Source organism: Juglans regia, chromosome 16, assembly GCF_001411555.2.
Source record: "Juglans regia cultivar Chandler chromosome 16, Walnut 2.0, whole genome shotgun sequence".
Taxonomy (NCBI): domain Eukaryota; kingdom Viridiplantae; phylum Streptophyta; class Magnoliopsida; order Fagales; family Juglandaceae; genus Juglans; species Juglans regia.
In genome coordinates this window covers 4,284,190-4,355,824 of record NC_049916.1, presented here as the reverse complement: position 1 = coordinate 4,355,824, position 71,635 = coordinate 4,284,190, and the positions used below count along the sequence as shown (strand labels likewise).

Below are 71,635 nucleotides of genomic sequence, written 5' to 3'. Positions count from 1 at the left end.
TTGTCTGGCTAGAGAACTGTTTTGTTCATAAATAAAGCAAAATGATTTCATAAAAATAAACTTACGAACTGATATTGTTTGACATTGTACGTCAGATTATAAATTCTTTTCTACCATAAAGTATATTGACAAATCGTATTAAATTACATCAATTTATAAATTTTAAAAAATTACTTCACAGATATAGCTAGCAATTCTCTTATTTATATTTAACCTGATAATTGAGTGATGCTTCCACACAGGCATAGAACATGTCGGAGGAGATATGTTCAAAGAAGTCCCCAAGGGAGATGCCATATTGTTGAAGGTAAGCTTTTATAAAATAAATCTAAACCATGCAGCTTTGGATGAATTTGAGAGGAATTGACGTACAAAAATAAACAAGTGCTTTTCATAATTAATTTATAACTTGTCTGTACATGCATTAATGATGACAGCTTATTCTTCACAACTGGAACGATGAGCAATGCTTGAAAATACTGAAAAATTGCTACAAAGCCCTGCCGGAAACCGGAAAGGTAATTATCATCGATCCAGTGTTGCCTGTAGCCCCAGAGGCAACCAACTTCTGCAAGTTTGCAACACAAAGTGACAATATAGTGTTCAATAAGCTTGGAGCTGGAAAGGAGAGAACAGAGACTGAGTTCAGGTCCTTGGCAACTGCAGCTGGATTTAAAGACTTCCGAGTTGCATGCTGTGTTTGTGCCTATTTGGTCATGGAGCTCCACAAATAATAATTATAAAAAGAGTCACACTCCGAATACAAAGACATCTCATAAAAGTATCTAACAAACTGACGTGGCACTCTACCACCTTATAATTTGTTGATACTTGAGTTGGTCCACCTTATTTTTTATTGTTTTTAGTCATCAATGTGTGTGAAATACTACATCTTGGAGAGGGAATTGGCAAAGTTGGTTAATTTGATTGGTGTTGTTGTGTTAACATGTGTGTCTGAAATGAAAATAATTCAATTAAGGCAGACATGGAGAGGTTATTTGTTGAAAGTGAAAATAAAGATATTCGAGGTCAGGTCATACCTTTAAAATCTCAATTACAATGATTGATATATTATGAATCTGCACACAAATTTATTTAACGCTTTTTCTTTATTACATAGAGACTTTATGATTATAAACTCGAAAATATTTAAATTGTAATTAATAATGGTATGCTTTTTTATTTTATTTTATCTATACAGCATGATTTTCGGGCAGTAAAATAATATATTAGCTGAAAATCATTTAAGCTAATTAATACTAATCTGTGGAGTAAAATAAAAGTGTTTATCTAATTTTAGTTAGTTGAAAAATGATATATACAACCGCGCGGGGAACCACAGTGTAACTGTGTCCCACGTGGGAAAGAACTGAAAATGCTCATTTTCCCAAAAACCAACTCACAGAGCAAATTCCTTCGTATCCCCCCAAATCATAGAGACCCCTCGTCTTTCCCAACTCACAGAGCAGTCTTCCCCAAGTCCGTAGAATAAAGATCAAATCCGAAGCAGAGTCCGAGCAACTCTGAGGCGGAATTAACAACACAAACGAAGGAGGAATGAAGCCTCTTCCTCCACAAAAAAGGCGTAACTGCCAAGCTGCGAACCACCTCTCACCACCGTAAGCCACCTCAAAGCATACCTCTTCCTCCTACGGTTCATGTGAACCAGTCACTCGTCCACACACGTCCAACGATTTCAACCACCACATCACAGTCTCCTCCACCATGCAACATCAAGATCCTCCACAACCTCTGCCCTACACCACCGTTGCCCAAGTCAACATTGGACTTCCAAGAGGCCCCTATTTTTGCACCAAAAAATAGAGCACTGCGCTCTCCAATTTTGAGCCACCATGAGCCATTGCAAACCACCACCATGAGAGGGACAACAACTTCGATAGTCGTGGGTGATTGTGGGAAGAGAGAATCTGATTTAATTATGAGGATTCCACAAAAGCCTGCATGCGACTCTCTATATTCTCCATTATCTGACAAACATAAATGAAAATTGAAAACAAGTGGGTTATTCTTTCTAGTCTATAATTATATCGCATGATTTGCATGCATAATTAAGAAGTTCAACAAACCTTGGCACTAGCTTGATCCAGTCCTGTAAGGGCATCTTCTCTAATTTTGTCAAACTCCGCATTGGCTTCGCCAAACTGTAAGAGATAAGCTAACCTTTCATCCAAGTAGTTTATGAGACAGACTTTTTGAGCCTAAAGCATCGCTATTCTGGCAACCGGCTCTTGCTTGCGGGTATCTCCTTTGGACGAAGAAGCCTCTGAACTCGAATCATCATTGGGCTTGCTGAGGCACAAGAAAGAAATCTATGTTGAGGGGTCTTTATGTGTGGAAAATTCCATGTTTGGTTGCCGTGAAAGAGGTTTGAATGGTTTTGATGGCTACCATATTTTAATGTCTTTCTTCTTCGAGAGACGTAGAGAGATATGGCATTAGTCAATTCGGTTTCCCTTAGTTGCTTGTAGTAAAACTGAAGAAAAGAGAGAGTTGTTTGAGAAGATGAGAAAATGAAAGGGGAGAGAAAGAGGGAGGAAGAAAGGGAGAAAGTGGGACCCAATTATTTCCGATGGTTACGTAAAGGTTGCACATAGGACTGTTCATCCGACCTGACCTGACCCGATCCGAAATTTATTGTTCCGACCCGACCCGAACCCAAGACTATTCCATTACCCGATTAGCCGATTTACCCGATACCCGATTGGCCGACCCGTACACTGTTTTCGGAATACCCGATTACCCGATTTATTTATTTATTATTATTATTTTTTCTTCTTCTGAAAAATAGATATATGTTAGTCTCTTAATCTTCTAACTCCAAGAATTTACAAAAAATATGTTTGTAAATATCCACATAAAAAAAAAAAAAACTAAAAAATATGGGTATTGATCCATAAAGTTCCATAACAGCATTTCTTACTTTAATCCTATCAAACACTTAGCGAGCACTTCCAACACAAACACACTTGGCATACATATCAATTAAACCGGACCCACAAAAAAGTACTTCAAGTAATCTGCATGCCCACAAAAAATTGATGTCCACATGAATCCTATCCATGCGTGTTCATGAATCTTCCTCCTGTCTTCAAAACTAGCTAATCTGCATGCCCACAAAAAATTGGATAATGATACTAAAATTGGACATCCTCTATTGCTAAGAAAGAAAGTGAAGATTGAAGAACATGCCCACAAAAAAAAAATTCAAAAAAAAAAACAAAAGAAAAAGAAAAAATGGTCTTACTCTTGGATTAGCTAGTTTTGGTCCAAAAGTACTTCAAGTAATCTTCAATCGATCTCATTTAAAATATTCTTCAAAGTTATCTCTACATGAAAAAAAATTATGTTAAACATATAATTAATTGAAAAGACTATATGAAAATAAAGTTCAAATGTGAATCTTACCGGTTTCTAACTTGTAGCTTTCAGCATCTTCCATTACATCTTGGGAGTCATAATTAATGGAGGGAGCCATTAACCAGTTTTGTGTGCAAATAAGAGATTCAACTGTTGTTGGGGCCAATGAGCTACGAAATGAATCTAAGACACGACCTCCAACGCTAAATGCCGACTCAGAAGCAACAGTAGATATGAGAATAGCTAACACATCTCGAGCCATATTGGCAAGGATCGGATATCTGATTGAGTTCACCTTCCACCATAGTAGAATATCAAAGTCGGGTGTCGATCCTCCAACACTTTCCATGAAATACTTATCCAATTCTGATTTAGACTCTACCACACCCTTTGATGCTTGATATTGTTCAAACATACTTAATATATCATCCACATTATCATAAGAAGTATTACTTTGGGTCTCACCAACACTTGATTGGCTCCTACTTGAACCTACACTAGATTTTGAATATTGCTTATACATCTGCTCAATGATCCTCCTTAACCAATCAACAAGTTCAGACGCTCGCTCATTCCCAAGAAAATTTCTAAAACAAAATTCCAAAACTTCTAATTTGAAGCACGGATCAAGCATAGATGTAATAAACAACATTTTGTTCAATTTCTCAAAATCCCCCCAATACTTGTCATATTTCAACAACATCTTCTCCGACATGGTTTTCAGCATATTACTCTCACTCATAGAAAATTTGTTCAAATAATTATAGACTGTAAATACTTCTCTAATGAACAAATTTGAAGTTGCATAAATTGAGCCTGAAACCCGCAAAGTCGTATCATAAAAAAGCTTCAAAAATTTTACAAAAACCTTAATGGTTTCCCAATCATGTAAAGTTGGTATTCCTTGTCCAACCTCATGTAAATATGGGCCAAACTCATTGTCTTCATCTTGCATCACCTCAAACGCCGCATAATATTTGAGAGCCGCACTCAACATTAGATATGTTGAGTTCCACCTAGTTGGAACATCAAGACAAAGAAGCCCACCACCCAAAATATTTTGCTTCTCTACGCATGACTTGAACTTATTAAGTCTTGCAGGGGAAGATTTAACATATTTTATTGCATTTCGAATCTTGACAATTGATTTATCAACTTCTTTCAATCCATCTTGAACAATGAGATTCAAAATATGTGCACAACATCTTATATGTATAAGTTCATTCTCTAATACCATACAATCCCTAAGTTTGGCAATTTTCCTCAAATAATCAATGGCCATAGTATTAGAGGATGCATTGTCGACTGTGATTGTAAATATCTTCTTTATGCCCCATCCAAGTACAGATGACTCAATCTCTTTTCCTATTGTTATTCCTTTGTGATCAGGAACTTTCTTAAAATCTATAATTCTCTTATGCAAGATCCAATCATCATCAATAAAATGGGCTGTTATGCACATATAGTTAAGATTTTGAATTGATGTCCACATGTCAGTAGTGATGCAAATCTTATAATCAAATGCCATGAACATGTTCTTCAACTTATCTTTTTCTAACATGTACATCTTCATACAATCTCGCATAATAGTAATGCAAGAGGGGATTGGAAATCTAGGCTCAACTATGGCCATAAAGTCTTTAAAACCTTGTTTTTCTACAAATCTAAACGGTAGATCATCCATGATTATCATTTTAGCTACCGTCGATCGTATTTTCTGTTCATTGTACTTAGCAAGTCCAACACTAGGACTGCTAGTTGTACCATCCACCCCCGTCTTCCTAGTCCCGGTCATTTTTTATTAGGGGTTATCCCTTCCAACTCCACTAGCATTAAAGACTTTACATGTCTGATGATGGTACTTCAAAGATGAAGTACCTTGTTTTTTAGGATGACATAACAAAACCTTACCACAATAATCGCACGTGGCTTTGGGCTCATTGGGATCCTCGACATTCTCAATCCTCGTAAAGTGTTGCCATACATCTGATCTTCCCTGTTTTCTTGTGATAGGAGGGCGAACTTGAGGACTAGTTGTTGGGAGAGAGCTATCCAAAGTTGGAAGCTGAGTACTATCCAAATGAATCACATTGGGCATTGATTCAGACCCAGATGAAGGCATATTCCCTGCAAATTAAAAAAAAAAAATAGAGTAAGATACCTGCAAATTAAATAAAACATATTCCCTTAAAAGGATGCAAAGAGAGACTTAAGCTGTATGTGTTTTGAATAAAAAGAAAATTGTTAAATTTAAACTAAACTATTAATAGATTCATCCATTAGTCAACATCATCTGTGATGCAGGTGCCAGCTTTTTTTGTACTGAATTCAACTAGGGCTTCAAAAGAGGCCGAGTCACTGCTCATGGGCCAGGCCTTCCCTTCTTTCGGCCTGGGCTTATGAACTTGTATTTGATGTATTGGAAGTCATCAATGAATGTAAAGAAGTTCCTAATTTTGTTTTATTTGTTTATATCAGGTGGTACATCAAATTCAGGAAGTAAGATTCAACATGTAGACTCTTTTGGTGACTCTGAGGTGATTTGATCCTACAATCCTGTAACTCCTCCACTGTGTAATCCATGAAATCATTATTTTTGATTAAAATGGTTCATATTTTTATTAACCCAGTATAGAGTTATTGTGATGTAAGTTAATTTTTATGGTACATCAAATTTTGTTTTTGCTGCAGGTCGTGGAGGAACCTGGATGTGCTATGGTGAAGAAGTCTAAAAAATACCTATTTGGCAGATATCAGAATCATTGGCAGATATATGCATGGTATACATCACTAGCTTGCTAGCTCATGCCATGCTTACAAGTTGTAAGTTACAACTCACATTGTATTCTAATTTAATCTTAAAATACAATCTGTCTAAGCCTGTAAATTCTTTACTAAAGGATGTTAACAGGCAAACCAAAAGGAGGATGATAGGAGAATTTGACTAAACTGGTGGAGAAACTCGGGAGTAAAGGTTGCTCAATATTAACCCCATTCCAGCATTGCAGTGACCCAGGGATTATACATCAAGCTGTCATTAAGAATGTACTCAAAACTATCTCAAAGTCAATCACAATACATGAACAATTTGTTTGAAACGGTAACTTGAAAGGCACATAAAATCAAATGGTAACATATCATTGCATAACTCCTTTAATATGTATGATAGATAGGGTTAATTCCATAGAAATGCTTTCATAGTATTGCTGGGAAGACATGCAAGTGCACCACAGCAGCAACACCCATCTATTTGGCAAGCTTAAAATTAGAAGCCATGCAAGTGTAGACTCTTGATCATCCACGAAATTAATACCATGATACTCTTTGTCACTTGTTTGCAATGGTGTTTCATACAAACAATTAACTTTGGTTGAGGAAATGATGCAAGGGAATAATGGGAATGAAGTGAACTGTTTTAAGCCTCAAAACAGAGTGCATAGCAGAATTTTCTGCACCTCCATAGACAGCTAGTAGCTTTAGTGCATTCATGCCTTTAAGCATCCCTCCATTCAATCACAATCCCAACTACATAGACTAAGGACACTAGTATTGAAGAAAACTAGCAAGAAACATCATTTTTTTTTGTTTAAACATAGCAAAAAACAGCAAGGGTGAATCCCTTATAAACTAGAAAATTACAACATAAAAATCACTAGTTTTAATAAAATACTTGGTTGCTTAGTAAGACTATTAACTTAGGGAAAATATTAAAAATACCCATTCTTATCTCTATTAATTAAACACATAAAACAAAGGCTTAAACATAACTAAGAACATAATTTAAACTCAAGAAAACACAAGGAAGGGATACATCAAAAATGCCTTACAAAGCACACGGCTGGGAGTAAAACAGAGCACAACATAAAAATATTATCCTTCCTCTATTCGGTTACCACCAACTAGAACAATCATGAGAGGAAAAAATTGAGAAATCAGTCTAGAAACTATCGCACAACAATCGGCCAGCACAGAAATTCAAAAATCCCTAATACATGGCACGATTTCAACTCACACGATTTCAACCCTAAACCAGATACCAAATTTTACCAACGAGCATAATAGAACAAAGATGAGAATGGGTTTAACCCACTAACCTTTCCGCTCGAGTTGCGATGGAGAGAGTGAGATCTGCGAGTCAGCTGCGATGGAGAGAGCTGCTGATGGAGGAAAGCAGCTGCGAGGGAGAGTTGCGATGCAGAGAGCTGAGACTCGAGCAGTATTCCGTAAGATTTTAGATGAAATCGGGTAAACGGGTAATACCCGTTTAAAAACGAATCGGATAACGGGTATTTCGTTTCCGCTTTAAACCACAACCGGGTCGGGTCGGTAATTCGGTCGGGTCGGGTATTCGGTCTTTTTGTTCGCCCCTAGTTGCACATGCCGGTTGTACATAGTATTTTTGATTTTAGTTATCTTAACAATGATATACTTAAAACTGCTCTTTATAATCTCTTTATAATCAATTAATATAATTATCTCATCTTATTGAAAATAATTTTAAGAGATATGTACTTTAGTCACAAAACATCTCACAAAAATAAAACTATAAATTAACGTAATTTGATATGATATATTATATTGTAAAAATATTTTTATTATAAAATAGATCTAACATATTATATAGAATTATATCGATTTGTGAGTTTATTTTTACAAAATCGTTCTAACTATAACACTTATATAATTTTAATTTTATATAACTACCTTTCATTTTATTAAAATAGTAATAAATAACTTTTACGATCCATCATAGACCAAAGATACATACCCTAATTTAAGTTGCAGGAATATACGTAACTCCTCAATTACCATCTACAAAACCAGACATCTTTTTGGGCATGCACGAAGAAAAGCATATAATAGAACCCGAAAATAGTTTAATGCTGGATCTTTTAGGTGTAAACTGTAAAATACCTGAAGAGGACAACATAGTAATGGAAAAAAACAGGGAAATGTTCTGCTCAGAATAAAAAGAAAAATAAATGAAAGTTCATAGCTCCGACAATCTGACCTCTATGCAAAAGACTGTTTGTCGTCCACTCCGTCAGTAACTCCTTTCCTGTCAAAACTTTCCCTTCTGCCTTCCCCCGACTCTATTCCTCTCTCGGTGCGGAGGAAGAACTGAAGAAGCATAACCCAAACCCTAAAAGAAATCCGGAACCTCATCAAAATTCTATTTACCAGTACCTAAGCCACGAGCAAGCACATCTTTTTTTGGTGCCAAAATTCGTACCAATTTCAGACCCGTCTCTCTATATTCCTTGCTGTTTTGTTGGAAAAAAGAACCTCCACAACTACAAGAAAGAACTCATCTTTAGTTCCACTCCTCTCTCTCTCTCTCAAATGCACTTGTTCTTGTAACATAGCCGAAAGAACCCATTTTTCTGTTAGAAGGAAGGATGCCAGATCAAAAACCCATCTCCCACAACACTCTCTGCTTGCTGCTTTTGCTCTCAATCTTCGCCAATGTAGGTCTTGTTAGCTCCAAGTCCACCATTGAGCCCTGCTCCAACTCCGACTCGTGCAACGCCCTGCTGGGCTACACCCTCTACACCGACCTCAAGGTCTCCGAGGTGGCTTCCCTTTTCCAAGTCGACCCCATTGCCATCCTCACCGCCAATGCCATTGATATCTCCTACCCGGACGTGGAGAACCACATTCTCCCCTCCCAGCTCTTCGTCAAAATCCCCATCGCCTGTTCCTGCGTCGACGGCATTCGCAAATCGGTCTCCACCAAGTACAAGACCCGCCCCTCTGACACGCTATCGTCCATTGCCGATTCCATATATTCGGGATTGGTCTCTGCCGACCAGATTGGGGAGGCCAACTCGGTGACGGACCCGTCTGTTCTCGACGTGGGGCAGACCCTTGTGGTGCCGCTCCCGTGTACTTGCTTCAACGGGACCGACAATGCCCTGCCTGCTATCTATTTGTCGTACGTGGTGAGGCCGGTGGACACATTAACCGGGATTGCGGCGAGGTATTTGACTACTATTACTGATTTGATGAATGTGAATGCCATGGGGGGTACAGCTATCAAGGCAGGAGATATACTTGCTGTTCCGTTGCCAGGTATAGTTGTCATTTTACTTTTATTTGTAGCAAGTGTTTGTTTTTGGTACTTAGCATTGCTATAACTTTCTATATTTGTGGTAACTGAATTTGATGTGAACTTTTGTATGGGGCTCAGGGGTTTTAGTTTAAATGCCAACATTTGCTCATAATTTTCAGATTTTCAGCTTTAAAAGTAAGGTGATAGTGTTGCCTATCTCAGATAGTTTCATTTAATGTTGATGCTCTATTGTGTGGAACTTGTGTTAAGCTCTCGGCATTGTTGTACCTTATGTCTTTCCATATTAGTTTGGATATAATGAATTGGCAGGTTTTGGTAGCAAAGAATAGGTGTCGACTTAACTTGAGCTCCATTGGTCTTAAACACGTTGGCTTTTTTGTTTGGTACAAAAATTTGTGCTTTCACATGTGGTACCTTTTATGTCTTCTGAAATTAGTTTGGATGTAATGAATTTGCCTGTTTTGGTAGCAAAGAAAAGTGATAGCTTCACTTGTGCTTCCCCTTAAACATGTTGGAGCTTTGGTTTTGTACAAAATTTGTGCTTTCTCATGTGGTGGTTATGAAAGAAATGGCCGTGGTAGTAAGGTGTTCTGCTCGGTTCTTGTGTTACAGCCTGCGCATCTAATTTTCCAAGATATTCCTCGGATTATGGCTTGATTGTACCAAATGGAAGCTATGCCATTACAGCGAGTCATTGTGTGCAATGCAGTTGTGGGCCTGGGAACCTCAAGTAATTTAGCAACCTGGATTGCATTTTTATTAATTTGTTGTTAAGTTTGATCTTCTTAACAATCTAAGGTTCTTAGATTCTAGTGTTAATTGACTTTCTTGTGTGTTTACACAGATTGTACTGCATGCCTGCTTCGTTAGCTGTTTCTTGTTCAAGCATGCAATGTCGAAACAGTAACCTCATGCTTGGAAATGTCACGGTGCAGCAGACTGGTGGTGGGTGCAATGTTACTTCTTGTAGTTATGGTGGCTATGTCAATGGGTCCATTATCACTAGGTATGCCATCCTTTATAATTGTATGATTCATTTTATTTTTTATCTTCATATGTTCATTTTGAAATGTTAACTCATATTGAAGCCGTGTCTGAAAGTTTAGCTGATTCAGTCTTTTTCATTCTGCAGTTTGTCTACATATCTTCAACCTCGATGCCCCGGTAATTGATTGTTACCTGCTGTTTACCTACCCGTGGAATATGAATGTCTTTCTTTTTTTCCCTTAATTAGATAGCCCCCCTCCCGGGCTTTTCGGTTAAGTTCTTCTTGTTACTCATTTTGGCAAGAATGGTATTCTGGAAAAGCCTTTTACACAGTGGAAATTTGCAGTTCAAAATTGAGATTCCTATCAATTGGGTTTCCAAGCATTTATGCAAACATTAACCTATTTATTCTAAACAGGGTCATTGGAAATCAATAAATTGCAAAATCAAGTTTAAATACTGATTTAAAATTGATAAATCTCATTCCTATGTGAAAATTCAATTAAGGCATCCATGTAAAGCGTCAGGTTGAGGCAATCTGACTGATTAAAGCATCTACAAGTGTAGGAAAGCATCCATGTGATTGTTGTGACTCTTAACTTGTGTTTGCGTTACTTTCTTGAATAATTCAGGGGGCCAGCAATTTCCTACACTTATAGACCCACCTACTTCAGTGGTACGGGAGTCAATGTTTGCGCCTTCTCCTTCGCCTTCATCTCAGTCTGATGGTGCTGGAACAACACCCAAGTCTTCAGTGGTTCCGACCACGACTGGGTCACTTCCTGGATTTCCCCCTGCCAGCAGTCCTATTGGGAGTACTTCTCATGCTTGCTCCCTGAGGAAGTCGTTAGCCACTTCTCCATTTGCACTTGTCTTACTTTTATTTGTCAAGTTCTTACTGTCCATGTCATTGTAATTTTGCTGGTATATGGTATGCCTTCATGGTCGCACCGTGGGTGTTCCACCTGGTTATGTTTTTGACTGGTCCTAGTTGTCTGTTGTATGCAACTCTTGTTTATTTGTTTGTACTATTAAACCGATTTGTGGTTGCGGTGAATTTTGTTTTCTGGATGCGCCTAGTGTGTTGTTTTACTTAACTGCCGTACAATTTGCTCTGAGTTATGACCTATTGCCTTTCTGTAATCTATTCTAGTTATCATTATCAGAGCATTAAGAAGTTGTCTTGGTGACTGCATTGCCTTGGAAGACTTCTATGATCGCGGATGTGCTAAAAACGACTTTCTAGTGGTTTCTATCTCAAGTACTTAAATTCCTGCAGCATGAAATGCTCGAAGGTGTGACTATGGAAGCCTCTGCAGGATGTTATTAAACTTCATTTGTTTTATCTTTAGTCTTTTTATGATCCAGGAAACACTTCTTTTCGCATCTATTCTGCAGATAAGGATTACTTATATGATTTGAATACATGGTTTTTTAATCCCCTCCCTCCTCTTTGTTTGCTGGAACTGATCTTTGTGGATTTATAAGAGTGTTCATCCGAGTTGTGGGATGGGTAATTGGATATACCCAGCCGGAACTCGGGTTTCAAACCTGGACCGGGTTTCGGCCCAGGTATATCCAGGTTATGACCCGGGCTGGAACTTGGATGAATCTGAATTTTTTACAACTCGAAAATTCGGGTTGGGAGTCTTCAAACCAGATTTTTTTTTTAATTTTTAATAAAAGCCTATTGTATTAAATTTTTTTCAGGAAAAAAAATAATGCTGAAAAGCTTTTTTTTTTTAATCTAAAAGCATATATTCTATTACAATTGTTTTAAGAAAAAATGTTGAAAAGCATATTTTTATATTTAGAACAATTATTGACTTTTTAACTAAATGCATTTTAAAAAAAAATCAATATTTATAATGTAAAATGCATGCAATAATGCAATTTACTACATATTAAATTAAATTAGATTACATTACAAAATACAAAATTATAATATATAAAAATTACAAAATGTTTCAATTGAAAATTTGAAATTACCATCAATTCGGCTACCTTTGTGCCCTTGAAATGTTTACTAATTGAATCTACATGTCATGTGAAAGGAACATGAAAAAATAAAATGATTTCTCATTAGTTTCTACATTCAATCTCTTCAAATCTCTTGCTTTCCACTAACTTCTTCCCTTCATGAATAATGGTGACCTCACAAAATTGTGGTGCATTCTTCTTTACGAATTCTCCTTTTGCCATTTTTTTCTCCAATCTCCTAAAAAGAATGATAATTTAATTAACTAGTCAAATAAAAGAATTATCAACAAGTAGCAATGCAAAGTAGAAATACTAACAAGTATTTTTTACAGTTCACATTTTTATAATGCAACGTTTTTTTTTTTTTTTTGCAAGTCTGTCAAAACAGATTAGTTATCCAAAATGGACCACTTACCCAAAATAAATATACCCAATTCCATATTTCATATTGCTCATGGCTTCTTAAACAAGGATGAGCGAGGTATATACAATATTTGTATGACTTGAACAAAGAAGCAAACTTTAAAATAGACAGCAGCCCGCATATATCTTTTAATGCACACACATATATGTTGATCATACAAATAAAAGAGCTTGCTGATTATGCAAGAATAAAGCACTTACTCTAGATTTTTTCAGCATGAATAGGAAGAGAGACTCACAACAGTTTCTGTTGAAGATGAAACTAGATGATCATATAAAAAAATATTAAAAATTGAGTTAGATATATAATAGACAGAGATGATAGATATTAAAAAAATATTTCAAGTTTCAAACTTACCTTTAAGTTCCATTGACTGTACGTATTCTTCCAACTCCCGGATATCGACATGTTTGGTTCTTAACCAATTTTGGCTGCAAATGAGGGTTTCGATAGTCTCTGAAGATAATGAACTCCTAAAAGGATCTAAGATGTGTTCTCTAGTACTGAATGCGGACTCTGAGGTAACAGTGAAAATAGGGGTGGCTAATACATCACATGCTACCTCAGCAATGATAGGATAATTGGTGTCATTAACTCTCCACCAATCCAAAATATCAAAACTGAGTGATTTTTGTGCACACCCCTCTGACAAATGCCTATCTAGTTCTGATTTAAACTCCATAAACTCTTGCTCCTGAAGGTATTTTTATAACTTGATATCAAATTTAGTCGAGGTAGTAGTAGAAGTAGAAATAGCCTCCTTTGAGCCACATTAGAACTCTCCCACTACCCACACAAAATTTGTTATATTGCTCAATCAAGCAGCTTAACAAGAGTTTAACCTTGGCCTCTATCCTATCCGTCAACTCATCCCCTTTGCACTCTTTCAACCAAAACTTCATTGCCATCATTTTATATCATGGATCAAGCACAAAAGCAACATATATCATTAAGTTGAACCTATATGTGCTATCCCAATACGTTTTATACTTACTTTTCATATTTAAGTCCACGGTCCTAGTGATAATATCATGACTATTGTAAATATCATTTAATGTATATTCAATTGTGCAGAGTTCTTGAAAGTATACATTAGTCATCACATACAAAAAAAATTAGAAATGTTCAATGTAACATCATAAAATATTTTCTGCAACTTTACAAAAATCTGCGCTTTTTTTAATCAACCATAATGGAGTTCACGAATTCATTATCCATATACATATAATAGTGTTCAATTGCTTATTTGTATTTTTCAGCGATATTCAACATCAAATATGTGTAGTTCCATCTAGTAGGAACATTCAAGCAAATCATCATCACATTAATATTTTCTATTACCGCACAAGCCTTGAACTTGGCAAATCTTGACGGTGAAGACTTTACATATCTGACGGCATCTCTAATCCTTGTTACAAATTCATAAACATCTCTCAAACCGTTCATAACAATCAAATTCAATATATGAGCAACACATCGCATGCGAATAAACTTACCACCCAATATGGTATAATCACTATCCTTTATCCTCTACTCATGTAATCAACAACAACATCATTAGAGGAGGTGTTATCAACTGTGATGGTCAAAATCTTATTAATCTCTCAATCATGCAACCCCAAGTCTAACAACCTTATAATAGTTTTGCCCTTATGGTTGAGAATATGACAAAACTTTATTATTTTTTTGTGCAATCTCCAGTTACAATCAATAAAATGTGCAGTAATGCACATGTAGTTCATATTTTGCATCGATGTCCAGGTATCAGTGGTTAGAAAGATTCTTTGACCATCCAACAATTTTTTTATTTGTATCTTCACTTCGTTATACAACTTAATACAATCATTTTTTAAAATGATTTGGGATGACAAAGTAAATCGAGACTCTAAATTAGTTATGAAATCAACAAACCCTTCGTGCTTCACTAGCCTAAAATGCAATTCACACTTATTAAAAAAACTTAGAGGTTGATGCCCTAAGTTTTTCTGCATCACTTTACTAGACCTTGTGGGCTACATACTCTTCCATCCTTATCCCTCTTAACACTAGATGATTAATTTTTTTAAACTCCTTTAGGTTTGAGATGGGAAGTTTCACATGCATTCTGGAGGTGGTGTATCATAAATGAAGTATTATTCTTATCGTGGCCGTTAACTGTATAGCTTAGCGTAATAATTGCACTGAGCTTTTGGGTTATCGTGGTCAATATATTATATTTTAGTAAAGCGTTCCCAAACCACCTATTGGTTACTAGGTTTTTTTTTTTTTTTTGGATAAAGGTAGGATGAAACGAGTAGGTTGTTGTGTATATGTGGATGCAGGGGTTGGAAGACTCCCATGCTCCTTCACATCCACTGGAATAGATGAGGAGTCACCACCAACCCCCTGGGTTGTACCGACATTACAACTCACAGAATCTTCTTCCATCTGTTATTGAGTAATAAAAATCAATTAACACAATATAATAAATAATAAAACACTAATAATTGCCCATATAATATGAAATTGCTTAATGAAGCCCATTTTCAAACAGTTTAACAACACAATGGAAAAGAGAAAGTGGAAAATAAATCATAGAAATTATACAATGAAATGCATTTGAAGAGAGAAGCACAAGGAAAATATGAAAAGCATAAATAATCCTTTGTTAATGCAATAACAGAATTTATAGACACTTCCAAAGCATATCTATTCCATCTATCAAACATAGAGTACAAGACACTGAACATAAATCTAGATTCTAACGATTAAGGGCAGGTTTGGGGGGGTGGGATGAGATATAAAATTCTCATCTCATCTCATCTCATCATTACACATTTTTCAAATCCCAATATAAAATATAATAAAAAATTTAACTTTTTCAAATTCCAATTCAATTTTTTCAAATCTCAATACAATAATAATACTAAAACATAATATTTTAAATACTAAAACAAAATACAAAATTCTCTTCTCACCCCCCAAACCTGCCCTAACACTTAACATAATGAATTCTAGTCTCAATAGAGCTAAAAAAAAGAACTAAGTATGATAATTAGTTCTTTTAAAAATTCTTTTACTTATAAAAAAGAAATAGTTCTTAAAGAAATTCCTATAACAACACCCAAAATAATATGATTATTGACTTCCAACAAGCTATTTAATGCAAGCAGAATTTAGAATGAAACTATTAAATCCTTTAAAGAGAATTTAGCTATTCTGTTTAACAGTTGTGCATGGTTAAAGAATAATATATTAGTTTCATACTATATGTAAGGTAACCCCTTTATGAAGGACGACGACATTTACTCCTCAAGAGGTATATACAAGATTAGTATGACTCACTTTGCATCTAAAAGTTTATTCTTGATATACAAGATTAGTATGACTCACTTTGCATCTAAAAGTTTATGATGATTGATTCTACGACTAGAATAAAGATTTATAAACTACTTCCCAAATATGGAGTTTTAGAACAACTTTAGGATATGCTAGTTTTATGTTTATTTAGAAAGATATATTATCTTAAACCTTATTTTTATAGAGAAATGATAAATATAGTTTTGAGTGTGCAAGCGTCGTACAATCACTATGAAAAAAGTGAATAAATATTAGACTCATATAAAAAAATTAATTTTTTAATAGTGAATCATACTTTTTTTTTAAAGTGGCTGTATGACGCTTGCGTATTCCTCGACTGTATGTAACATTACTCATTTTCATAATATATCTATATTTAATTTTTGGATACATCAATATATAACTATTTTGTAATTTTGTAATAAATTTTGGTAAATAATAATAATAAAAAAACTCAATGAAATGAGACTACTAAATGCTAAATAGATATGGGTGGAGAAACAGGAGAGGAGTTTGTCGAGTTCTTTCTATTCTCACATGGAAATGCCCTTTTTTTTTCTTTCAAGTTGGAAGAAATAAACAAAGTGCAAATCAAATCAAGACCTGAAGGAAAAAGATAGGGTGTGAAAGGTATTGGAACTGATATTTGTAGATTTAATTTGTCTGGTCTGGGTGGCAGTATGTTTCTAATACATGAACCATAGAAATTTTCCTCTTGTTTAAATGTGGCTGCATATACATGAAATTAATTACAAGTTCTTGAGTTGGTCCACCTTATTATATATATATTTTTTTATTTTTGGTCATCAATTTCATTGACAATATATTATCTAAATTAATAAAAAAACAGAAACACACTCTGAATACAAATTTATTTATTAAGGCTATTTTTTATTATATAAAGATTTTATGTTTATAAATTCAAAATATATACATTGTAATGTAATGGTATACCGCCCTTTTGTTTTTTGTTCTTTTGTTTTTTTATCTACCCAGCATGATTGCCGGGTAGTAAAATAACATATTAGCTCAAATTCATTGAATTTAATTAGTGGCTAATCCAATGTGGAGGTAATATAAGAATATTTTCTCTAAATTTAAATTCCCTATACATTTTATCTAATTGGTAGAATGGAGAATGGACCATTCTTGTTCGTTTTGTTTTTTGTTTTTTTTCTTGCATGTTACAATCTGATGAATCACATCAAGATATATCAGTTTGGAAGATTATTTTTATGTAACTCTTTTGTGGTTAAAGTATTTCTCAAATAAGAATAGTGTTTATCAAATAATTAAATTTGATACTTCTTCCGGTTAATGGGTAAGGAATATGGTAGTTTGTAACTTTGTTGCTGAGTTTTTAGGGGTCTTTTTGTGGAATCTAAACATTGTATTTCTTTATTGCATCTTGATGAATACCCTAATTAAGTTATTTATTTATTTGTCAAGACTAACTTACTACTCTTTATTATAGATTCATTATTTCAAATCATACCCATTAATATAATATATTTTAAATATATTCTGGAAACAACTATTTGAATAAAACTAATAATAAGGCCATTTATTTTTTCATAATCATAATTGGCAATCCCACTTGATGGTAGAAAATGCCTTTCCATACCCAAAAAAAAAAAATTATAAAACCATATGAAAAATTAATAGCTTTTTTTTTTTTATATAATATATTCTCAAATCTTTCAATATTTTAAATATCTTTTCATACATTAATGTTTTGTGAATCGTTTATCCTTTTCTTTTTTGTGAACGTTATTCCTCTTTTAATGTTTTACAAAACTTTTATCATGACTATTTTTCTATTTATTAGAATACAATGTAGTAATAATAATAATAATAATAATAATAATAATAATAATAATAATAATAATAATAATAATAATAATAATATATTTTTGTTTTACATATGAATGTATAAATGTGATAAAAGAAAAAATAATAATAATAAAAATTCATACATATAATGATATAAATAATGCATACCAAATAGAGAGAAGCACTTATGGATTGTCAAAAATAAGAGAGAGGCACTTGAATTAGGATTGTAAATAAATAAGACTACTCGAGGTAGACTATGTTAAACTCGAATTTGACTTGATTCGTTTATTTAATAAGCCGTTCACAAGCACGAAATTACAGTCCATTATTAATTAACACAATGTATATAAAGGTTCAACTCGACTTTTATAAATTTAAATAATTTCATATTTAATCATAATATTAAACATGTTTCTTAAACTTTAGTATACATATTGATATATTTATATATAAATTTTATAAAATATTAGTCAAAAGTCAAAACTTATATACCAAAATTTGTAAATAAATTTATAAAATATAATATAAAGTGAAGTAACTCGTAAACTCGAACTTATTTAGATATTAAATAAATTTTTTGTGAACATAAAAATCCAACTCGATAAAAAATATAAATATAAATTAAAAAAATATAAGCTTACTTGTATAACAATATTTTAAGCTATAAAAGTTCTAGGAATAATTTTCTTTCTACGAGTAAAAAGTTGATGAAGAGGACAAAATAGTCCAGTTGAAAAAATATTGTTCCTAGCTCGAGGATCCGACGTTCTGACCTCTATGCAAAGACATGGACTGTCGTCCACTCCCAGAGGCCAGAGATCCTTTCCTTCCAAAACTTTGAACTTTCCCTTCCCCCAACTCTATGCCTCTCTCTGTGCGCCGTAAGAAGTGAAGAAAGAAGCAAAACCCAAACCCTAAAAGAAACCCAGAAGTTCATCAAAATTTTCCTTCCCACTACATAGAAAAAGCACTTTTTTTGTTGTTGTCTAAAGTCTCACCAATCTCAGACCCGTCTCTCTATATTCCTTGCTGTTTTGTTGGAAAAGAACCTCCACAACCACAAGAAAGAACTCATCTTTAATCCATTCGTTACACCCTGTCCCCCTACTCCTCTCTCTCTCTCTCTCACACACACATATGAACTTGTTCTTGTAACGTGGCCAAAAGAACCCATTTTTCTGTGAGAGGGAAGGATGTCAGATAAAAAACCCGTCTTCCAGAACACTCTCTGCTTGCTGCTTTTGCTCTCAATCTCGGCCAATGTAGGTCTTGTTACCTGCAAGTCCACTATTGAGCCCTGCTCCAACTCCGGCTCGTGCAATGCCCTGCTGGGCTACACCCTCTACACCAATCTCAAGGTTTCTGAGGTGGCATCCCTTTTCCAAGTCGACCCCATTGCCATCCTGAACGCCAATGCCATTGATATCTCCTACCCGGACGTGGAGAACCACATTCTCCCCTCCCAGCTCTTCCTCAAAATCCCCATCGCCTGTTCCTGCGTCGACGGCATTCGCAAATCGGTCTCCACCAAGTACAAGACCCGCCCCTCTGACACGCTATCGTCCATTGCCGATTCCATATATTCGGGATTGGTCTCTGCCGACCAGATTGGGGAGGCCAACTCGGTGACGGACCCGTCTGTCCTCGACGTGGGACAGACCCTTGTGGTGCCGCTCCCGTGTACTTGCTTCAACGGGACCGACAATGCCCTGCCCGCTATCTATTTGTCGTACGTGGTGAGGCCGGTGGACACATTAGCCGGGATTGCCGCGAGGTATTCGACCACTATTACTGATTTGATGAATGTGAATGCCATGGGGAGTACAGCTATTAAGGCAGGAGATATACTTGCTGTTCCGTTGCCAGGTATAGCTGTCATTTTACTTTTATTTGTAGGAAGTCTTTGTTTTTGGTGCTTAGCATTGCTATAACTTTCTACATTGGTGTTGGCTGAATTTGATGTGAATTTTTATTGTGAAAATTTTAGTTTCCATGCCAACATGTGCTCTTATTTTCCAAATTTTCAACTTTACAAGTAAGGTGATAGTGTTGCTTATCTCAGATAGTTTCATTAATGTTGATGCGCTATTGTGCGGAATTTGTGTTAAGCGCTCGGTATTATTGCACCTTCTATGTCTTTTCAAATTAGTTTGGATGCAATGAATTGGCGTGTTTTGGTAGCAAAGAATAAGTGACTACTTAACGTGTGCTCAATTGGTCTTAAACACGTTGGAGCTTTTGTTTGGTACAAAACTTGTGCTTTCACAGGTGGTAGCTTCTATGTCTTCAAAAATTAGTTTGGACGTAATAAATTTGCCTGGTTTGGCAGCAAAGAATAAGATAGCTTAAGTTTTGCTTTGTCTTAAACACGTTGGAGCTTTTGTTTTGTACAAAATTTGTGCTTTCTCATGTGGTGGTTATGAAAGAAATGGCCATGGTAGTAAGGTGTTCTGCTCGGTTCTTGTGTTACAGCCTGCGCATCTAATTTTCCAAGATATTCCTCGGATCATGGCTTGATTGTACCAAATGGAAGCTATGCCATTACAGCGAGTCATTGTGTTCAATGCAGTTGTGGGCCTGGGAACCTCAAGTAATTTAGCAACCTTGATTACATTTTGATTAATTTGTTGTTAACCTCAATCTTCTTAACAGTCTAAGGTTCTTGGATTCTAGTGTTAATTGGCTTTCTTGTGTGATTACACAGATTGTACTGCATGCCTTCTTCGTTAGCAGTTTCTTGTTCAAGCATGCAATGTCGAAACAGTAACCTCATGCTTGGAAACACCACGGTGCAGCAGACTAGTGGTGGGTGCAATGTTACTTCTTGTAGTTATGGTGGTTATGTCAATGGGTCCATTATCACCAGGTATGCCCATCCTGTATAATTGTATGATTCATTTTATATTATCTTTGTATGTTCATTTTGTAATGTAAACTCATAAAGAATCTCTGTCTGAAAGTTTAGCTGATTCAGTACTTTTTTCATTCTGCAGTTTGTCTACATCTCTTCAACCTCGATGCCCGGGTAATTGCTTGCTATCTGCTGTTTACTTACGGGTCACTTTGTTTTTATGAACTTCCAGGAAATATGAATGTGTCTATTAGTAAAATTTCTTTTACCTATAAAAAGAAATTAATGTGTCTATGTTAAAATCTGATTAACGCATCCATGTAAGGCGTCAGGTTGAGGCATTCTGATTAAAACATCTATTAGTGTGGGAAAGCATCCATGTGATTGTTGTATCTCTTGTGTTTACATTACTTTCTTGAATAATTCAGGGGGCCAGAAATTTCCTACACTTATAGACCCACCTACGTCAGTGGTACGGGATTCAATGTTTGCGCCTTCGCCTTCACCTCAGTCTGATAGTGCTGGAACAACACCCAAGTCTTCAGTGGTTCCCACTAAGGCTGGGTCACTTCCAGGACTTCCCCCCGCTGCCAACAGTCCTATTGGGAGTACTTCTCATGCTTGCTCCTTGAGGAAGTCGTTAGCCACTTTTCCACGTGCACTTGTCATGCTTTTGTTTGTCAAGTTCTTAATGTCCATGTCATTGTAATTTTGCTGATATACTGTATGCCTTCATGGTGGCACGGTGAGTGTTCTGCCTGGTTATTTTTTTGACTGGTCCTTGTTGTCTTCCATATGCAACTCTTATTTATGTGTTTGTATTATTAAACTGATTTGTGGATGTGGTGGACTCTGTTTTCTGGATGCGCCTAGTGTGCTGTTTTACGTAACTGCCTTACAATTTGCTGAGTTATGACCTATTGCCTTTCTGTAATATATTCTAGTTTTCATTATCAGAGCTTTAAGAAGTTGTCTGGGTGCCTTGTCTTGGGAGACTTCTATGATCCTAGACGCTGCACTTTTTATCACCGTTTCACGCTTTTATTCTTCTTTGGTAAAAATTACTTTCTAATGGTTCCTTGGTTCGTTGGAATCTCAAATACTTAAATTCCTGCATCATGAAATGTTCTGAGGTGTAACTTTAATGGAAGTCTCTGCTGGATGTTATTAAACTTCATCTGTTTTATCTATAAGCTTTATATGCACCAGGAAACACTATACACTTCTTTTAGTATCTATCATGCAGATAAGGATTGCTGCTATATGATTTACTTATTAAAAAAAGGATTGCTGTTATATGATTTGAATATATGATTTTTTAAGATATTTTCCTCTTGTTTAAATGTGGCTGCACATACATTGTTGAGAAATAATCTCACATTGTCTATAGACAAGGTCTTGGGCATGTTTATAAGGAATGAACAATCATTTCTTGTAGGACCGGTTTTATGAGATGAGTTAGGTCCATAAATTTCTTCATGGTATTAGAGTCTGCCACAGGACGAATGGGGGCCAACACTACTAACCTCATGACAAAGACTAGGAAAAATACTAGTCTACACGTAAGGGAGTGTTGAGAAATAATCTCACATTGTTTGTGGACAAGGTTTTGGGAATGTTTATAAGAAATAATCAATCATCTCTTGTAGAATCAGTTTTATGAGATGAGTTAGGTCTATGAATTTCTTCATATATAACATGAAATTAGTTCTAAGTTGATGTGGAGAAGCCTGGTTTCATCCCTAACCCAAAGGTTTGAATTTGATAGATATAAGTTGGGTATATCCTGTATGCTTCCTGTGTGTCTAAAGGGATTATTAGGAGGCGTCAACTTGTTGAATGGTAAAATAGGAAGTTTATGAGGCTTTGTTTTTCTGCTGTGCAGTTGCATTTCTCTTGGGGGTTGGATACCTTGAAGAGCCTATTTTCTGCAGTTGTTTTTTTTTTTTTTTAGTTTCGTTTCTTTCCTTCTCCATCAAACGCTAAATTCTACCATACAAATACATTCCAAAATACGCTTAAAAAAAACCCATAAACATAATTGTTTTTAACTGGATTTCATGATAATATATAATATACACTTGATAAATGGAGCCTGCCAGATCTGCACTTAATAGATTATTTGACTCGAACTAATCACAAGCTGCAAAGACAAAGAATAAATAGTTTTGATAATTGTTCTATGCATCGACAAAGAAGAACTCTTGTGCAAAATTCATAGATGCGATTCGAGGACGCAGACTCAATTCCCCCTTTGTTAGTTGTCTATTTCCCAAAAAGAAGAGGGAGCTCCTTGTGATGACTGACCAGATTTTTTTTTTTTTCTTTTTTTAAAAAAAGAAGGGTTAAACTCAAGGATTATTTAGTTTAGAAATTATTTTCTTGGGAGTAACAAATAGGGTTTAGTTATAGGACAAGGCTATTCTGCCTCCCAGTATTTATCGTTGGACGTGCCGGCTAGTCTTATTTTTTATTTTTATATTTTTTAATATTTTTTTATTTTTTTTAAAAATAAAAAAAAAATATATTAATACATTTAAAATCACTTCTTTAATCACTAAATAAAAAAAAATAATAATAAAAAAATAAAAATACCAGCGGTCAAACTAAATGAGCAAATCAAATAGGCAAAGATTTTCCCTTAGTTTTAAATTAGAAATTAAATTATGCTGTGGATAATTGACGCGCGAAACAGTGAGGTAATCGAAGTCACGTCAACCAATATATTAAAAAAATTCCTGCAATTTGCTCCCATTACCTTCTCATTTTCTCTTTCTCCATCAAAAACTTCAAAACACAATGCTTAACTAGAGTTGAATGAGGACGAGGGCGAGGCAACTTTTAAAATCGCATCACGTTTTAAATTCTCTCCCCATTGTGTTCTGCGATTTTGCTCCGAGAGCTGCTACATACAGTCCTCTTGTTGGGACTCCTCTGTAGTCCTATCATGAAATTGACTAAATTGTCCCTGTTTCTATTCTTGAATGGACTAAATTGTCCCTGTTTCCAAAACTAACTAAACTCAAAATCAAAATTGAAAATCTAAAGGGAATCCCTCTCTGTGCCATGCCCATCGACGACCTCCCCCAACATCGACAGAGTCACATACTCCACTGCCCATCGAAAACCTCCACCATCCACGGAATGGTACAGTCTTGGTCTATGCGAAGAGTTCAGAACCGCCAATTGGAGGCATTGGAAGGGTGGTAAACAACCGGCACTTTCTCTGCGTTGGACGAGCCCGAGCTCGGATAGTTACGAGGATCACCGCCGGGGATTTGAGAGAACTCTTTCACCACACGGTTTTGTTTGTAGTCGAATAATACCGATCGTGTATTAGCAAAAATGAAAAAGTTTCCGTTCGGCAAAAGGTGCAAAAATGGGTACAGATTGTTTTCATACTGGTCCATTGTTTCAACTAGAAAATTAAACCGAAAAGTTCCTGGTGATGGAGTAGAATCTTGTAGGAGTCAAGGGTAAAATTCATAGTTGAATTGTCTTCTCCCTCCAACAATGATTATCCATCCGATAAAATTCATAAATGAATTGTCTTGGGAGTCTGGTGCATCCAGCATCATATTTGATAAATCATCATTCCCATTAGCATCATCTCCACAACCTGATATGGAGGAAGAAAGATGAAAGTCATTAGTCCAAATATTTTCAGTTCAAGCTCTGGAAGACAGAACCTTGTAAAATATGTTATCAGCCCACTTAAATACGTTATATTTTCAGTTCAAGTTCTGGAAGAAAGATGAAGTCATTAGCCTTGTCGTTTGGCCCTCACGCAGCAAGAGACCTGCTTTCAGCCTTTCACTTAAATGAAACGGTTCGTTTAAGTGAGGTCTGCATATGCAGTCCCCGAATGGGGACTGTAAATAGAATTTTTCTTTTGCTCCCATCACCTTCTCATTTTCTTTTCCTCATTTTGGAGCCTTTAAAATGTATGGAAGAAAAAAATGGTCTGGAAGAAAAATTACGATTTTGGGTTTGCGATTTTGCTCCTATCATGGAAGAAATTCATATTCCTGGGGAGAAAATTCTCTGACACCCGTTCTCTCTGGAAGAGCTCCTTCCGTATCATGTTAGAAGAGCTTCTGTGAACTTCTAGACGATTTTTATAAGCACAAGTTGTTTTGGGTATACTGTAAAAATAAGAACAAAAAATGTAAGAAAAGCATAAACGAGAGAATATAGGCTATGAAAAGCTGGGGTCTTCCATTCTTCAGTCTTCCATAACTTGTTGGCGTTGTCCATCGCCGGGGTGGAGCTTCTCGGACGATGGCGTGGCTGGATCCCACGAAAGTCGGAATACTTGATGCCGACGCCAACCCGGTCTGTGAAGATCATTCCGTTGCAGCACCCCAGCACGTCGTCGTCATCTTCATCTTCTACTTCATATTCAATTGCAGTTTTCTCTAAATGGATGTTGAAGTTGCAAAGCATGACCTGGGTCCAGTAGATCAAGCTCTTCCTCTCTTGCTACTACTGGGACTTATAAATGAGAAAAAAAGGAAAGATGGAATAAGATAGAAACATCATCGTTTCTATTTGGCCACGTGGGATGCGCTGCAGTTTTTCTGGCCGGTTGTAAATAGGCTTTCTCTTAGAAATTGATATAGAGTTTTGCTATACATCAACTACTATTCAACCTCATACTCCACACCTGACAATTTTTTTTTTCATAGGGTGTATGGTGTTTTTCATAAGGTGTGGATTGTGGTATTGTAAATAGTGTCTGATGAGATGAATTATTCTTTGATAAAAATCCAAGCCATGAGTTTTCGGTTGTGTAAATTGGAGACCTCCATGCTTTCAATCCATTTAGACCCGGTTTGGATACAAAATTCATCTCAACTCATATCATTTAATCATTACAATTTTTTCAAATTTTTACACAAAATATAATAAACAATTCAACTTTTTCAAATTCTAAAACAATAATAACATTAAAAAATAATATTTTAATAATATTTTATTCAACTTTCAACTTTCATCTCACCTAACTCACTATCCAAACTTCTCCTTAGAGTATTGACATTGGCTTCATCAAAATCACCTCTAAAATTTGATAAAAAAAAGTATATGTTTTCTATAAATCCAAAACCTCTCTAACCATAACACCACATTGAATTAGTCATTGAATTCATCAAAATAATAATATAATATTATTTTTTTAATAATAATATTTTTATTTTTATTTTCATATTTTATAATTACACTAATCATATATTAATTACTAATTTAATTTGATTCTCACATTATTATTTCAAGACGGTTGGAGATTAAACGTGAATAAAAAAACCGTTGGTGATTAAAAGTGAATAAAAAATAAATTTGATTGGTGAACAATAACCTTTCAAATTTAAAGAAACCCATTCATTTACTGTAACTCAAAGTTTCTCATTTATCTCTTTGGCTAATCTAATGTAGTTATATTTTGATAAAATTCATTATATTTTACATTTGGTTAGGCTTTTGATGAAGCCAATGCTAATACTCTTAGTTATAGAAAGTCGATATTTGAAAAAATTCATTGAATCGAAAATCGAGATATCTTTGAAGATTAGTCTTTATTTATTTATTTTGATAAAAATTATATTGATACCCATTATATAACTTGATTTATAAGAAAATATTAAAAGTCAAATTTCTTGCAAATCAATTTTTGTCTATATGAATGGTGTATTTTCTATAGCTTAGCATTTCCATTTTTTGTTTTAAATCTCTTGTCCCAATTGGACAAAATAGACATTGGACTTTATATCCAATAAAGAGAAAGAAAATGGCTTTACCTTGTTATCCAACTTTAATAATAAAGAGAAAATGATTCTTACAATTATTTTATAACTATGTTACAACTCCATACGAAATGGGGATAGTTTTGTAAATGCGAAATTTGTTTTTAATGTAGTGACATGAATATATTGTTTCTGCCGTCTTTGCAGAGATTCCCCTGTTGAAAAATTCCCCCATGGCCTTAGCTCCTAAGCTCTATGCAGGTCTCTCTCTCTCTCTCTATCTCTGCACAGATAATTCCACATTCTATGTGCGTTGGATTGTGTCATTGCAGATGGTGTTAGCCGGCCGGTGGTACTCTTAGATACGAACCCTTTCTTCTAGAGCTCTCTCTCTTCCATTCTTCAAGTTATCTTGGAATCATCTATAAAATACAGTTCTAAGTTCTACCTACCAAAACAATAAATCTAGCTAACAACCCCATGTAGGAGGAATTAAACCAAGGAACTACAATCTCTCCTCAAAATTCTTAACACCCTCGTTAGGATTCACATTGCACAGTGCAACAATAATGCATGACGCTTTTAGGTTGGCTTTGGTACCATGTGTCATGACTCAAGAAACCAATAGGCACATCTGTACTATACGCCAAAAAGGTTAGTCAAGTTTCTTCTATATTTTTTAATAGAGTAATTCTATCTATATAAACTATGAAGTGTGTAAACGTCGCGTAATTATTTTAAAAAAAAATAAAATTCACTATTAAAAAATTAATTTTTTATATGAATACTATAATTTATTCACTTTTTTTAAAATGATTAACCGACAGTTCCACAATTCACGATTACAAATATATTTTTTCGTTTGGATAAGGTAAATAAAAACAAAGAAGAATTGCTCCGCATTTATTAACAGCCGTTTGGCTTCACAATTCCGAATTCAACAGCACAACTCTTGCAAAATAAATGAAATGAATGCAAATGACTCCTCTGGACAACGATGCTGTGGTAATGAAATCAATCATAATGAAATAAATCAATACAATCAGTCATTGTAGCTGGGAGTACAACAGTTTTGAAAGCCAGGGTGGTTACATTTTATTTTTGAGGGGAGAAAACCAGGGTAATTTACAACTATATACCAGTGTCATAAAGTTTTCTTCTGACTCTCTCCAGCAATCGGCATTATGTCCAACTATATACAATTCAGAGCTGTGGAATATCCATCTTTAGAGAGCCCCGAGAATGACTTTGCTGCTTGTGCGAACACCCATCGCTGCAAGTTTCAATACAGTGCGAGTCCTGTACAACCTGCAATGATAAGAGTGTCAATTCAGAGAAATTATAAGTGTTCAAGTAAGAGACCTATAATGGTTAGGGACACATGACAAAACCTTGAAAGCTATCAAAATACCAAGAGATACAGATGCTGGCATTTAACCTGAGATGCTATTAAGTGCTTCGAAGCCACAGCTTCTGGGCGTTCAGAATACGTGAGTTCCTGGACTCCTAAAGTGCTAACTGGCAGGTGACAATGCAGGCCCAAACAGCACAACAGTACATGTAATTTTAAAAAAAAATGGTACAGCAGTAATGTGCACCTGAAGGCTAGGCACAAACAAGCTTTAAAATTGTGTAACTAATGCAAAAATGCAGTACGATACCATAAATGCGCATGTCTTTCATTTTCATTACATGGAGAGCAGCAGTGATCAAGGATAACATTCCCAACAGCTTCCTAACTAAATAGCAAAAAATTAAAATAAAAAAAAAACTCACCCTGCCAGAGCAAGTCCCCAGGTGGACAAGGCATAAAACAGTTTCCCAGCGTGCCAAATACCTAACATCTTCTCCAGTTTGCTGACACCACCTACTGCTTTTGCCACAGCTGCAAGTTTACAATGGCACAGAGATAAGTAATATAGGCAACACTTCCCGGTTCACAAGACTATATTATATGCCACTTGGAGATGAGCAAGCAAGATTGGTGATCATTATATCAATGAATAGATGCCAGATTTTCTGGGGTAGCCCAGGAATATATATCATAGGCATGCATCAAACTAAGAAAATAAGCATCTTGTTTTCAGGGTATTTTTTTGGATACATTAACCTCCAACAAGGAAAGAGAGAGTCAAAATATAATTTTGGTCCCTCAACTATGTCTTAGGTTCCAGATTCATTCACGAACTACTGATTTTATAAGTTTCTTTCTTGATGTATCAGAAGATGGTCAAAAATGTATTTCTACTGAGAAATAATTATATGGAACATTGCTAGATCCATTTGATTGCCCATTTAACTTTTCCATGCTTATGATTTGACATATAGACATAGAAGCACACAAATATAGGTACCCTTTTAATTTTTAGTTGTTGTCACCTGATTTTATTTTATTTCCTGACCGTCGTTACCTAATTGCTAGAGAGTAATATGACAAAGCCGATTCCAACAGATTGTATGTTCGTTTTCTAATCTAGTAAGAGATTAATCATAAGATAATTAAGTAACTACCAAGAAAACTTTACCCACTCCCACTCCTATTCAACATTATGACAAAGTTACCATGATAATAACTTGTGCGACCTTTATGAAGTTTAAGACATCGTTAGGAAAAAGAGCATTTTGAAACGATTGGGATATAAACTTACTTTTTTGCAGCTCTTCTGGTGTTAAATTCTGCATTTGAAAGGAAGAAAATCGCGTTAGATACAACACACTATACTTAATGTGGAATAAGAATCAGTAGCCATATACCCGAGCTCTAGGGTTTGACATAATGCATCTAGCCATAAAGTTGGCAACCCCATCCACCACATGCTCCTCGCTAACAACTATATAATTTTCGTCGTCAATCCCGCTCCATTCCTCAATATTGCTAGGCACCATTTCATCTGTGACCCATACCCACCAGCTGGGCTCTTCGTTGTCAACTTTGACTAGAACTTCAGCCGAGTGCACATCATCAACTAATCATATAACCAAACACAAAATACCCAGGAAAAAAATTAGCACTATGAAACTTATATGAAAGAAAAAAGTGTTGGATTTTCTGTATGCAAAGGTAAAAATTGCATGAAGTGAACAAAAATACCTGACGCCTCTTTGAAAGGAAATTCATTGCTAGTCCCATTGACCGATGCCTGCTGGAGGGAATTGAGACGAGTCAAGAACTGCTCAGAATCCACCGTTGCTACGAGCCGGGCATACAACTGCAATCGCAAAACTAATACCCTATTATCATAATAATAATAACTCTGCCACGAATGACCAACTCCAGTTACTTTCAAATATGATGATCTCTTTTCGCGTAAAAAAGTTCATAGAACGAAAGGCCACGCTATAAGACCTTGGATAAAACAAAAGGAAGCGAAGGGCAAGCGCCAGAATACTAAGGGAACATAGTTTCTTAAGAAGCTTAACAAATCCCTATTCATTCACATGAACCCACGTAAGCAATTCCAGAAAATCGAGCAGAAATGATAAAACTTCAAAATTTCTATCGCGTTAGGAAAAAATAGAGGTGACGTACATCGGAAGGGCAATCGTTGGAGGAAAAAGAGGATTCGGAGAGGTCCTGAAGGAGCCTCAGATTCTGGTCAAGCAAGTTCCTAAGACGCCGATTCTCCGATCGTAGAGATTCCAATTGGTCGTCCGAATTGGTCTTGGTCTCCGTCTCGGCTGGTTCCTGATGGTGATGATGGTGTTGATGGTGTTCCATGGCGGTCCAGGCGACGTCGGCTACCTCCAGAACCGTCTTGGCCACCTCTATTGCGTTTGCTCCGTGGCCTTTCATGGCTTTCGGACCTTTCCTTTCCAATTTCGGGGATCGGTGAAACCCTCAATCAGTTCCAATTTTATAACATCAGCATCTAACACTTATTAGACCAATAATTGATTGTGTTAATGATATTTTATTTCTTTTCACTCTAACGAATCTTTAATAACAACCTTTACGGGTGTAAAAATTTCGGTCTATCGATTCGGATCGATCAATCTCATATCTTAAATTTATCTCAATTTATTATTATAATTTTTTTAAATCTCAACATAAAATATAATAAATAATTTAATTTTTTTAAATTTTAAAATAATAATAATATTAAAAAATAATATTCTAACAATATTTTATCATTTCAACTCAATTCAACTCAATCGAAATCATTCGACCCGGTCTTGGGATCTATAAATTTTAGATAGTAGTGCATCGAATTCTTTTATATATTTTAAAAATATTTTTAATAATTTAATATATTATTTTTATATAGTAATTATATAAGTTAATGATGTAATTTTTATATAATTTATTATTATTAACCATATAAAATATTTTTTAATGCGTTAGTTACATAATTCACATTAATAATTCACATAATTTTAATTTAGTAATTTAAATAATTTTTTATTAATTTATTTGAAAAAAAAAATAAAAAATAAATAGGCAGGATTGAACGGCATGATAGTTATCGGTCCGGTCCCTATGGATGTTCGGTCTGGCCTAGTCAGAAGAAATTGATGTTCGGTCCATCATCTCCTGGACCGGACCGATTTACACCCCTACAACCTTAGTTAAGGGTGTGGCTCGACGGTTTTAGAGTTAGGAGTTGTTTGAAGATGTTTCATCTTATTCTATCTTATCTTATTTTATTTTTAAATAGACTCAAATATAAATATTTTTCAATTTTAAATATTCAACTTTTTTATCTAATCATTATCTAATCATTACAATTTTTTCAAACTTTCAAACAGAATACCAAAAACAATTCAACTTTTTAAAATTTTAAAATAAATATAATATTAAAAAACCATATTTGACAATATTTTAACTTTATAATATTTTTATTTAATTTTTTTCTCTTATTTCCCAAAACTTAATAAAATATGATAACTCAAATTATTTTAATACTATTAATAAATTATTTCACTATTATTAACATATTTTTCATTTCATCTAATTCCTCAAGTATCATTAAGTGATTTGATGCGCATTAAATTTAGTGCATGTGACTTCCCATTGTCTAGATTATTGCGAGTTGGGCCCCATATAGATAATAAGATAAGATGAGATAGTTTTATATGAAAGTTGAATAAAATATTGTTAGAACATTATTTTTACTATTATTATTATTTTGTGATTTGAAAAGTTGAATTGTTTATTATATTTTATGTAAATTTAATAAAGTTATAATAATGAGATGAGATGAGAAGAAACCGTTTATGCAAACGGGGCCAAGTCATCAATATTGTAAAAGTTAAATCAATAATTTTTAGATCATTCTCAAGTGATTTGGTATGCACTGTGTATTTAGTTTGAATTTGAATATAATTTCGTCTTAAACTATCAATATTAACTACTAACGATGAAATTTCTTAGTAGGATCGGAATCTAAACTATAAGGAAAAAACTCAAGGCCGGTCGGGTGGATTATTTGTTTTTATACCAGCTAATACGAATTCGCTACATAGAAAGTGCAGGAAAGACACATATACACCCGCACATAAACCATTCTTCTTTCCCTTCCTCTCTCCCCCAAATTCTTTTCTCCCTTCCTTCTTTCCCCCTTCAGATCTTCCCCTTCCTTCCCCCTCCCTCCCTTCCTCCCTCCCACGAATTCTTCAAGCAAGTTCTCACCCCTTTAACTTCATCGATTGCAGAGTCTTTTCCCTTCCCCACCCCCTCCCTCGCATGCAGCACCTATTGCAGCTAAGATCTTTTCACTATCGTGAGTAAATTTTTGATTTTTTCACATGCCATTTTCTTTTAGATTTTAGGGTTTGATTTATGGGTTAGCAGTCGTGGTTATGGGTTAGCAGTCGTTTAATTTTCTCACTGTCGTGGGTTTTCTGGTTTGATTTTCCCATCTTTGCCCAAGGCGACCTTGCCTCCACCAATAAGAATTTGTCCTGTAGGCTTCTTTCTTCATTGCAATTTCGTATGTACCGATTAATGAGATGATGAACACAAACATGTTCATTTCTCTTCTTAATTTACTAGTGATTCAGTTACTGAATTATCATACAACATGATCAAATTGGATCCACGCAAATATATGGTCTTATATTACGGAACAATATAATTTTCCCAAAGAGAGATATGGCGTCTGGTGTAATAGATTCTGGCAAATTGGTTGAACAAAAAGGAAAGAAAAGAATATTTTTAACAATAAAACTGGTTTTATCGTTACAAATGCTAAATACAGAAATAAATGAAATCATATGTTTTATTAAAATCTCTGCTTATTCTGGTTTCTTAAGTACAAAATAGTTCTTCATGATAAGTTAATGCTTACAAGTAAAAATGCAGAGAGGTTTGGAGAAAAAGTTCAGGAGAGAGAGAGAGACGTGGGTGGGGGGAAGGGTGAGGGAGAGAAATAACTTGTATGTAGGTGTAAGTGGGATTTTCATGAGACCCCTATGTAGTAGCTGCTGATTGTCTAGTGTAAAAGCAAATAACCCACCCGACCGATTGGAAGTGCTACCCAAACTATAACAATAATATTGTGAAAGTTAAAAGCTATAATCTTATTTTGTAAAAATGTGAAATTTCAACTAATGAATTTCTAATTAACCTTAATTATTAGATGGCTTAACGGATGTATCATATCCCATTCTAAGACCTCATGTCATATTGTTACAATTATTATTTATAAACTTTCAATAACATAATATATGTCATGGGATGAAAAAATATTAATTTATCTTTATTTAAAAATTCCTAATATTTTTTTTCCTTCTTGCTTCCTTCTTCCTTTCTTTCTTCTATCTTGATCTTCGATAATGACAAACATTCAACGGCTAATATAATCAGACTTGTTAAAATTATATTCATTGAATTTTAGAGGTATGTCTTAAGATTTTGATAAGGACACGTCTTTTTAAGTTTTCATCTATCTCATATCTAATGAATCCAAATTCATAAGGATTACCAAGTTTGTGAAATAAATTTTTTATAAATATTTTTGTTGGATTTGATTATCAATGTGGTTACAAAGTGCTGAAGATAAAATATAAATATAAATAATTATATTTCTATAACCTATTTTTACAGGTAATCAATATAACAATACCACTTCAATCAAAATATTAGTAAGATGGTAAAAATACAACTAATTTTACAAACTTTCGCTTAAATGAAAGGGTAATTCCTTTTTTTTTTTTTAAAATAATACTCTTATAATTATTTTTTACTTTTATTTTTAACTAAAATATCCTTGAAATTTATAGAAAAAATTAGTTTTATTCGAAACTAAGGAGTTCTATATAGGGGTGGGCAATGGGGACCCAAACCTCACCACCGCCCTTGTCTGCCCAGCCTTGCCCCTCAAGGAAAAAGCCTAGAGGGGGCAGGATGACCCCAACGGGACCCCGTCCTGTCCCCTGTCCTGCTATAGATTGGTTTAGGAGGCCAAGACAATGCAATGAAATGAATACAACTATAATGAGTTTAAATTATATGAATTTTTGTTGTATATATAAATTTTAATTTACAATTTAAATTATATGATAATTTGAGTCCAAAAACATTTTTTTGAAACTAGAAATAAATTTTAAGCCCAATGGGCCATGGGTAGCATTGGACTGGGCGGGGGGCGGGGCGAACGAGATGTTCCAAAACCTTCCACCTTGCCCCGCACCATGTGAGTATTTCTCCTAGTTCTATAATCACAAAAAGATTACACAAGAGTAATTTTACTAACTTACATAGTTTCATGATCCGTTAAATCTATTTTATAATAAAAGTAACTTTACAATATAATAAATCATATCAAGTTATATCAGTTTGTAAGATTAATTTTATATAATTTTTTTTTATAGTTAGAGCATTCTCATTGGATTAGCTAAAAGCTAAATCCAATGAGAATTTAGTTATTAGGTCATAAAATCCCTCACATTGAATTAGCTATATTCCAAATATTTAGAATATAGCTACAGTAAAGTCTAAACTAATTTTCAAATTTGGAACACACTATTCATTCATCAAATCCCTTTTATATTATTTCTTTCTCTCTCATTTTAATATCAATTATTTCTCTCTCCATTTTAAATGACAATTGAAAAAATATAATTAGAATACAATTACTAATTAATATATAATATTATGAATAGTAAAATATAATAAAATAAAATAAATTCATAATTAAAAAAATTAAAAAATTTTAAAAATTATTAATTACTCATTACTATATAATGAATAAATGGATAATCCAATTTGGAGATTTGATGTGAATAATCAAAGTTAAATTCATCTTATATTATTTTATTATTATATAATGAAAAAATAACTATTCCAATATAAAAACTTATGTAAATATAATAGCTAAATACTAAATTCATGTTGCATTCATAAAAAATACCAAATGAGAATGCTCGAGGATTTTAAAAATGGAATATCAAGGTCTTACCCTTTATCGTTGGGTATGATTTGAAATCATTTGGCTCGAAACTTAACGAGCAGTTCAGATCCAGAAGAAGCACGCAGAAGTTACATACCAGTACATACACTGTAATAATTCCTTACTTCTCTACCTCCGTTCCAAACTGCCAACCCAAGGTTTTAAGCACAGAAACACCCGCGGAGAGCGGACTTCACTCCATAGTCCGTCCATCCACGCACTGACGCACACAGAAATGGCGGAGGTGGCGGAGGTGGCGCAGCATAGCGAGAGCCCTAAGACAGAAATCAAGGATTTGGCGCACGACATCGAGTCGCAGATTAAAGGAGCTATGCGCTCTCGCGTTGCTTACTTCCAAGAACAAGCCGAGTACTCTCTCTCTCTCTCTCAAATCAATTGGTACTAAATTTTCTCCTGGGAGATTCTCAAAATGCTTTTCGTGATTGGATGTTATAGGGGCGGAGAAAAAGTGTTTTTCGTTCAAATTTTGTCGTGTTTGGCTTGAATTGGGTACATAAGCATAATAGCAATAGTAGTATGGTTTGTAGAAACTTCTAGTAATAGTGGGTTTTGCAGAATATTGAAGAACTAGGAGTTTTATGCTTACATTTAATTTCTGGGTTTGAAGGTTTTCTTTGTTATGGGCTCCGTTTATGAAATAAATTCTATTCCAGGTACATAATTAACAGAGAAATATGTTCATGTGAGATCTAGCACTTTTCCATACTTGTTGAAGGTTGTGTAATAGTTTAATTTCTCATCAGAATGTCCCTCTCTGTTGTTGTGTTATTAGATTTCTATTTCTTGTTCTGGTTTTGGTAATTGTTGTATGCTTGCCTTTTACAACAGCACCTAAACTTCTTATCTGTTTATTTACGTGTATTTAGCTATCTTGTTTTCCCTCGACCTATAAAAATATAACTCGTTTTCCCTTGTCTTATTTCCATAAGGACGAGATATACACATACACGCATACATAGAAACATCCATATATGTATGAATATGTATCTTTACTTGTAGCTATATCTACGTATGTTTCAATATTTTGAGTTTTCTTTGTGAAAAGGAACTGTAGATAATAAAACAATAGCAAACGGAGTTACTGTAGATGCCTATTGGTTTTTTTTCTTTTGTTTGGGAACAATGTTGGGGATTGTCCTATGCATCAAATTCAGAAGGAAGGTTTTTGTACAGATCATAGTTTACCATTAAATGTGCTGTTTTAGTAAGTCAAGATTTTTTTGGTTATCCATATTATTCCTTCTATACATCAAGAATATATTGATTGATGTGATGGTGATAAAATCAATTGTAGGTTTATACTGCTACTGATTAATTAGTCTTTCATCTTTTGCATAAAATTGTAAGCAAGCTATTTGCTTAAAAGTCATTTTATTAGTACATTAGTGAGTATTTTGGGCTTTGAGCCTGTCATGGGCGATTCAAAAGTTGAGTTATTGGTGAAATTGTTTTTAAAATGCAGTTCCTTGACATTTGAGGGGGTACGGAGATTGTTAGAGAAAGACTTGGGGTTGGAGACATATGCTTTGGATGTGCATAAGAGACTTATAAAGCAATATTTACTGGAGGTACTTCTTCGGATCTAGGAACTTCTCATCCACTTATAATCTGAGTACCGTTATTGTCAGGGTAGTTTACCGATACAAAAAGATATTGTTGGGGTAGAAACTCTGTGCTTTGATATCATTATTTTCAATAAAATCATGTTTACCGATAAAAAAAAAGAAATATTATCACATCTTATTTTGTGCCATTATCACAAATACAAATTAATGTGAATGAAAAGTAGAGTTATTGTCTAGGAATTCCAGAAACAATGTATAGATGCTGTGAGGTTCAACTTAAGAACATGGATTGGAGAATTTCCCTTTTTCTCAACTTTAACCTAAGAATCTTAATGCCACAAATGCACCAAAAGGTTGTAGATGCAGCTTTCCAAAATCTTCCTACTCTAGTACTCTGCTTAATAGCATATAATTCCTAGCTGTACAATTGATTTTCACACCCTACTAAAAGAGAAATAACTAAGATTGACCTTGAATCTACCAAACCCTAGAGGCTACCAGACCCGCCTCCACCTTCCACCCACACTTGCCACCTCACCACCAGCACAGACAAGGCCGATAGGCCTTAGTGACTTCGTTGAGGGCCATCCGGCGCCGGTCCTCCCACCAGTGACTTGGACTTTTGCAAGGGTTTCTTTCGTCTTTCAGAGTGCTCCGGTGGCCATGCTATTGACACAGAAAGTTTCGCTGACTTTAGGCGAGGCTAATAGGAGTACTTCGGCGTCGATTTGCTGGTGTTTTCGTATATCCTAGAGGGCTATGGCGACAGACGCAACCCAACTGCCGCATCCCTCCATTCTCTTTAGCCGGCGAGTGACACCTCAGTCACAGACAAGGTCGACGGGCCCAGGCGACTTTGCTGAGGGCCGTTTGGAGTTGGTCCTCCCTTCGGTGAACTGTATTTTTGCAAGGGAGTTTTCCGCAGTCTCTGTTGACACAGAAAGAGTCGCCGGATTCCGGTGAGTCTACTTCGAGCACTCCGACATCTAGATTAGCTTGTCCCATGAGCCCTATCAACAGTTCATTTCGCAGATTTTTATCTGCCTCTCAAAGCTTTTTGCATAAATACTCGACAGAATGAAGCCCTTCAGCTTGGGAAGCCCTTGCATCTGAAGTCGAAGGTTTGATATCATTATGGGTTAGCTGGTGCGCTTTTGGGTGGAATTGAAGGCTATAGAGTTTTTGCCAGAAACATGGTGGTCTTCATTAAAAATTGTGGAAAGGAGCAGAAGGGTTTTAAGATTTGTAGTGATGGGTCATAGTGGTATAGAATGGTTGATAGCTACAGTGGAGGCCGTATTACAGGAAGGGGGAAAGTTGGATTTCACAAAACACTTGCGCGAAGGAAATAGAGCATTCATGGCTCAATGATGCTCCAACGACCATGGTAGGTATCTAACTGTCACCGAATATGGTGGAAGAGGCTGGTAGAGTGTTGTAGTCATTCCTAAAGGGTATGAAGGTCTGGGTTGGGAGAAGTTTGCTGTGGAATTACACAAAGCTGCGGATATGTTTTTAGCTGATGGGTCAAGGAAGGAAAACCAGAAGAAGAATAAGAACATCAACTTGGAGGTGAATCATAAAGACCCAAGTACAACCACGGTGGCGAGGCGATCATATGCGGCAGCTCTGAAGACGGGTCATGTTTCGGGGGTTCAAAGTGAGGGGAACGATGAAAGTGGTTTGCAGATCATGCCTCAGAACTAGCTTGTCACGATGCACAATTCTTTAAAGGAGATGAAAACCCAACTTGTCGAGTTGAAGGCAGCGATAGCTTTCTCGTCTACGAAAATAGACTTGCTTTCAGCTGGAGGCAACAAGGTTGTAAGAAACAAGACTAAGATAGGCCCGAATCCTTTAAACTCAGATAAAGGAAAACGGAAAATCTGATTAAGCTCTGTCCCTATAACCAGATCCAGGAGAGTATGGCTGGTCAAAAGGAAATCTGGGTTATTTGAAGTTGGTTCTACGTCGGGTATCGGCGTAGAGACATCAGTAATGGAATGCCATTCGGCTCAGGTAACACAGGATACACCGATAGTCGGTATTACACCCTTGGTCCCCGAAGAAACTATGGCTCCCTCGTAAGAGTTGAAGGAAAATGGTGTACTGCCGAGTCTGAAGGAGATGTAGGATCCGCTGAAGTTGCACATAAAGGGTCACCAGAGGTGAAGGGACTTGCTGTTATCCCAAAATCTCCAATGGGGACCCTGATACCATCGGAGAGAACCAATGGAGCTGCTGAGGAGGTATGAGATTTGAATATGGGTTTGGCATTGGTGCCTTGTGTAGAGGAATGTCTAGAGTTTGGAGTGCAGCTGGATACTGTGTTTGGGGATAATGTTGCTCACCTGGTCTCTCTTCCTCCAATAGCGGATTGAATTCTGCCTAAAGTTAACGAGATTCAGCAGTTTGTGAGAATTTCACATGGAGGATGTGAATACCAATTTAAAGAACTAATCACTACTATTGAGGCAAGCCACGTGCTTGAAACCAAATCAAGTTTCAAGAAAATCAGGGAATTACAACGTCTTTCTTGGGCAATTAACTATGACGCTAAGGGTGGTAGCTCAACTAGAGGGAAGTCTAAAGGGAGGGCATTGTGAAGACGGAAACAAGGGGTTGGGGTCGGGCTTGGTGTATTTTTGGTTGTTTTTTCACGGGATTTTTGGGTCATTAAGGGCTTTCTAATATGGACAAGATGTTTTCTTGTATATATTCAGTGTACTTGGTTACTCCTATTGATATATATATATATAATATTTGTACTTATAAAAAAAAAGAAATAACTTATTCTTCAATGTTCAATCAAATAAATAATTTTGCTTTTTGCTGAACCCAGATTTGCAGAAAGCAATCATCATGACTTAGAAAACCATAGAAAGAGTATATAGGCCTATCAAAAGAAAAAGTATACAGTAGTCATAATATTTTGCCTCCTAGTATGAGGGTGCGCTTGAATGTTGAACTGAATTAAGTTGAGTTGAATTGAGATGATAAAATATTATTAGAATATTATAATTTATTATTATTATTATTTTGGGATTCAAAAAGTTGAATTGTTTATTATATTTTGTGTTGGGATTTGAAAAAGTTGTAATGATATATTGAGATGAGTTGAGATGAATTTAACTTCCAAACGAAGCCTGAGGATGACATATTTGAGTTGCTTTTGTTTACATATGATATAATCATAGGACACACTTCACAACTTCTTGGGCGGGGGGTCATTTTCCACCCTGCCCCCTACCCGCCCTGAGCCACTATCTATCTGCCCCTGTTTAACGAATACCTGCTCTTCGCCCAACCATAAATTGAAAAAAATTCGTGGGTTTCTTCAACCAATCTTTGTGTGTAGATCTTGAAATATGTATACCAATCCTTACCAAGTCATGGTTGTAGATCTTCAAAAATGTGTAGATCCATACCAATCTCTGTGTAGAACCATGAGTCTTCCACTTGCTTTCTATAGAAAAATGGTAGGGAGGCAAAGATGAGAGGTACAGTGGGGCACGACCAAGACATGATCGTGGGTTTCTACAACCCACGACCAAGTTGTGGCTGTGGGTTGTAGTCTATAGAGGCCGATGGCCATGGTCGTGGATCTCTTAGCCATAACCAGTTCAAGTGACCCACGACCATGGGTCTGCTAGAAGAAATCTAGAAGAAGGTGAGGAGGAGGAGGAGGAGGAGGAGGATGAGAAGGAGATGAAGAAGAATGGGAGACTTGGCCGTTGGAGGAGATGAAGAGAAGAAGAAGAGGAAGTGAGCGACGGAAGACTTGGGGGAGAGAATAAATGAGGGTAAAATTAGGTTTTTTTTTTGGCTTATATAGTATGGGGTGGGCGGGTGGGTTATATATGGGCGGGTTGGTACCCATGCCCAAGCCTCGCCCGCTTTTAATGTTTTAAGATTTTGATCTGCCTGCCCGCCCAGTAGCCTGTGGGTGCGGGCGGATGGGCTGGGTAGGATGGGTATAGGAGCCCACCCTCCAGGCCTATGTCCTACTATAGCCTTGCCTTCTTATCCATTCCAATTCCAAATAGATAGGATATTGTTCTCTGAATCATCTGTGTATGCTAACCCTCTTAAAGCTTTGATCTTTTTTTTTTTTTTTGATAAGTACTTAAAGCTTTGATCTTACCCTTGAAACATGTTATGAGACCTCTAATGACGGATTCAAAAATCCAATTCCTTTACCCCCATCCTCCTTGGACTATTGACATAGATTGATATTTCAAATTTTGAACTCTGTTAAATGGATGGAAAAAGATTTGACACTCTGGATAGACTTTATAATATTTTTTTACTTTTTTTTTTGGGGTGGGATGGGGGAGTTTGGGATTTAGAATTGGAGATTTTTTTTTTAAAATTTTTATAAGAGAGATACAAGTAGAAGATGAAGTTGGCTAAAGAAAAAGCGCTGGGTCCGAATGGCTTTTCGTTAGGATTCTTTCAAGCTTGTTGGGAGATTGTGAAATGTGATGTTATGCAGGTTTTTCTTGATTTCCACTCCTTAAAAAAGTTTAATAAATGCCTTAATGCGATGTTGATTGCTCTCATACTGAAGAAACATGCGGCTATGGAAGTTGAGGATTTCCGCTCTATAAGCCTGGTGAGTGGGGTATACAAGATTATTTCGAAAGTTCTTGTTAATCGGCTAAGCTTGGTAATTGAACAAATTATTTCTAAGTCTCATAATGCATTTGTTTAGGGGAGACAATGAGTGCTTGGATCATAGGTTGAAGGAGGGAGTACCAGGCATTCTATGCAAGCTTGACATGGAAAAAACATATGACCATGTGAATTGGGAATTTCTCTTTTATTTGCTCGGGAGGTGTGGCTTTGTTGATAGGTGGATTTCATGTATTTGACATTGTGTTACTATCGCTCGCTTCTCAGTGCTAGTTAATGGCACCCCTGTTGGATTTTTTAACAGTTCCCATGGATTGCGGTAAGGGGATCCGTTGTTTCTTTTTCTTTTCGTTATTGTTATGGAGACACTTGGTCGGATGGTGAAAGCTGCTGTTGAAGGAGGTTTTTAAGCCGATTTTTCGGTGAGTAATGGTACTAATGACTCTATCATAATCTCACATCTCTTATTTGCAGATGGCACTCTCCTCTTTTGTGAAGCGGATCTTGGCCAAATTCAAGCTTTACGAGCACTATTTTTATGCTTTGAAGCCGTGTTGGGGCTTAAGGTGAATTTTGGTAAGTCTGAGATGGTGGTGGTGGGTGTGGTGTCTAGAATCAACAATATGGAAAATCTCTTGGGTTGTAAAGTGTCTTATTTGTCTATGAAATATTTGGGTTTTCTGTTGGGGGCAACCTTTAAAGCTAGAGCTATTTGGGATGGAGTCATTGAGAAAGTTGAGAAAATGTTGGCTGGTTGGAAATAGTTGTATTTATCGAAAGTGGGTCGACTCACACTGATTAAGAGCACTTTATCTAACCTTCTGACCTATTTTTTATCTCTATTTCTGTTGCCTGCAGGGGTGGTGAATATGATCGAGAAGTTATTTCGGGCTTTCTTGTGGGGTGGAGTGGGGGAGGAAACAAAATTCCATCTTGTTAATTGGAATAAAGTTTGCCCCCCATTCTCGATCAGCGGATTGGGAGTGCACAACTTGAGGACCTTCAATAATGCTCTATTGTGGAAATGGCTATGGAGGTACCACTTGGAGGGGGATTCGTTGTGGAAGGAAGTTATTGATTTTAGACACTGAAGTGTTTTTTTTGGGGGGGGGGCTATGGTGTGTGGGCTTGTGGAAATTTATTAGGAGGGGTTGGCAGTGTTTCGAAAATCATATCCGTTTTGTGGTTGGAGAGGGTACCAAAATCAGGTTTTGGCATAATGTTTGGTGTGGAGAGCGTGCTCTTGAAAGGGCCTTCCCAGCTCTCTATAGTATTGTAGTTAATAGAGATGCTTTTGTGGCAGATCTACTTGCATTTTCTCATGGTTCTCACCAGTGGAATGTCCTATTTAATAGGGATAATCATGATTGGGAATTGCATACTGTTTCAGAATTTTTCAGATTGATATACTCCATAGGAAGTATAATGGCACAGGGGGATAGGATACAATGGAAACCATTGGTAGCAAGAAGTTTATAATCAAGGCGTATTACAAAATATTGGCATCACAAGGTAATGTACGCTTCCCATGGAAATGTATTTGGAGGTCTCGTGTGCCTTCCAAAGTAGCTTTTTTTGTATGGACTGCTGCTCATGGGAATATTCTTACCACGGACAACTTAAGGAAGAGGGGACTCATTGTGATGGATTAGTGCTATTTGTGCAAAAAACATAGAGAATCAGTGGATCACTTACTATTGCATTGTGAGGTGACAAGAGTGTTGTGGAATGAGATCTTTAGAAGAGTTGATATTGCTTGGGTAATGCCATTAAGGGTGGTTGATTTACTTGGAAGGCAATTCATGTCCCCAGTTGGTGGCAGTTTGGAAGATGATTCCGTTGTGCATTATGTGGTGTACTTGGTCAGAAAGGAATGCGCAGTGCTTTGAAGATAGGGAGCGCACAATGACGGAGTTTCAGAATTTTTTTGTACACACATTAATTGCTCTGGTTTTCAGCCATTGTGCTTAATGGAAACAATGTTCATGACTTTTTTTCTTTAATTTAGCGATTCTAGAATGTATTTAGGCGTTCTTTTGTATACCTCCTGTGTACAATAGGCTATTTCATTCGTATCAATAAAATTTACCTCTTACTCATAGAAAAAAAATAAATGAAGATGAAGTTGAGTACTGAAGTTAAAACTGTTGAGGCTTGCAATTGAGTTAAGAAATCTGCAACCAACCAGTGGACATAGGGACTGTGACAGAAAAACCCAAAAGTTTGGCAAAGGACAGTTTGACCATCCTTCATGGTACAGTCTTGAGGTTGGGAAATGCCTTTGGTACATTCTGTTACATTAGCCTAAGAACCTCTCAGATTTTGTAGAGAGTACTAAAGGTTTGCACAAGATGGTCAAAGATTTTACCTGTGTGTAGTGATGTAGGATCAGATCTAGGCCTATATTTACTATCTCTATAGTAATTTATGCTAGTTTAGCTTAGGTTATTTGTCTATTTGATATTGTCATTCTAATTTTTGACACTATTACAATTTTTTTTTAAGGTAAGTTACAGATGCACTCAATGGCCTTGAACCGACAAGTTTACCCACAACCTGAATTATAGTATCATTATCATTAGTTTTTTTAATAAAAATCTCTATCTTATTAAAAGCACAAAGGGGTGCAACCCAAGTCCACATGGTGGATACAAGAGAAAGCACCCGATTAATCTATAGTCTATATTTTACTGTCTGCTGTAATAAGCAACATCAGTACACAGTGGAAAATTCTGATGACTGACGGGCCTGGTTGGTTTTAGATTGCTTATTGGATAGCCGTGTGAAAGTGGAGAATTGCCTTGTCTGCGTGATAGCTCAGTGAATTTGACTTTAGATGATTTTAACAATTTTGTACGAATTCCAATCATTAATTCATACATTTTGTATGGATACAAATTGTTGAGAAGGGGTGTATAAAGATATTATCTCATTTATGATTGGCTAAACTTGTCTATTCTATATGCTAGTGCTTAGATGGTGCTGATTCTGACAATGCCTTGAAGACTTCTGGGGATATGGGGGAGAAAAGTGTGACCAGAGAAGTGGCTGACTCATCTGAGGGGCTTCATTCCAAGAAAGATGTAAAGGATTCGGAAGAAACTCCAGTTATGGGCCTTTTGACAAGACATAAAACTACCAAAGCTGGATGTGAGGAAACTAAAGCCAGTGAAAATAAGGAAGTTCCAAGTGAGAGCACGATAAAGAAAGCTGTTAGAAAAAGAGCTTCTTATATCAAAGCTAATTCCATGTATGCTGCTTCATCTGCAAATTTGTTACCAATTTCAATCTCTATCTTATTAATGTACTTCAACATTCAGTGTATCATAAATTGATTTTCTCTTTCCCAATATGTTATATTTTGGCATTCACACTAATTGTTTCTCTTTCTTTTTTTCCCCTTTCCAGGAAAATTACAATGGCTGAACTTCGTCGACTTCTGGAGAAAGATCTTGAACTAGAGAAATATACTCTTGACTCCCAAAAGAAGTTTATTAGTCAACAATTAGATGATGTGCGTAAAATTTGTTCTTGCATCATTAACTTCTTGAAGCACACCATACAGTTAACCTTGTTCACTATTATATTTAGGTGTTGCAATCTTGTGAATTTTCTGAAGAAAAACCTACAAGTAATGTCAAGAAAGATCTTAAGAAAACGTATGATGGGAAAGCATCCAAAAGGGTCAGTAGTGAAGAGAGTTCTGATTCCTCAGATAGCAAGGATGATGAAGAAGAAGTGAAACCTCGAAAGAAAAAGGTTCCAACAGGAAAGATGCATAACTCTGATGTTAAAAAACGGGGAAGACCTTCAAAGGAGACCAACATATCTAGTGGTAAGCAGAGGAAGGCTGCGAAAACAATATCAAAGGAAAATTTTGATTCAAAAGACGGTGAAATGTCTCTGAAGATGGTCAATCTGATGAGAAACCTATGAAGGTTATCTAACTTATCTTGTTTTCCTAGCTCCAAAAAGCAGATCAAATAATATATTGTTTTTTGAAGCACAATTTTTATGCAAATATGCAGAAAAAAGACAATTCAAACCCTGTATATGGGAAACAAGTGGAGCATCTGAAATCAGTTATCAAATCTTGTGGAATGAGGTTTTTCTTATTTGACTCTTGTAATGGTTGTAGATTTTGTCAAGGTTGATGTCTTGATGTTATTGATCTCTTTCACAGTGTTCCCCCATCCATTTACAAGAAAGTAAAGCAGGTGCCTGAGAACAAACGTGAGACCCACCTGATAAAGGAGTTGGAGGAAATATTATCCAAAGAAGGCTTGTCTGCAAATCCTTTGGAAAAAGGTATAATGTAATTCAGCTTTTGTTTGGTGTGTTCACTTGATCTTCAACTGTGAATAACTGGTATGCTTATTACACTGATATGGTTTACTTCTGAAAGATGTTTTTGAGACCCAGTATAAGAAGGAACAAGTGTTCTAGAAGGTCATGGAATTCATTTCTTGTCAGTCATAGGGTCTATATGATTTCGTCATCCTCCTCTCACCGAAGCCAAGTTTTTTTTTTTTATCGGTAAACTGAAGCCAAGTTATTAAAAGTGAGTAATTTTGTCTGCAGAGAAAAGTAATTCCAATAAGTTTTGCTCCAAATACCATTATAAAATATATAGGTCATCCTTCTTTTAATGTGGTCGTGAGTCCACCCTTTTAGGCTAAGGTCTCAAGGTGGTGTTTGGAGGCAAATGCACATGTGCGCCTAAAGGTGCCAAGCTGTGTGCACCTGTATAAAGATGGACATGATGTGGTTTCTTATGCTCAGAAATCAAGGAAGTCAGAAAGAAGAAAGAAAGAGCAAAAGAACTTGAAGGCATTGACATGAGTAATATTGTGCAAAGTTCACGTAGGAGGTCCACAGCCAGTTTTGTAGCTCCTCCAAAGCCCAAAGTTCCAGTTGAAAGCAATGGTGACGATAATGAAGATGGCGATGATGACAAAGAAAACGGAGATGATAATGATGAAGATGATGATAATGATGATGACAGTCAGAGTGAAGAGTTTAATGAGGGTAAAGTATTAAGAATTATTTTAAACTCTGCTTTAGTCACTTATATAATAGTTGCTGCAGTCTCTTCAATGAACTTTTCTGAAGATCTTACTCAGTTCCCTAAATCTTAACCTTTCATATGCAGATGCTGATGAGGACAGTGATTAAGTTCTTCATAAGTGGACTTGCAAGATTATGGATAACAGAAGCCGTACAAGTAAGAATGTACACTGTATTTTATTATTCTTCTGATTTTTTTAAATTTTGTTTTGGGTGTGGCAGTGGTTAGTCTTTGATGGATTAGTGATCTACCAAGTTTTGTATGCTGTCATTGTGTATAACGTGTGACAGGCATGTGGCGGGTCTGTTTTGATTAATTTTACCACCCAAAAGAGCTCCCCACATATATCTCGGTCACATTGATCGGGCAACAATGATGTTTTTTGGAGACTGATAACAATTGGACAACCCCTCAAGAAGATTTGTAGCATTGACTGTCGATTTATATAATTTCTGCAAGTAAAACTGTTCAGGGAATGCATTTTGTTAATCGGGAATTTGAAGGAAACGCAAGTCAGAAGACTCAAAGCCAAGTTCTTTATGAAATTTATCCTTCAGGGCAAGACTTCCAAGCAATGTTTTGAATACCGGTGATTGTTTCGGTCGAGGTATTGAAATAAAATATTTCGGTATTGGTACCGTTTTGAAATAGTTTATATATGAATAAATTATATATAAATTATAAATAATCTGGTTTGAATTGGAGGGTTAAAAAATGAGCTTGCATTTTGAAGAAATGAAAAAAAAAAAAAAAAAGTAAAGGCCGAGATCTATATATCGGCTGGTACGGGCAGAAATGGTTGAAATTTTGACTGGTACGAAACTATATCTTTCTCTGTACCAACCGGGTGGTTGGTACGACATATTTCAGCCATATCGGCCGATATGAAACAAAATTCAAAACCTTTTTTCCAAGTATACTCTATATGGTTGTATATGGGTTGTAAGCTGTTTTGTCACAGAAACTGAAACAATCCAAAACCAGAACTGCCACATCCTGTAAACAATGCTATAACCGAAACCACAAACATGAAAGGTGTTCAATGCTAACTATAGTAAAACCACCACACCCTCGAAACCTCTAGTCGAGCCCTTTCAACATTGGCATCGGCAAAACCAAAATTGAAACTCCATCTAATGCCCAAGTTCAGTCTAATTGTTCCCATTGTGATGATCTTTGAACTGAGCCTCACACTAAAAGAGTGCAAGTCGCGCTAAGAATTAAGAAAGGCAGGTAGTGTCAGCATGTGAGTTCTCTATTCGTGATTTTTGCAATGAAAATGCAACGATGACCGGGTTCAATACGGATCTTTGGTGAACCAAAAGATGCAAGTTAAAGCTGGAGTTTTTCAACAATCTGTGGCCACAAAGGCATATGTCAAAACGCCATTGTAATGCATGACCAAATCATGAAGGCAGATTCAACCTCGGTTCTGGTGAAAGTTCATGCACCTTATGGTCCAATGGAGTTAACTCTTAGCACAGGCATCGAAGTGTTTATGATAGGGATGATAGCATAAGAGGGACCTATAAAATTACATGTCAATAAAATACTTCTATACTAATAAAAAATTGTTATTACTTAAAAAAATGAAACTCCGAGTCCGAGTAATTCTTAACATCTCGGCTTTCTTGTCTTTTTCGATCAAGTCCAATGATATTTTAGAACCTTTTGGTTGAAAAATGTGAAGGCTGCTCCAGTTCATAGAAACGTTTTGCCTCCTGTTCATGACTTCATGAAGCAGTCAGCTCCCCCAGGGAAACCATGCGCCTGACCTCATTTGCAAGATCCATTACATGTTTGTCTTTACAACCTATAGAGAAAATTATAAAAAGAAAAAAGAGAGAATGAAAAGAAGAGCGAAAGCGAAGTTTTCCAGGTTAAAGAGAGAAAAACTGAAATATTCAATAGTAGAATTAGATAATGCTGAAGGTTCTTAGAAGAACCTTACCCATTTCAAGAAGAGCCTTTTCAAGTTGGAAAAGGTAGTCTCTGTTGGGACCTGATGGGCCTTCAGCGTGGATTATTTGTCTGTTTTAAAAGAAAAGGATACAAATGAAGGAATCACTTGAGTGACAGGAAATGAACAATTATGCATGGTCAATGAAAAATCATCACATAGAGGATGCCTCATAAATTTTGATCGTATTCGGATTCAGGATTTGGTGCAAAGTTTTCTTTTTCAGCAAATGCCAAACTAGATTGCATTTGAAAGATTCGTACTTGGCAATATCCTCAATTGAAGCAGGTCCCAAGTAATTTCTGTTGAGCTTCTGGTCTGGAGATGCAATGTACCTAAAAAGTGAAAATTTAGGTTTTGACCTGGTTGCATTGTGGCAATCCAACATGCATATGAAATGCATAGTCATTTGAAGGTTTTTGCCACTTACACCATTATTCCAGAAACAGCAGGAGTTGTAGCTGTAGGTTCCTAAAACAGATTTCAATAGATTAACTCACATCATTAATTGGTTCCTTACAATATTTGCAACGAACATGTAGAACTTACAGTGAAGAAATCAAGATAAGCCTTCTTGTCGTACTGCTTCTCCCTCACTTCTAAATGCTGCATACATACAAAGCAAGAAATCTAAATATATCAAACCATGTAATCATTAATTGATTAGAAAGTACAAAGTGTGGGCTTGAGAAAAAATTCTGGCTGAAAAGTGAGGTTGCAAAACATGGTAAGCATATCTTTATGAGCACACAATTAAATTAACAAAATGACAATTCAAGGGGACCAATTGATTACTAGTTGAAACATCTTGAAGGAAATTACAGAAGCGATTGCGATAAGTGCATTGCAAGCTTCAAAAGATAGATTTTTCACAAAGGATGTCTGTCAATAACAAGAGATTGGGATTCATCAAGATTCAAATCATTCTAATGCCCTCCCAGGCAGAAGAATGGCACTGGGATGCCATAAGAAATAAGCAGGGCTTTGCAAAAACATTTACCCCAAAAGTGTAGAACACTGAGTGGTAAAAGGAGGAATTTGTAATTACAGGCAAAGAGAGCCAATTCATTAGTTTTAAAAGACATGTTAAGACGGAAAATACCAAAAGGGTTGATGACTATAAACCTTTTTATCAGGAACAATTATAGGAAATGAACGAGATGATGACTATCAAATATTTGAAGTTGTAAATACTAAGATAGTGGGAGATCTTTTTTTTTCTTCCTTGGCAAAAGACAGTAGGAGATAAGCTCTATATAGGATTTCTACCTTTTTGCATTGAATATGCAATATATCATTTAACAGGTAACACGTATTAGATGATAAAAAGCATCGCATAACACCATTAATGAGAATAACCACATCAACTGAGTGCATCTCAAATTGAATTGAACTATAGGCAGACCTAAATGGACCTGTATAACTTGGCCATGACAGATATGATTGAGTGCAAGCAGAAATTATGAGTAAGTAGAATGAATGCAAAACTTGACTTTGCAAAGGGGTAGCCTCATAAGTGTAGCATGTAAGAGGAAAGGTGCAACGGTCAACCCTCTGATAGAGAGAGGAAAGGTGTAACCTTCATATGGTCAACCCTCTGATAGAGAGAGGAAAGGTGCAACCTTTATATGTTCAACCCTCTGATAGAGAGAGAAAAGGTGCAACCTTGATATGTTCAACCCTCTGATAGAGTGAGGAAAGGTGTGACCTTTATATGCGTGTGCATTGGTGTGGGTGAATGTGTGGGTGCACACATGTGAAAATGAACTGTTTTCAACATCAAGCGCTCAAATTTATAAACAGGTTCTCAGTGGATTAATGAAACTCGGTACTCTCGTTCCCTGATTGAAAGCCCAAGCTACTAGCCTGCTGTTCTTCTAAACTTGCCCTTGTCTCATAGTCTGGAATAGACTTCCATGGCTCCTAAGAGTGAGGGATCCTTTCCCAAAGAAAGCAATTAAGAAATTCAGTAATAGCAAAGAAGATAGAAGATTACGCTTTTAATAAACTTCCCAAAACTAACTAAACAAAGCTCACAATACCAATGAAAACAAGATAATAGATAACAACAACATTAGCAATCAGAAATTTGGATGAGAAGCACCAACTGCTTATCGAATTTTTGTCGAGCATTTGAATGAAAAGGGAAGGTGATGGTCTCGAATGGAACAAAAAAATAAAATTAAGATTTTTTAACATTTGTTAGAAGCCAAACCAAGATAAAAGTTCAAATAATATACTTCAAGAAACGTACCGTTAGTGCAGTTTCTTCATCTTCCTTTGTAGAGACCTTGTAGGCAACTCCACACTATGACCTCGCAAAATCACAAATTTATCCATTTTCATGCGTGTCTCATTTTATAATTTGGACTTCACAATGAGGAAATTACATATGTGAAGTCGAGAATAAAACTGGGATATGGCATACAAGCATAAATTTCAAGTGGGAAATTGATTGCTTATTCACGAAAGAAATTCCATCAACTATCTAAAATGTAAATATTATACAGTTCTTTCCTCTCCCCTATATGCCAATGTGGTAATTTTATTCCTATGGAAACATGAATAACACACTGAATTGAACGATAGGAGACTTCTATGTTCTGTTGATCTTGGGATATGCTTTTCTAGTGAACTGTTTTCTCCGATGCCTATTCTTCCTGTGACTTGACGGAAGCCTGCCGCAATTACCGAGACAATTGAGTAGACACAACCACCCAAGAGACACAAAACTCACAATACTCACGAAATTTGGAGTGAAAATAGAACAATTTACTTCATGATAAAACTTTAATTTCCATAATTTTTCTTCTTCCGTTAAATATCAGTGCGCCCAAATAAACCAGTGGATTATGACCAATGTAAATCGATTTACAATCCATCAATTAAAAACGGCAGATTATGTCTTCTTTTCTATTACTCATATATCTTCAATGCAAGATAACCCAATAAGATACAGCTTTCACATTACGGATTAACGACAGAACAATCACTGCACGATTGATAATTACTACCACTCGAACCATAGAAAAACCTATTAATGATAATTAAAAATCTTACACAGACTTCGCCTTCTGCTGGCTCCAATGTCACTGTCCTTCCTGGATACTCTGGTGTTCCTCTGTGGTCCGTACTACCTAAATCGTAATAATCGTCATGGCCCACTATATCAAACTTGTAAAATATAAAGAACACGTAGCGCACAGAGAGAGAGAGAGAAACCTTGATAGAAGACACGACGATAGCCTTTGATGAACCCAACGAGGCGCTGATCGTAGTTAAAGCCGGCTTTCCAAATGAGAGAACCATACCCAAATACCCACATCACCATCTCTCTCCACCTTTTCACTCTCGCTTTATCTTCCTTCTAAATGACGCTCGGGCTCTCTCCTTTATCTCTCTCCACGGAATAAGAGACGACGAATGAGAGAGAGAGAGAGAGAGAGAGAGAGAGAGTAGCTATCAATCTAGTGGGTTTGGGAGTGCAATAGGTACAGACGAGAGGCTTTGACAATTGAGAGGCCCGTGGAAATTGTCGAGCTTCCACCAGCCACCAGCAACTCGCCACGACAGCATGAAAACATACCAAGAAAAAAAAAAAAAAGAACAAGAAAAAGAAAAACGTGGCCTCATTGCATTTTTTAATTGGTTAACGATTCATATTCTTTTTACTATTGTTTTACTATCCGTTTTACTATTGATTAAACATTTAGAAATATAATCATTTAATTTAATTAAAAATAAATTTAATTATATAATTACGTTAATTGATTAAATTTATTTTTTATTAGATTATATAAAAATGTTATGTTTTAAAATTTTTAATCTAAATTCAAAGAGTAAAAAGAAAAAAAAAATTACAAAATAAATAATAATAAAAAAGGTGTAAGGGTATCATTACCTTTTTTAATTTCCATTTAATTTGCATATCAACTAAAACGGTTATGATATAACTATCACGTGATTTTTTATATAATTCTCTAATCAAAGTAATATTATTTTTAATTTAAATCTATCAAACCAAATGAAATTCAAATAAATTAAAAATGATTTTAGTAAGTAATTGTGCAAAAATTGTGTAATTGTCGTCATGTTTGTATTATTGATGTAAGAAAAAATATTGTCCATCTCTATTTTTATCATTCTCAATTATACTTGGAGCTCAACGGTCGGTCACCGCTGAGCAACAGACAAGCAACGAGCCCACCAAATGAGCCAAGCAAGCATAGTCTATACCAATGTTTTGAATACCGTACCGGATGGCGTACCGGTCAAGACACTGGAACGAAATATTTCGGTACCGGTACCGTTTCGTGTATCGTTTCGGGATAGTCGATATATGAATAAATTATATATATAAATATATATAACAATTATATTCTAAAATAATAGTTTATATATGAATAAATTATATATAAATACATACATACATATAAATTATAAATAGTCTAATTTAAATTGGGGGTCAAAAAATAAACTTGTAGTTTGAAAAAACGAAAAAAAAAAAAAATACACACAGTCCGAAATATCGGCCGGTACCGGCCGAAATATAGGCCGGTACAGGCCGAAATTTAGGCCGAAACGGCCGGTACCGGCCGGTATTTTGGCCGGTACGGTATATATCTAGTACCTGTACCGGCCGGACGGCCGAAACGAAAAATTTCGACCGTACCGGCCGGTACGGTACGAAATTAAAAACATTGGTCTATACTAAAATTCTCGCAAATGGGTTAATGGCGTGTAAAATATCCCCATGGCACATGGCCGAATTCTACCTTTTCAACCGCCCTATATCATGAGTAGAAGAGAAATAATATTTATAATCATAAAATACGTAAGTGTCGTGTAGTATTTATTTTTAGGAAAATAAATAAATATGAGTTGACCCACAAGAAAAATTAATTTATTAAAAATGAATCTCTATTTTTTAAAAAGAATGCGTCATACTTGCACAAATACTATAACTATCATTACTATATATAAAACCTGGTTTTCGGTCTCTCTCCCCTTCATTTTCATCTCTAGGCTAGCTGCATCATTCCATTCCTCCTCATCCATGATCCATGTAGATCCACAACCTGGATTTGTGCAGTGATCCACGGCCGTGGCCGAGGGTCTCTTTGGTTGAGGTAGGTGCCATGGATCTCTTCCATGCATATATTGGGTCCTCATGGGTCAAGTTGAGTATTGTAACATACTGATCATCATGCATGTGTTGGTCCTTTATCTTGGTCGATCTAAGGAGAAATTTCTATGGGTGATAAGGAATGTAAAGAGGAAATTAGGCATAGGCTCTATTAGTGGTTTTTGGGCATTGAGATCAGATGGTGGTTTGGAAAATCCGTGTGCCTGTCAAACCGACATGCAGTGTTGAAAGCAGATAGAAAATATATGTCATCCTGTCTTAGGTAAGGCCAAGTATCCCCTACTTCACTTGTTATGTGACATATTTTAAGTGCTAATCGTTTTAATGGTTGACATATGAAACTATTTTAATTTACAAGTGTAGTTGAGGATGACAAGATCTAAAATGAATAGTAGCATTGCTCTTGTACAGTACTAGAAATCAGACTTCATGATCCCCTCAATCTAGAAATTGGATTGACTTTTACAAAATTCTTAAAATCCCATTTTCCTTTTTCATTTTGAAAAAGTGTTAGTTTCTACACTTATATCTTGGTTATTTATCCAACACATATGAGATGGGATACCTCTTTCATACAAAAAAAGAAAGCAAGAAAGAAAAAATTAATTATTTTTTAATATTTTAAAAAATCGATTGTACTGATCTTTCAAAGCAAAGAATGAAAAAAGAAACGTAAAGAATGACAAAGGAAAGGAAAAAGAAAAATAAAAGATATTTTGGAAATATGTATCAATTCCTAGCTAATATTGCAAATCTTTCATAAAAAAGATACGTACCTTGCACTACAACAAAAAAGACTTTTTGGGATGATTTTGTTTTGGAATGAAATAAAAATCATTCCAAAAAGTGAGATTTAGGGACGAATTTCAGATTTTGTCTCAAAAAAATGATGGAAGAACAAAATCGACATGAAATATTTTGTCCCTAATAATGAAACCATTCGAATGTAATGTTTTAATGTTCAGATGGTTAAATTGAACCGTTCGAATGTACATTTTGGTGCGTTAAGTAAAATTATTATAGTGAAAAATTGTTCTACCGTTCAAATGTACAATTTTCACCGTTCGAATGATGCATCAGCATTATTCGACGTACATTTTGGAGCGTTAAATAAAATTAATATAGCAGGAAACTGCTCTACGTTTGAACGTATAATTTCACCGTTCGAATGATGAATCAACACTATTCGAATGTGCAATTTGGCACGTTAAGTAACATTATTATAGCAGAAAATTGCTCTACTGTTCAGACATACAGTTTTTACCGTTCGAATGATGAATCAATACTGTTTGAACGTTATTTGTATGGTTCGAATAGTGATCATATGGTTTTTTTAGAGAATTATATTTATATTAACTAATAATTATAAGAAATTTATCAATTAAATAATATAAATAATATCAATCAATAATTAGTTTAGAAAATATAAAATAATACTAATTCATAATTAAATATTGAATTTACAAAACGTTAAATGTTGTCTATTCTAAAAATAAAAAAAATACAAAAATAAAAGATAGAGAGTACTAAGACCCTAACTCTTTGCACACATCCTCGACTACAGCTAAGCGTTCCTCTATCTATGTCAGTCGAGTACTGATGATGACCTGAGTTGCAGACATGACATCAAGCTTCGTACGTAACTTAGAAGATAGTACAAGTTGTACGAAACTCAGACATAGCAGAACGAACCTCCATATGCACTGCATCGATCAACGCTGATGTCTGTTCGTTGATCGTTGCACGCACGATCTCGACCATGTCCTTATGAGTAGCGCTGTGTACTGATGCCTTGGTCTGTCTGGATGTCCCAGCGACCGATACTCATACACATGAAGAACAACAAGAAGAGTTCAGAAGACAGATGCAACTCCAAATGCAGCAGCTTAAGCAACAATACAGGCCTCCAAGCAACTGATGATTTTTTGCATATAGATTTTGGAATTATTTATTTATATACGAACAATGCCAGTCTCACGGTTATTTATTTAGTTCGTACTTATTATAAAACTTTTGTGAGTGTTAAACAGTTTTTAATATATTTTTTCAAATATTATAAATGTTTATTTGATTTTTTATTATTGACTTTAAATAAAATAGTTATCGTTTGAACGACCACATAACGTTCGAACGATCACATAATGTTGGATTGTAATTTATTTTCGTAGAGTTCGAACGATCACATTACGTTCGAATGCTATTTATTTTCGTAGTGTTCGAACATAATTTATACTGTTCGAACGCTTATATTGTTTGATTTGATCCTTTAACGTTCGAACGGAAAGTTAAATTAATATCGTTCGAACGTGTGTATAATTTATTTTTATTCGCAAGTATTTTGCAATTGTTCAAACACATTAATCCTGTTTGAACGTAAAATTGTAACCGTTCGAACGATATTCTGGAACGAATTTCAATCGTGACAAAAGAAATTTCTGTTCGAACGTATTCGAACGGTTTCCTTCAATTTTGTCCAAAAAAATATTTTTTGAGATGAAATAGTGATTTTCACTTTAATATATCTTTTGATATAATGTTGTTAATTAGAATGAGTTTGAGACCAATTTTTTTTTGTATTAAAAAATATTTTGAGATGAAATGACCATAATTTATGACAAAAATTTTGGTCCTAAAAGAGCTTTTTTATTGTAGTGTTGGCATGAATACGTATATATAATAACATTCAATTCCCTACTGCAAACTCATGATAGCATGCCTTGAAATTAATTAATTAGTTGACTATTTTCCAAGAGCTCGTGTGATACCCATAATTAGTTAAATACAGATCGTCCCGCCAGTACGTCCCAATCTAGCTAGCTAGCTAGCTAGAGGACAACCATGCAGAAGGCATGCTAGCTACCGCCAGTACGTCCCGCCTGCAGGAAGCTGGCTATAGCCAGCTTCCTGCAGGCCGCTACCCAAGTGATGGAATTTCTCAGCAATTTGGACGTTGCGTTGCTGATCAGTCATATGCATGTATATCCAAAACCAACAATAATATATATACAAAAGTTTTAAGCATCTGAGAATATGGAATGTTATTCATTGAATATATAAAATCAGATGCCAACATAACAACACATGCAAAATATCCAATATTCTTGATCTCCATACATATATTATTCAAAATATCCAATATTCTTGATCTCCATACATATATTATTCTAGATTCATCATCTTTCGTGCGTGTGTAAGGCACAAGTTTTACGAATATTAGTACTAACCCAAAGTATATATAACAAAATTAGTAGGATAAAAGGAAAATGGAGTATCCAAACCTTAGGGTACATTTATATCATATATATTAATAGTTATATATAATCGCTTATTTTCATGTCTCACATCGATCGTAATTTATATATAATCGATCTCGACGAACTTCAAAATACAAAACATACATATATATTGAAAGCGCGCGCGCGCAATATACATGCATGCACGAGTCCTAGTACTTGGAGACGAAGATCAGAAAGAGTCATCATGATTTGTAAATAATTAAAGATTAATCTCTCGAATTAAAGAGAACGTCCCTAGTGATGGGGGACTGTTAATGCTGCTGGAATCTTTGACACCCCGGCAACTACATCTTTGTTGATGTGATCAATACTGGCGATTGATGATGATCTATTAGCACTGGTTATGTCGACTGTGATTGGCAACTCCTGGGAGGTTCCTTTCTCATCGGCTACGATAGCTTTTGAGTTTGGTAGAATATCTTTGCTTTTACCCCACACCACTGTGTAAAGCCCCAGTACTATGACAATGGCTCCAATTAAACTGTAGAACAGCACATCAACAAACGTATTACGTGTCTTTAATCAACAAATGAAAATCAAGACACACACACACGCACATATATATGTACGGGCGTATATATATATATACCTTCCAAGGTGGATTTGCTCGGCTAAAACGATGAGGCCTAGAACGGCAGTGATGATCATGCACAGTGGACTGAAAGTCGTGACGAACACTGGGCCTCGTTCCCTGCTTACAACTCCTTGTACATAATATGTGATTCCAGAGCAAACTACCCCCTACATATATTACAGAAGTCCGCAGGCTTGATTAATTAGTAGTGTACTTGAAATATTCATGCATTAACGTTGCCACTAGCTTGTTGTCTTTAGTATATTTGTTAATTATGCTAAAACTTAATTAATTGGTGCTTACAGAGTAAACAGGGGCAATGAGCCTAGAATCCCAGCCAATAGCCCAGACAGTGAGGTCACGTTCCATCACAAGCGTCACGATTGCACCTTCCACCATGCCCATTAAGCATATCCATGCTGTGAGAGATAGCTCAGCCGGGTACTTCTTCAAGGTAAACGACTGAGAATCACAAGGACCACAATTCTCAAATATTAATTTCACCAAAAAAATGTATGTCAAAATCATGGATTCCAAATATGTAACACTAAGATTTACTAGCTACTTTACGCACTTGCAATATGAAGAAACCGGCCCAGCTACTGCAACTGGCTAGGAGCATCAAGGTGCCGGTGACCAAATGCTGATCATCCCCGGAGGACTGAGTGCTGGTTTTGTGGTGGCTTTCATGTCCTCTCCCCTTCATGAAATCGATGATTGGGCCTTTGTACAAAGTCATGACCATGGTTCCCATGACCGTGATTACTGTGCCCACCAACTTAGCTACACCATGTAACTTCTTGAAATTCACGGTCTCTAACCTGATTAATGACAAAATGATCGATTACATGACATGTTTTTGAGGCTGATATCCCGGTCTGCAATCATTATTGATAAATGCATATATATGGAGGTTTGTTTTTTCAGTTTCTTTCCCATTAAAATTTCCCGCCTGGCCTTTTACTTTTGCATATATATGTTTTGTGGCCCATGTAGAGTCCCCGGCAGGCCAGTTGCTGGCTCTTAACGCTAAAAGTGACTTTACATTTACCATGTGAATGAGACATGAGTTGAATTAAACGGCTTTGTACCTGAACATGATCGCCATTATGAAGGTTATGGCGGGGACCATATTGATAGTGGCAGATGCAAATGTTGCTGAGGTGGTCTTCATTCCCAGATAATAGAAGTTCTGATCGAGCACCGGCCTGCATGGTTATAAAGATTGGCATATATACCAGCATTAATATTAATGGCTAGGCCTTTAAATGTTTTGCTGGCTCTTAGTTTTCTGGCTAACAGTGGACTTTCATTGCCAAAAAAGGAATCAAACGTCCCATAGAAATGGCAGATTAATGCTACGATTGTTAAGTGATGGCATGCCTTTGAAATGGCAGATTAATACGTCCCATAGAGATGCCTTTGAAATGGCAGAATCTCTCTCTAAATAAAACAATATCTAAGGCAAAAAGGAAAGAAATAAAGAAGGGAGCTAGGAAAAAGAAAAGAAGAAAACATAAACTAAGATTAATTATATATATGATCTGCACTTCACTTCCTATTTTCTCTTGGCCTCCCTACATGAGTAAGATAAAAGAATATTGTTCAGTCGCCAGTAATCAGTAAAGATCATATATATAAAAAGGTGTAAGGTTGATCTCTTGCTAATCCGATCAATATTCCAGTTGGTGTTCGCAACAATCAAAAGTTGGTTTTTTTATATGCATTCTTTATAAGAAAATAAGAATATGCGTTAATCTAATTAGTGCGATCACTTGGCAAAAAACTAAGCATGTATAGTACGTTCTACCGATCACAGATACTCAAAGACATGAATGTAGAAGCATTTATGTATAGAGAAATGATATTTATAATCGTGAGTGTGTAAGTGCTGTGCAATCATTTTAAAAAAAATAAATAAATATGAGACCTATATGAAAAGAAATTAATTTTTTAATAATAAACTCTACTCTTTTTCAAAGCGACTATATAATATTTGTGCATTCCACGACTATATGTAACATTACTCTTATGCACGCGCATATACATATACATATACGTATATATATATTTATAAACAAGGTATTTAAGAGCATTACTCCAAGAAACCGAGCGCCACAATTCTTAGGAAGATCGGCAGAGTCATTTTTGGTCGTATTTTCCTGTAAAAAAAAGAAGAAAACAACATATATAATTAATTGGTTATATTTCTATATATAGCAACATATTGCAGAGGAAGATGATGATGCACTGCAAGAGTGCGTGCGTGTGTGTATAGTGAGAGAGAGAGAGAGAGAGAGAGAGAGAGAGAGCCTTTCAAAAACAACTGCCAAGGGAGCAATCAATATCGTGGCAACTACGTGACGGTAAGTTGCAAGGACGTAGTGACTCATGCCTCGCTTCAAAGAGACCATGGAGATGATGTACATTCCTGCATATCCAAACTGCAATGAGACCATGGCCAAGTAAGGTTTCGCCTTTCTTAGTGCTTGGCAAGACATGACACCCACTGCCCTTTTGTCTTCCATCTCTTTGACGTCTGATACACAGTCTCTCTCTCACACAGACAATCGCGTTTCTCTGATCTTTATATCTCTGTCAGCAACAAAATGAGAGAGCCTGCTTATATAGACATGCGAAAGTAAAAATAAATTAAGACAGGACTCCCATTATTCACAGCTCGAATACCTTTCCAAGGCATTTCCTGTCTGTCAGATAATTCCCTTATCCATTAACTATATGCATCGACTATTTTTCTTTCTTTCCTCCTTTTGTTGTACAAAACCAGCGTCACATGATATGATAATTCTAAGGATCAATACTATTCTCATCTTTAATTTTGTCATTTTCAATCATATCAAATGACGTGGAATTCTTTTAATTAAGTGATTTCTTACGTTAAGAACCACTTCAATGAAAAATCACTTTAAATTATAACATATCAATTAGCAGGGGGCTCAATACAAATTGAGGTCTAAGGTAAATTTAAATGAGTTATTCGTAATTATAATATAATAAAATATAAATTATTATATTAAATATTTTCAAACTTTACAATAAAATGAGATTTTATTTAAAATCTTTAAATACAATTTTTGTGAATATATATTTACAACAACTTAAAATGAGGTCTCAATACAGATTTTGTACCTCAATTTAGTAAGATCTTAAAAAAATTATTTAAAATATAAATCATTCATTGTATTACTTATATAAAAAAAAATTAATTGTATTAAATGTTAAATTTAGTATTATGAGACCTTGCACATATTGAAAACTATAAAAATTATTTAAAATTTTATTTAATGAAATGGTTTTTATTTTTATTTTTAAATTTAAAAAAATATATTTGTATTTTTAGGGACCTTACATAGGGTGGGAGCCTTAGGCAATGGCCTCAATGGCCTTACCATTGAGCCGCCCGTCAATTAGTGTAAATAAAAATGATAAAATTTAGAATGAATATTATGGATGATGATTTCCTACAAATTTTTGTGTCAAATATTTTCTAAGAGAGATGGATACAACATATGTAGGATTCCAAAATATTAAATGATGATTGTTGTTAAGAATATAATATAAATAATTAAATCTATCTCCTCCTATCAGCTTAATTAAATTTTTGGAACAAATAATGATTTCACATGATATCAAAGCAGATGTACTGAGTTCAAACTATATATGACTCTACACTCAACTCAATTTAATTAAATATTATACGTGTTGGTCACACTCATTAAAAAAGAGTCTGATCCACACGTGATTGAAAATTTTAAGAATATAATACAAATAATTAACTCTACCTCTTCCCTTCATGAGCTTATAAGATTTTTGGAACAAGCGGTGATTTCACGATATGTCTATCTTTATCTTAAATTGTAGAAAGTCATGTTTAATTATGAAATTTATATCGGAATGATAATATTAACCTATTATTCTTGGAATCATTGTAAAGAAAATAAATCGGGTTAATATAAAGAGATCGATCATGATCATGATCATGAGGGAAGAGTGTATACGTACGTACACTAGAAATGAGGGAAGTGGGCGGGGATTCGATTCAATGGCCACCAAATACTAGAAATTAGGTTGAGTGCTTTATCGTGATGCATGTGAGGTTGCATATGTGATGTACGTTTTGCGGTACGTAGTAGCTAGGCATGCTAGCTGCATGCACCCACATGCATGCGAAGATTAATATGGACAGGATCGATGCACCATTAATATTTAATTTCTATAAAATCAGATATATATTGGCTTTGAGTAGTACTGCGCTCGACGAACCACTCATGTTCATGATCATGATGACGTGGCTGTAGTAATTTTCCAAACTTGTACTCATCCAAAAGAAGAGAAAACTAAGATCAGCTTATATATATATATATATATATATGTATGTATACTATGCAGTATGCATGTATGTATATATAATCCCTAACTATTGTAGATATCTTGAAAAGACTAGTCAATTTTATAATTAGAACGACTTGAAATCATTATTATAAAGAACATAAAGAACTTAATTTCTAGCCACTAAGTAGCTGTATTCGACCTATAATCTTGAGCAATCCAGAGATTACAATAACCTAGTATTGTGGTGAAAACATAATCTATATATATAGATCACTAAAGGAGATTTTCACCATTACTTGATGAATTAACGTTCCAAATTAATAAGCACAAACATATGGGCGACAAACTAATTAGTTTATGAGAATCGAATTAAGTTGGTGCTTTCATGCTTGGATTCCAACGAGAAATACATGATCAAGTTGGTCGAATCCCACCTTGTAGAGAATGAGATGCACTAGACAGAGAAATATCATATTGTCAAACGTCGTTACTGCTAGTAGCAGCTAGCTATATATGTGAGGATTCATAAAGAGACATGAATTAATGTTTTTGGTTCCCTGTACATGATGATATAATATTGGACGTGTATATAAATATATATATATAAATATATATATAAATACATATATATATATGTGGTGATGAGTTATGTCTCAAATTAATTAATTGGAAAATTCTATACACTACACTACCATCTCACTCTCATCATATTATGTAAGATGTAGTACATTTATTACCATTGGATGAACTTTTATTGGATGATTCTTTATATCATCTAATGATGATAAGAGTAATGCTATACTTCTACCCTATTTTCATCCCACCATGTAAGATGTGTCACATTTATCATCATTAAATGATAAAGAATCATCCTATAAATAAAGAATCATCCAATGGTGATAAATGTGCCACATCTTACATAATAGGATGATAGTGGGATGGTAATATGGTGTATAGAATTTTCCTATCATCTAATGATGATAAATATACCACATCTTACATGGTGGGATGAAATTAGGATGAGAGTACACTACAACAAGGAGCTATTGAGACGATCTTTGTTTGGAACAAAATGAAAATTGTTCCAAAACATGAGATGTAGGGATTAATTTCAAATATCGTTCCTAAAAAAGATAGAAGTTGTTTACCGTTTGAACGAAATATTTTGGGACGAAAATTTTTGTCCCTAATAAGATAACTATTCAAACATCCATAAAAAACGTTTGAACGTAATAAATGAACATTTAGACGAAAATTATATACAGTCGAACGATAATTTGGCTTGTTTAGTAAAAACATTTAGCGGGACATTGACTTAACGTTCGAACAATATACAAAAAAATTCGAACTCTAAGGTTAAACAATGTTCGAACATATATTATTTATGATCGAACAGTAAATTGACGGATTAAGTCAATACATTTTGGCGGGACATTGACTTACCGTTCGAACATTTTACTAAGTTAATAAATGTTCGAACGTGAAATAAAATGTTTGAACGGTTGTTAGAGGAATGCTACTTTACATATTCTAAAATTATTTTTTATCATTTTATTTTTATTTTATTCTTGTTAAAATAATTAAGTTGTTATACTTATCATCCATACACCACATAATATAAATCAATAATTAATCCAAAAAAGATAAAAAAGATTTAATTCATAATTATAAAACACCAGATATTGTCCATACCAAAAATAAAAAAATATAAATAAAAGTTAGGAACTACTATGATCCCAGCTCTCTGCACACATTCTCGACTGCAGCTAAGCGTGTCTTTATCTGTGTCAGTCGAGTATTGAGCGTGACCTGAGTGGCAGTATTGACATGAATCTCTGTATGTAACTCAGAGATGCTAGCATTAATCTTTGTACATAACTCAGAGATTCTAGCATTAATCTCTGTATGCAACTCATGATCAAACTTGGTAGTACAGACATTCGTACTCACTGCATTGATCACCGTTGATGTGTGTTCGTCGATCTCTGCACGTAGTATGTCAGCCATATCCTCGCGAGTAGATGTGCATGATACCTCGACCTGTGTGGATGCCTCACCAGCCGATACTCCAGTATCTCCCGGCTGTGCATCTTTCCGAATATCAACCTGGCCGGTCAAGAACAAGTCCACGAAGACGAAGTCTCAAGTGTTTCGAGCTTTATGACAGGGTGGTGCTGTTGATCGGTCCCATTGGCCCCCATGCACGCTCGACAATATCTGGCACGACCCTGGAATATAGTAAAAATTGGGTGATCAGAGTCCCCGAATAACACTATATCTGTCGTAATGTACCGGACCTTTGATCGAATTCTATCGAATATATACCCCAGGAGGTCGATAAGAATGTCACGAGTGACCCGTTTCATAAATTTCGCTCGATCCATGCTAACCTCGATCTTGCGCTACCGATGGTCAATATTATTGACGATTATCAGATTCATGATCTTGAAGAAGGAAGATAGATATGCCTGCTTGATGGATTTCGTCCCATCATACAGAAGAGCATTTGGACCAACAATCAAGTCCCTCACTTCATGATCAGCGAGGGTATCGAGCTCATCTGTGTAAACTGATCCCTCGTGCTGAGCCATCTCCATATCACCTGAAGGATCAGACTTTCTAGTCAGCACGTTCAGATAGGCATCAAGCAGTCTAGGAATACTGAGATATTCAGCGAGTCTGTTTGTTGAAAATATAACTGAAGCTCCTTGGATAGAGATCATGTATGCTGCTCCATCATCTGGGCTGGCACCACCGAACTCTTTATAAAACTCAGCGATGATGTTAATATAGAACACGAGCTCCCATGCTTATTCTCTCTGATTTAGAATTGGTGCCCAACCACGATCGTTGAAGACTGATTGCAGAGAATGACCCTCCTAGATAAGAGTTACGAAATTAGACAGTTTTATCTACCGCTCTAGTAAAACAGTCATCTCTCAAATTGTTTGGATGGAAGGTTTGCCTGATCTGCCATGTTTACGTCCTCTATAAGACATTATTGTCAACCCGAAATTTAAAAAATAAAATATATATGCAACATTAGTGATAAAATGTAATAAATAAATATTCACAAAACTATATACTGATAGCAATTTAATAAATTAATTAATAGAACAACAAAATGTGATAAAAATAAATTAATAAGTTAATATAAATTAATTGGTTCAGACCGTTCGAACATGTTCAAACGGATACTATAGTGTTCAAACAGACAGAATAATATTCGAATGAATACAATAGTATTCGAATGGACACCATCGTGTTTGGTTCAGATTGATCGAACGAATAAATGGTGGTCATGAAAACTTATGAAACTTAGCCATGGCTGAGTCAACTCAGCGGTCATGAAAACTCTAGGAATCCATCAATTCCATGGGTTTTTTCAACAAATCACATACTATACTTCATTTCTAAACATTTGATGGTGGATTTATGGTGTGCTACAGTGTTTATTGATGAAGAATACAACTTTTCTAGAATAAAACAAATAAAACAACAAAATGATAAAAATAAACAGTAAAATAACTTTTGAGGAGTGTACCAATACTTGAGAGGAAGAGGCTTCAATGTGGGTGGTAATTACGGCGGTGATGGCGGTGCAAGAAGGGCGTTCTAACATATATTCTCAGTTTTAAAACGATTGGGGACGGCGGTGTTCAAAAGTCTTCGTCCCCGATAACTTATGTGTATAGAAACGTTCGAACAATATATTATACATTCGAACGGTTTTGACTTACCGTTCGAACCGTATTATTTACAGTTCGAATGGTATTTGTTTCAAATTTAGTAAATATTTTTATAAGTATATATTATAGTATATTATAATTAGTATCTGTTAATTAAAAAATATATAGTAAATATAATTAAAATATATTATAGTATATATTACTAATATATAATATGATAGTATATATTACTAATATATATGATACTATAATAATTAAATGATAATATATATTTATTCCTTTATACTTTACTATACTATAATATATATGATACTATAATATATATATATACACACACTATCATATATAGATATATATATATTATCATATATATATATATATGATAGTAATTTTCATTTAAAACAGATTATATATATATATATGATAGTATATAATACTATATATATGAGTTTATACTTTACTAATATATATCATACTATATATTCCTTTATACTTTACTATACTATAATATATATGATAATATATATGATAGTATATATTACTATATATATGAGAATATAGATTACTAATATATATGATCTTACAAATTCCTCTATACTTTACTATACTATAATATATATGATACTATATATATATATATATACAGTATATATTACTATATATATATATGAGAGTATAGATTATTAATATATATGATCTTACAAATTCCTTTATACTTTAGTATACTATAATATATATGATATTATATATTACTAAATTATAGTATAATATATATGTCTATATTATACTATAGTATACTATTACTTAATATATATAATGTAAAAAATAAATATAATTAAATATTTAATAATAAACGTTCGAACGGTATGTACTTATCGTTCGAAGGCCATATTAGCGATTGAGCGTTTGAAGAAAAACGTTTGAACGGTTTCTAGGGCTTTTGGTGCCTCCTGAAATAGTGGTGGGAATGTATCCCGCCAATCAATGAGTAGTAGACTATTGTTCAAATGGTACTTTAGTCCCGTTCGAACGATTTCACGAAAAATTGTGAAGTGGGAAAACATGTGCTCTGAAATGTTTCACGTTCGACCATCAAATATTGTCGTTTGAACACTAAATGAAAAGTTTAAACACTTCCAGCCGCCGTCAGTCCCTCATTTCCTCTATTCTCCTTTGCATAGTCTCCGTTTTCTTCAAGTAATCCTTCATTCTATGCACATTAAAAAGATGACTGTACACTTGTATTAATTAAAGGTATGATTTTTGTTAATCTACATTGTACATTAACTAATTTTCAAACAAATTATTGATTTTATAGTTTATATATATATTGTGTATGTGTTTATTGGAGTGTTTGGAGTTGCTATTCGAAGTTATTTGAAGGTATGTTTGTCATGTTTTGCATATATAATTTTCTGTTTGTGTGTTTATCTCATTTGTGAATTGATTTGTGATGTTGTGAATTGTTTTCTGAGTTTGTTTTTTGTCTCTATTTCGCGTCTGAAATCTGGGTTGCAACCGTTTGAACAGTATGTGTTTCCGTTCGAACGAATTTTTCCGTTTGAACAGACTTCTACGTGTTCGAATGGTTGTACTCTTGAGTTGTAATACTTAAATTAAAAATAATACTTAAAAAATAATTAATTAAAAAATAAGTAATACTTAAATTATATTTAATACTTAAATTATAATAGACATAAGAATTATTAATACTTAAATTAAAAACAATACTTAAAAAACAATTAATTAAAAAATTATAATGCATAATTAAAAAATAGGTAATACTTAAATTATAATTAATACTTAAAAAATAATAAATATAAGAATTATTAATACTTAAGAAATACTATACTTAAAAAAATATTAATAGTATAAAATAATAATAAAAATACATAATATTTAAAATACATTTGGTTGTATTGTATAATTGTATTATCGTATTTTGCATTGTTGTTGTGTGATATTATCGTATCTTGTATGTCACATTGAAATAACCTTTAGACCCATTCGGGAGTTCGAGAGTTATCAATCCTGTTAAACGGTTGATTGATAATTCTTGAATTGTCCAGAGTAGACAGTTTGGGATTGTAAGATCATTATCGCAAACTATCAAACTGTATCTGTTGCGTCAGAAATCATGATTTTGGTAGAATCTTCCAATATTGTTTTCTGGATATCTAGTTTCGGTTATGGTGCATCAACGTATTACTCGTCGGTGCACACGACCAAACGAGCATATTTAGAGAGTTATGAGGAGATGCTGCTGAAATTTCGTTGGATATGACATATAATAGTTGGTAGGTTGGCGATTATGATCTTACAATTCCGAATGAAATAGGATCAACTACCCAGTGAAAGAAAGAATTTGCACAATATGTAAGATAAATGCTTACTTGTTGATGCATGTGACTGTTTGTAATAGGATATTAGACATGGATAAGAGTTGGATGCAAGTTAGAGATCGGTTTGGTGATGATTACAATATATATGCTGAAAGTCTTAAGAAATTTTTGGAATTTGCATCCTATATAGTTGATAGTGACGGTCGTATTAGATGCCCATGCCGACAATGTAAGAATTTGCGTTCTCATAAGATAGACTTGGTGAGAGAGCATTTGTTTGTCAAAGGTATTGACCAATGTTATACTGATTGGGTCTTACATGGAGAACCATATCTAACGTCCTTTGGGTCTCGACACGAAAAAGAAGATATTGATGAAGATGTACATGTAGAGGTTGTTGGTGATGAATACAAAGAGGATATGGAGTAAATGCTGGGTGACATTGGTGCATGAATGTTTATGGATGAAGGTGATACAAACGCATCAAATTCAAATGATTCGGGCCGTAACACTTTTACACGTTTGTAGAATAATGATTCACAGTGTGAGTCATATCCAGGATGTAGAAGGCACAACAAGTTGTAATTTACAGTTAGACTGTTTCATATAAAATCCATGTGCCGAGTATCTATCAAGATTGTCAATATGTTGCTCGAGTTGTTTAAAGAGGCACTTCTATTTGACAATATTTTACTCTGCAATTTTTATGAAGCAAAATAGTTGAAAATAGGACTTAGGTTTGACTACAACGTAATACATGAATGTAAGAATAAATGTGTGTTATTTCGACGAGAGAATGAACAGCGGAACGAGTGTCCCATTTGCCATGAATCAAGATGGACAACTAAGAAGCATAATGTGATGCGAAAGGTTGTACACCACTTTCTATTGATATTTAAATTATAACAGTTATTTATATCCACTATATCAAACTTGTAAAATATAAAGAACAGTACGCAGCTGCGTAGAGAGAGAGAGAGAGAGAGAGAGACCTTGATAGAAGACATGGCGATAGCCTTTGATGAACCCATCGGGGCCCTGATCGTAGTTAAAGCCAGCTTTCCGAATGAGAGAACCATACCCAAATACCCATATCACCATCTCTCTCCACCTTTTCACTCTCATTTTATCTTCCTTCTAAATAATGCTCGGGCTCTCTGATTTCTCTCTCTCCACGGAATAAGAGACGACGGATGAATGAGAGAGAGAGATAAGCTATCAATCTAGTGGGTTTGGGGAGTGCAATAGGTAGAGACGAGAGGCTTTGACAATTGACACAGGCCAATACAAGTGAGGCTCGTGGAAATTGTCGAGCTTTCACAAGCCACCAGCAACTCGCAAACGACAGCATGAAGACATACCAAGAAGAAAAAAGGAAAGAAAAACGTGGGTCTCATTGCATTTTTTAATTGGTCAACGATTCCTTACGTTTCTTTTACTGTTATTTTACCATCTATTTTACTATTTGAATATGAATTAAAAATTAAAAAAAAAAATTTAATCAACTAATATAATCATATAATTTAATTAAAAATAAATTCAATTAGATAATTACATTAGTTGATTAAATTTATTTTCTATTATATTATGTAAGAATGTCAAATTCTGTGATTTTTAGTTCAGATTCAAAGAGCAAAAAGAAAAAAAATAACTATATAGTAAAATAATAGTAAATGAAGTGTAAGGATATCATTGATTCATTATCCTTTTTAATTTCCATTTAATTTGCATATCAACGAAAAAGGGCATGATATAACTATCACGTAATTTTTTATAATTCTCTAATCAAAGTATTATTATTTTTTAATTTAAATCTATCAAACCAAATGAAATTCAAATAAATTAAAAATTATTTTAGTAAGTAATTGTGCAAAAATTGTGTAATTGTCGTGTTTTTATTATTTCTATTATAAGGAAAAATATTGTCCATCTCTCATTCTCTCTTTTTATCATTCTCAATTATACTTAGAGCTCAACGGTCGGTCACCCGGACTCGTTTGAACTTCCTTGATAAAATAGCCAAGTCATAAATTTGCAGTGTAAAATATCCACAACCGAAATCCATCTTTTCAACCGGCCTATATCATATATTTGCAGTCATAAAATAACCAAAGTCACGTCTAAGTACTCATTTAAAAAAAAAAAAAAAAATGAGTCGACACAAAGAAAAATTAATTTATGAAAAATGAATCTCTATTTTTTAAAAGGAATACACAGTATTTATACGAGTCATAACTATAACTAATATTACTCTATATAAAACCGGTTTTTGGCCTCTCTCCTCTTCATTTTTATCTCTAGGCTACATCATCCATTTCCTCCTCATTTATGAATCCATGTAGATCCACAACCTTGATTTGTGCAGTGATCCACGACCGTGGCCGAGGGTCACTTTGGATAGGTGCCATGGATCTCCTTGGTTAAGGCCATGCATATATTGGGCCCTCAAGGGTCAAGTTGAGTATTGTAACATACAAACTGATCATCATGCATATGTTGGTGCTTTATCTTGGTTGATCTAAGGAGAAATTTCTATGGGTGAGAAGGAATGTAAAGAGGAAGTTGGGCATAGGCTCTGTTAGTTGTTTTTGGGCACTGAGATCAAATGGTGGTTGGGAAAATTCGCGCGCCTGTCAAACCGACGGGCAGGGTCGAAAGCAAATGGAAAATATATGTCATCATGTCTAGGTAAGGGCAGTATCTCCCTAGCTACTTCACTTGTTATGTGACACATTTTAAATGATTATCATTTAAATGGCTGACATATGAAGCTATTTTAAATAGACCATTGTTATGCTATGTGTGACAATTATGATGAATAGTACGAAAAAGAGAAAATAAGAAAACACATAGATTTAACATAGTTCTGCATTATGCCTACATCTACAAGAGCGTGGTCTGAATTTTTATTAACTATCAAAGTAGGGTTACATAATGTTGTATTTATACTAACCTTGGCCATATAGAGGTATTAGAAAATTTCAATAATACCCAACTTGTACCGTCGTTATGCTCCGCTTCGCTTGGTACGCTACCCTCCTCTCACTCCATTCTCCTTCACTCTCGACATCAAGCTGCTTTCTCTATATACGTGTTCCACTCAATATGAGATACATACTACAACAACCATGTTAACAAGTGTAGTCGAGGATGACAATATCTAAATGAATAGTAGCATTGCTCCTATACACAAGAAATCAGACTTCTTTGATCCCCTCAATCTATCTTGGTTATTTATCTAACACATGATACGAGATGTGATATCTCTTTCATACAAAAAATAGAAAGAAAGAAAGAAGAAAAGTAATTATTTTTTAATATATAAAAAAATCGATTGTAGTACGTACCGATCTTTCAAAGCAAATAATGAAAAAAAAAGAAAAACTAAAGAATGAAAAAGAAAGGAAAAAAGAAAAAGAAAAGATATTTTGGAAATATGTATCAATTCTCTAATATTGCAAATATTTCATCAAAAAGATTATACATTGGCATGAATACGTATAATAATATTCAATTCCCTACTGCAAACTCATGATCACATGCCTTGAAATTAATTAATTAGTTGAAACTCATTTTCCAAGAGCTCGTGTGCGATATCGATAAATTTTTTTTTAAAAAAAGCAGGAAAATGTGGTTCTTCAACCGAATTAATTAATTAGTTAAATACAGATCGTCCCCACCTCCCAATCTAGCTAGCTAGAGGATAACCATGCAGAAAGATTTTTAATATTAAATCACTATAAGAAAATTATTTATTTGTGGTGATCAATTATTTCTGACAAAAATGATTTAAATTTTCTATTAAAATAAATTTATTCTCGTCACAAATAATTCATTACAAATGCTCATTTTTATTGTGAATGCTATAGCCAGCTTCGTAGCCGCTAGCTACCCAATTGATGGAATTTCTCAGCAATTTGGTTGAGCATCTGAGAATATGGAATGTTATTCATTGAATATATAAAATCAGATGCCAACATAACAACA

General features: G+C 35.0%; 6 protein-coding genes and 1 long non-coding RNA gene across 11 annotated transcripts in view; 3 read left to right on the top strand and 4 right to left on the bottom strand.

Moving 5' to 3' along the window:
• Positions 1-922, top strand: part of LOC108984894 (caffeic acid 3-O-methyltransferase-like) — a 1,897-nt gene extending 975 nt beyond the window's left edge. The window contains exons 3-4 of the mRNA XM_018956979.2: positions 243-307; positions 438-922. Coding sequence (XP_018812524.1) covers positions 243-307; positions 438-734 — 362 coding nt within the window. The 3' untranslated portion in view covers positions 735-922. The remainder of the gene's footprint in view (positions 1-242; positions 308-437) is intronic.
• Positions 923-3,014: 2,092 nt separating this feature from the next.
• LOC118344889 lies at positions 3,015-3,677 on the bottom strand. Its single transcript, XR_004798598.1, has 3 exons — positions 3,427-3,677; positions 3,266-3,347; positions 3,015-3,124 (listed from the first exon to the last, which is right to left on the bottom strand). It is a non-coding gene; the product is annotated as an uncharacterized LOC118344889 (long non-coding RNA).
• Positions 3,678-8,356: 4,679 nt separating this feature from the next.
• On the top strand, positions 8,357-21,821 carry LOC108984340 (lysM domain-containing GPI-anchored protein 1-like). Of its 5 annotated transcripts, none has more exons than XM_035686799.1 (5): positions 8,357-9,450; positions 20,523-20,607; positions 20,722-20,883; positions 21,011-21,042; positions 21,297-21,821. In XM_035686799.1, the coding sequence occupies exons 1-5, from the start codon at positions 8,778-8,780 to the stop codon at positions 21,575-21,577; spliced, it is 1,233 nt and encodes a 410-aa protein (XP_035542692.1). In that variant the 5' UTR covers positions 8,357-8,777; the 3' UTR covers positions 21,578-21,821. The 5 variants fall into 5 exon arrangements, with proteins under 5 accessions (XP_035542692.1, XP_018811806.2, XP_018811805.2 ...); XM_018956261.2 differs by lacking the exons at positions 20,523-20,607; positions 20,722-20,883 and adding exons at positions 10,064-10,181; positions 10,296-10,457 and having other exon boundaries at positions 8,364-9,450; positions 21,297-21,777; XM_018956260.2 differs by lacking the exons at positions 20,523-20,607; positions 20,722-20,883; positions 21,011-21,042; positions 21,297-21,821 and adding exons at positions 10,064-10,181; positions 10,296-10,457; positions 10,584-10,615; positions 11,071-11,623 and having other exon boundaries at positions 8,364-9,450.
• Positions 21,822-27,610: 5,789 nt separating this feature from the next.
• On the bottom strand, positions 27,611-30,512 carry LOC108981060. Its single transcript, XM_035686798.1, has 6 exons — positions 30,139-30,512; positions 29,701-29,818; positions 29,364-29,575; positions 29,258-29,285; positions 28,386-28,494; positions 27,611-27,917 (listed from the first exon to the last, which is right to left on the bottom strand). The coding sequence occupies exons 1-6, from the start codon at positions 30,400-30,402 to the stop codon at positions 27,836-27,838; spliced, it is 813 nt and encodes a 270-aa protein (XP_035542691.1). The 5' UTR covers positions 30,403-30,512; the 3' UTR covers positions 27,611-27,835.
• Positions 30,513-35,049: 4,537 nt separating this feature from the next.
• Positions 35,050-46,889, top strand: LOC108982332 (glutamic acid-rich protein-like). Its single transcript, XM_035686173.1, has 12 exons — positions 35,050-35,398; positions 36,483-36,588; positions 41,156-41,293; positions 41,695-41,786; positions 42,995-43,082; positions 44,190-44,470; positions 44,629-44,734; positions 44,812-45,153; positions 45,249-45,325; positions 45,404-45,528; positions 46,003-46,248; positions 46,373-46,889. Exons 1-12 carry the CDS (start codon positions 35,235-35,237, stop codon positions 46,393-46,395), a joined length of 1,788 nt encoding a protein of 595 aa, XP_035542066.1. The 5' UTR covers positions 35,050-35,234; the 3' UTR covers positions 46,396-46,889.
• A 774-nt stretch (positions 46,890-47,663) lies between these two features.
• On the bottom strand, positions 47,664-51,747 carry LOC108992156 (gamma-glutamylcyclotransferase 2-3-like). Its single transcript, XM_018966624.2, has 8 exons — positions 51,471-51,747; positions 51,309-51,385; positions 50,503-50,556; positions 48,798-48,854; positions 48,679-48,719; positions 48,512-48,583; positions 48,240-48,319; positions 47,664-48,101 (listed from the first exon to the last, which is right to left on the bottom strand). The coding sequence occupies exons 1-8, from the start codon at positions 51,577-51,579 to the stop codon at positions 48,022-48,024; spliced, it is 570 nt and encodes a 189-aa protein (XP_018822169.1). The 5' UTR covers positions 51,580-51,747; the 3' UTR covers positions 47,664-48,021.
• A 4,843-nt stretch (positions 51,748-56,590) lies between these two features.
• Positions 56,591-59,863, bottom strand: LOC108992167 (WAT1-related protein At4g08300-like). Its single transcript, XM_018966635.2, has 7 exons — positions 59,578-59,863; positions 59,364-59,426; positions 58,356-58,472; positions 57,839-58,085; positions 57,568-57,726; positions 57,280-57,431; positions 56,591-57,171 (listed from the first exon to the last, which is right to left on the bottom strand). Exons 1-7 carry the CDS (start codon positions 59,790-59,792, stop codon positions 56,925-56,927), a joined length of 1,200 nt encoding a protein of 399 aa, XP_018822180.1. The 5' UTR covers positions 59,793-59,863; the 3' UTR covers positions 56,591-56,924.
• Between the last annotated feature and the right edge of the window lie 11,772 nt (positions 59,864-71,635).

Bases quoted from the DNA above. Each gene is read 5' to 3' on its own strand.
- LOC108984340 (XM_018956260.2), top strand. From the start codon at position 8,778: ATGCCAGATCAAAAACCCATCTCCCACAACACTCTCTGCTTGCTGCTT. The intron at 10,182-10,295 runs GTAATTTAGCAA...GTGTTTACACAG, and splicing joins TGTGGGCCTGGGAACCTCAA to ATTGTACTGCATGCCTGCTT. The intron at 10,458-10,583 runs GTATGCCATCCT...TTCATTCTGCAG, and splicing joins AATGGGTCCATTATCACTAG to TTTGTCTACATATCTTCAAC.
- LOC108981060 (XM_035686798.1), bottom strand. From the start codon at position 30,402: ATGAAAGGCCACGGAGCAAACGCAATAGAGGTGGCCAAGACGGTTCTG. The intron at 29,576-29,700 runs GTATTTTTGTTC...TTATATGATTAG, and splicing joins TCCTTTCAAAGAGGCGTCAG to TTGATGATGTGCACTCGGCT. The intron at 29,286-29,363 runs GTATATGGCTAC...TTTCAAATGCAG, and splicing joins TGTCAAACCCTAGAGCTCGG to AATTTAACACCAGAAGAGCT.
- LOC108982332 (XM_035686173.1), top strand. From the start codon at position 35,235: ATGGCGGAGGTGGCGGAGGTGGCGCAGCATAGCGAGAGCCCTAAGACA. The intron at 44,735-44,811 runs GTGCGTAAAATT...TATTATATTTAG, and splicing joins TTAGTCAACAATTAGATGAT to GTGTTGCAATCTTGTGAATT. The intron at 45,326-45,403 runs GTTTTTCTTATT...TCTCTTTCACAG, and splicing joins ATCAAATCTTGTGGAATGAG to TGTTCCCCCATCCATTTACA.
- LOC108992156 (XM_018966624.2), bottom strand. From the start codon at position 51,579: ATGGTGATGTGGGTATTTGGGTATGGTTCTCTCATTTGGAAAGCCGGC. The intron at 51,386-51,470 runs GTTTCTCTCTCT...ATTACGATTTAG, and splicing joins TCGTCGTGTCTTCTATCAAG to GTAGTACGGACCACAGAGGA. The intron at 50,557-51,308 runs GTAAGATTTTTA...GCGAGGTCATAG, and splicing joins CAGCAGAAGGCGAAGTCTGT to TGTGGAGTTGCCTACAAGGT.
- LOC108992167 (XM_018966635.2), bottom strand. From the start codon at position 59,792: ATGGAAGACAAAAGGGCAGTGGGTGTCATGTCTTGCCAAGCACTAAGA. The intron at 58,086-58,355 runs GTACAAAGCCGT...GTCATTAATCAG, and splicing joins ATAATGGCGATCATGTTCAG to GTTAGAGACCGTGAATTTCA. The intron at 57,172-57,279 runs GTATATATATAT...GCTGTTCTACAG, and splicing joins GAGCAAATCCACCTTGGAAG to TTTAATTGGAGCCATTGTCA.